The 71,667-nt window shown below is 41.8% G+C and overlaps 3 protein-coding genes across 7 annotated transcripts; 1 reads left to right on the forward strand and 2 right to left on the reverse strand.

Annotated features, from left to right (window-relative positions):
• The first annotated feature begins 304 nt into the window (after positions 1 to 304).
• On the forward strand, positions 305 to 51,322 carry LOC146309789 (RNA binding protein fox-1 homolog 2-like). 5 transcript variants are annotated; one of them, XR_014772503.1, is made up of 13 exons: positions 305 to 1,287; positions 12,233 to 12,283; positions 27,492 to 27,695; positions 28,868 to 29,041; positions 29,537 to 29,590; positions 29,874 to 29,966; positions 40,234 to 40,321; positions 42,351 to 42,407; positions 42,751 to 42,898; positions 43,991 to 44,033; positions 44,514 to 44,556; positions 46,937 to 47,034; positions 48,528 to 48,568. XR_014772503.1 is itself a non-coding variant. In XM_084745259.1 (13 exons), the coding sequence occupies exons 1-13, from the start codon at positions 1,033 to 1,035 to the stop codon at positions 49,225 to 49,227; spliced, it is 1,386 nt and encodes a 461-aa protein (XP_084601385.1). In that variant the 5' UTR covers positions 307 to 1,032; the 3' UTR covers positions 49,228 to 51,322. The 5 variants fall into 5 exon arrangements, 3 of the variants coding, with proteins under 3 accessions (XP_084601385.1, XP_084601384.1, XP_084601386.1); XM_084745259.1 differs by lacking the exon at positions 43,991 to 44,033 and adding an exon at positions 49,183 to 51,322 and having other exon boundaries at positions 307 to 1,287; positions 48,528 to 48,603; XM_084745258.1 differs by lacking the exon at positions 44,514 to 44,556 and adding an exon at positions 49,183 to 51,322 and having other exon boundaries at positions 308 to 1,287; positions 48,528 to 48,603.
• Positions 51,323 to 53,997: 2,675 nt separating this feature from the next.
• LOC146309790 (retinoic acid-induced protein 3) lies at positions 53,998 to 58,274 on the reverse strand. Its single transcript, XM_084745243.1, has 3 exons — positions 57,037 to 58,274; positions 55,084 to 55,139; positions 53,998 to 54,894 (listed from the first exon to the last, which is right to left on the reverse strand). Exons 1-3 carry the CDS (start codon positions 58,154 to 58,156, stop codon positions 54,805 to 54,807), a joined length of 1,266 nt encoding a protein of 421 aa, XP_084601369.1. The 5' UTR covers positions 58,157 to 58,274; the 3' UTR covers positions 53,998 to 54,804.
• A 4,088-nt stretch (positions 58,275 to 62,362) lies between these two features.
• pde6hb (phosphodiesterase 6H, cGMP-specific, cone, gamma, paralog b) lies at positions 62,363 to 65,118 on the reverse strand. The gene is made up of 3 exons (XM_084744567.1): positions 64,965 to 65,118; positions 63,338 to 63,495; positions 62,363 to 63,246 (listed from the first exon to the last, which is right to left on the reverse strand). The coding sequence occupies exons 2-3, from the start codon at positions 63,478 to 63,480 to the stop codon at positions 63,129 to 63,131; spliced, it is 261 nt and encodes an 86-aa protein (XP_084600693.1). The 5' UTR covers positions 63,481 to 63,495; positions 64,965 to 65,118; the 3' UTR covers positions 62,363 to 63,128.
• Positions 65,119 to 71,667: the final 6,549 nt, after the last annotated feature.

Here is a 71,667-nt window from a genome sequence, read left to right on the forward strand (position 1 = left end):
AAAAAATAAAGATAAAGGGAAGTTCTTCAAATTAAGAAGCATAAGTAGGAAATAGAAAATTGTCAGTGTTATTATAATTTACATTATATGTTCCCAGGGTTGTTAGTAGCTGATTACAAGTAATTCGATTAAAATAGATTTTCTGATATATTTCATTATTCTATCGTAGTGTTTCATCGTCTTGAAATATTTAGTCTCAGGTGATGTTGGCAGCATCTTAATTTGAATTTAACAGTGAAATAAGTGAGGATAGGGGAGGAGGGGGCTCCGTGGAGGCGGAGGGGGGCTGGGGGGAAAAGAAGGAGAAGGAGACAGAGGAAACGCAGACCTTAGACCAGCCCACCTCACCCTGCTCCCTCCACACTACGAGCTACACCAACTGGGACCGAGACCAGAGGAAACCGTGTTCGTCTGCAGCCAAGTCCGCACGCTAAAACACATCCACACACATCTACACACAGCGGAGAGAGACGGCGAGGAGCGGACACGGTGTGATAAGGAGGACTGAGACCAAGGGGAAGGCTGGTAGGAAACAACAGAGGGACAGAAAGGGAAATCACAGCAGAGGACAGAGGGGCTGGCAGTGCGAGAAGCTAATTCCCAACATTTTCTATTATTGGCAGCGACAGTGTGCTCTCCGAGCCACATTTATAAAGAGAGCTAGCGGAATGTAATGCTAGCAGGCTAGCTAATGTTAGCTAGCTAATTAGCTTGTCAGGCATCCAAGAGTCGGACGTGTGATCTTTATTAAAATAGGTCACTGTTTGGCGTCGTTTTACTTTTTTGGGGGGGGAAACTACTTAATGTGCTTTCCTGGCATGGTCATAATGCTCAGTCTCGACTAGCTAACGCCAAGTCAGACAATAAACAGAAGCTATAAGCTGCCGTTATAGATGAAAATCTGTTCACAATTATCCGTCTACGCTTTTTGGGAAAATCCATTGTGAATAACGAGCTGTGGACAAATCGGAAGGCGAAGGTAAAAGAGAAAACAAAACAACAGACTTTTGACGGGTGACTGTCTGCCGTCCAATGTTAATGTCGACCGACGTTGCATCTATAATGCTACCCGTTAGTCGGGGAATAATGGACCGGGAAAGAGACATTGATACAGCAGCCGGACCCCTCGCTAACTCGGCCGGGGGTCCAGCAGCTGTCCGGGGGATGAAGCGAGGAGACCCGGAGCCCGACGCTCAGACAGCCGCTGCCCTTACTGACTTAGCCGGGGCGGAGTGCAAGCGACCAAGGATAGACGGCACCGGGAGTGTTGTTGGTGACATTGGACAGGTAAGAATGCAGTGTTAACACATGGTCTCTCATTCTCTCACATCTGTATCCATTTGTTTCCATCTCAGCTTCATGTTTGTAACAAAGTACCATCTGCCCTCCCCTTTCTTCTTCTTCTCCAGTTAAAGCTTTTGTTCCTGAGCATCAGCTGGGAATGAAGATAATGTTTTGATAGGCCCCTTTCTCCTCATCAACAACATAATCATGCATCATTGCAGCAAATAGAAAATCCTTTAATCAGAACGAAATGGTGGAGGGGGGGCTGAATTGAACAGCAGTGTGACGATAGTAAAAGGTGGCTGTAGCTGTGCTCTTGGGGCTGCTCAGGGAGGGAGCATGACCAAGCCAGACAAAGGTAATATGATACAGGCTCCATTGCTATGACAGACGGCAGCACAGCAAAGATCAGACCCATTCATCATCATGCCTGTCTCATGGAAAGTAAAGCAGTTCTTTTTCACATGGTGCAGGGCACACTGTATCTATTTTGGATTAAATCAATCACCTGCGATGATAATTTGCAGTGAGTCATCACATCAAATCCTGATACACACTGCATGTGCCATTAATCGCTCTGTGTGCCCCCCCCGAATGTCGCTAGGTGTTAAAAGAGAGAGGCAGACAGGGATTGGGGGAGGGGTCACCACAGCGAAAGACAAAGAACAGAGCCTTTTGGTGTCGGCTGAAGGAGCAAGGGGGCTCGAGGGGGCCCTCCTTAACACGGGTCTTCCCTGCTTTCATGACTCGACTGCTGAGACAGCAAAGCATCAGCAACCAGTCCTGCCCCTGAAGGACTAATCTGTGTACATTACAGTAAACCAGGGTACTTCTGAGGCACCTCTCTCCCTGACTGTACTATTTATTTCTCTCTCTCATGAACACATGCACTACACATCATTTTTACACCTACATGTACAGTACTCTTTGAAGTGTTCATAATCCAGCAGCACAAGGGAGAATTTCAGCTGACGCTGGTGTTTTAGTCCAGAGAAACGGTACTAACAGCAGTGGAAGGGCAGGCGGACACGGTTTGAGGTCATCTGCAGGTAATTGAATCCTGGGGAACTGGTAAAATACTTTAATTGGCTGTGCGGCTGACCTGCTGCAGTGACAAATAGGTCCTGTGTAATGCCATGATGCTCTGCGAGCCTCACAGAGGATGGATGCTGATGATGGCGAAAGGTTATAGCCCGCCGGCAAAGATGATGTGACAATGAGCAGAGTGACATGGTGGGAGATTCTCGTCGTGCCCATCAGTTCTATTGATCGTTGGGCACTAGTGGGGAGGAGGGTTTAGACTGGAAATTGGGAGGGAGTGGAGCAGAGACGGGGAGGGAGGGAAGGGAGAGAGGGATGGACTGAAGGAGGAGGAGGACAAAGAGAAATAAAGAGTGGGGCTTTCATCGACACAATATTTGTGTGTATTGGCCTGGATGGATAGATATAGGGAGACCTACAGAAAGGACGGAGGCAAGGAGAGCGTAAAGAAAGGAAATCTGAGCCATTAGTTTGCATCCATCAGGACTCCTGATAAAGGATGAGAGGAAAGTGATGGATGGCAGGAATGACACGATTAGTTTGGAGGCGAGATGCGCGTGAGGATAGCCTCTGAATGAAGAATACTTGAATAACAATTTATTCAAAGGGTAAATAAAACGGAAAATGACACTGAGGGTGGCAACTAATAATTAATTTGGTTATAGATTAATCTGTTGATTAGTTTCTCAAATAATTGATCAGATATTTGGTCCATAAAATGTTAAATGGTGAAAAATGTGGATCAGTTTTTTCCAAACCCCAAAACTACGTCCTTGGAATGTCGTGTTTTATCCACAGTCCAAAGATATTCAGTTTATTGTCATAGAGGCTTAAAGAAACCAGAAAATATTCACATCTGATTAGCTAAAATCTGAGATTTTGGATATTTTTTTCTTGCAAAAATTACTCAATGATGAATTGATTAGCAAAATAGTTACTGATTAATTTAATAGTTGGTTAGTAATTAATTAATTTGTTGCAGTTCTAAATGACACTGAAGGCTAATGCTAAGTCGGACATGGTAGTTGCATGGCGACGCTCCCTGTAGCTGAGGGAGTATTCAGGATGGGGACGATGAGTTCAGAGGATGCTCCTATAACTAAATGCACCTAACAATTACCATAGTATTCCCATTGAGAGCTTGAGGTAGTGGATTGCTGACCTTCCAGGCTGACTGTAAATCAGGCCTGTAATAATAAATGAGAGTGCAGCCTCCTCTCCCTTTTGTTGCTCCCGCTCTCCTCCCCCTGCTCTGCCTCACACAAACTGCAGACCCCTTCCAACCCCCCTTGTTTCCCCTGCTCCCCTCTAGCTGTCCTCTGATTTCTCCCCCTCCTGTCTCCCCCAAGCATATATCCAGATTGCTAATTGACTCCTGATTCACAGGCTTTCAGTGTGCCAGTGAGGTGAACCACGTCACCCCTCCCCCTTCCCTACCCCCCCCCTCTCTCTGCTGTCCCATCTCCCCCCTCCCTCCCTCTGCCATCTTTGATTAGCTCTCCCTTTCTCGGCCTATCTCCCATCACTCAAATCTATGCAACATCCGTCACTTTTTTCCCCTCCCAGCCCCACATCTGTCTCGTCTCTTGTTTTCCCTCTCATGTTTGTTTTTCTCCTCATCTCCTTCATGTATCGTGCCTCTTCCATCTCTCTCTGTTTTTCTCCCACTCTCTCTGTTGGTAGTATTGATGCTTCCCCTCGAGGCAGTGCTGTGGTCCACTCAGATGCAGTGGGAGTACAGTTTCTAACTCTCTGTCGGTCTATCTCTCTCTCTCGCTGTTTCGGAGAGCCGATTTGTCCTATCGTTGGCAGTAAAGAGGCTTTGTGTCGCGCTAACGAGATCAAAGCTCATTTAGGAGAGGGCATTAACCAGACTGATCGCTTTAACGGGACACAGCATAGGGAGGGGGGTCAGCCAAGGGGTGGGTGGATATGACTGGACAGATCACTGAGATAGGTTATATCCATGCCCACCACAAGCAGCAATCATTACATTGAGTGTTGCTTGTTTCTGTAGAATAGGAGTATTTAGCTAAACTTTTTTTGTCTGCCCAGGAGCCCACTGAGAAATTTAGTCTGTTATATCTGGTTTCTAATGAGAACATACTGCTGCCAGCACTCGGTGCCAAACCACTTGCTTTAAAAATGGGCAATAAAGCATTCTCTGGTGATCTGTTAAGACTTTTCCTTGTTGTTGGAAGTAAATTGCACTAAAAATTAAATAGTTATAAAAATTTAAATAGTTATTGCTGTTAAAGCGGTTAAAGTCACCTAAAAAAAAAAAAAAAGGCCCACTGAAAAAAATCAATAGCAGTTCAAATACATGCTAAAATATTTTTACCCCTTTGCCTTGCTGCTGCCTTGGTCATTTAGTTTGTTTGTGTTAACTGTTTGACTTAAGTGTTTTTAAGGTAAGTTTGGATTTACCAAAGTCACACAGTAACTCAAAGTAACAAATTGAGGCAGTGGAAGGCTAGCATCTCCTTCTTTTCTGTGAGGCGCTAAAACAGTCTGCTTGAATGAGAGAGAGCAATATTTGGTTTAAATAATAGAGGTTTCCTGTCAGAAAAGGCTGCTCGACAGATCTGCTGACCCTGTCCACAGCAGGACGTTGCTGAGCTTCTGTGCTGCTGGTCCTCTCTGCTTCTCTAAACCGGGGGCATGTTGACCGCCATTTACTGTAGCTAAGACACTGACTATGCATAAGACCTCACACACCCCCACTTCAGATAATCTGAACTATCCCTTTAAGAGTAGGAAAACTCATTCTCCAGGAAAGTTTAGTTAAGTCCTTGTTTATCACTTGACTGGTCAGGCAAGTGAGTTGGTACTGCCACTTGCTCAACATAGCATTTTACTTGACCGGGCAAGCAGGCAAGCCTTTTTGTTGAGCCCTGATTTGTCATTATTTTTGACATTTAATAGACTTAAACATCGTGAAAGTTACAAAATCATTAATATATTAATTTACAAGTTAATATAATCATTAGTTGGTGTCCCTGGTCACTGATTGTGAGATAGCAAGGTTTAAAACTTTTGCTGTCTTTTCTCATAAATGCAGATACCTCCAATGGTTGCAGAGCCACAGTAGTAACCTGCATGTTCAGAGAGTGTAACTGTATCTTAAAAAACTGTCCTTCAGAAGTGAGCAGCCTGAATTATTCACAGAAAAGAAGAAATATCCACAGACGGGGGACATTATTACAGAGAGACAGAGGGCGTGGACCGTGTTGTGTGTTCAGCCTTTACTGATGTGTGTTAATATCTGGAACAGAGGGTCGTACACAAGCCTAACCAGACTAGTGTTATGCTCCCTGCTGCTGTTTAATGATTGCTGTTAAACTTTGAGCTGTAGCACAGCGGCGGAGTCACCCTTGACTTTTGAACCGGCAACGATAAGCTAAAAATTCCCCAGACAAAGTTGCTCAACTCATATATTCTCTCTCTCCCTCTCTCTGCCTACATGTGTGTGTCCAATTCAATTCACTGTGGTTTATTGGCACATGTGCAGCAGCCGTATTGCCAAAGCACAAAGGAATAATCAGATTGATAAAAAGAGGAGGAAAGGCACCATTCATAAAAAGACGGAAATAGAATCGAGGTCTCTGGTTCTTTCTGTCCCTGTTGACTCTTGTAAGGCACACCGCTTTCAGCTCCTTAACATGACACTCGCATGTTAACTCTCCCTTTATGGTCATCATGCCCCCCCCTCCCCCCGGTCATGCCTCCTCCCCAAGGCTGCCCCCAAACTGTCATATGTGCTCCCATCTCCAGCAACACACAGTCAAATGTCAGTTCAGTGTTTCCCTTACATGTGGGCATCCATGATGCACTGCCGCAGTATTGTCACAGCTTCCACAGGGTCATGAATAAAGAAAACTGTTGTGAAATACAGTTTGATCCATTAAGTTGTGTGTGATGCTTTGTGTGATCTCTTTAAGATCAGCCATCAACCATGTCTAATACTGAGTCCAAATCAGAGTGCTTCATTAAGAGGATCATTTGAGTGCAGATATGGCACATTATCAAATAAGTGTACTACTAACAATCTGCCAACCTCTCATAGACGTGTGTTCTAGTTTCATTTATTAGGCAGTGTAACATAATGCATGCCCGTGGTGCACCACAGGCTTTGCCGTGACAAACTGAAATAATTAGATCTGACAAAAAACAATGAAGCAGCCTGTGTAGCATATTGGTGCAAGTTATGGGGCATAAGAGGCAGCTACTTGTTTTTTAAATGAAGTAAAAACCCCTAAGTACAATAAAATAACGAAATAATATAAATAAAACATGCTGCCAGAATTTTTAGTTAATGATTAGGCTAATTACTGGCATTGAAGCTTAACATCACAGATATTTTTACTCACAGTAAAAGATGTTTATTTCACGAAGGGCATGTTGTGGTATCAAAAACAGGCAAACTAATTAGCCATTGCTGAATACATTAAGGAGCAGTGAACTCTGCAACTCACAATTACAGTTGTAATGTTTTTTATTTCTAATATTTAACTTTTGCTCAAGTTGACCTTTAAATGTACCCATCCACATTGAATTTCTAAAAGTGCTTTCTGCGGGCAAGGATTTGAATAAAATCAGGAGAAGAATAAGAACATAAGGAGGGGAAAAAACTTAGATTGCACACAGAATCATAAAATAAACTGAATGTATCATGAGCTAGAATAGTATTGGTTATGATATGAATGCTCATGGTGTATGGATAGATTCAGCATAGAATTTGGTCCTCTGACAGTTGAAATGCTGCCACAACATGATGGATATGTCTTGCATAATACGGCAAAGTTGTGTATGTATCACAACCATCACCCCAAGAAATTGTCTTCACATTCTTTACATGTGTAGCTGGTCCTCAAGACCCACACACCAGCACCTGCATATTTCTGAACTCCGGGTCATCTGCTGTAACTAGTGTGCCTCACAGTCAGAGGAGAGGAAAGAGTCATCACTAAATCCACCCAGCAAATGCCCCAGAGCCACACATTTTGTTACTGTTGGATCGGATCAGAACTTGTATCCAGTTCATTTCAGAGGTGTCTGGGACTCCTACTCTTTTAGAAAGTACATAAGCTGTAACTAAAAAAGAATCAAAAATGGGTAGCTGTCCCATTCTGTGGGCACATTTTGGTCTGAAAGAAATAAGCCTTCAGTCTTTAGGGAAACACTGCAGTTTCTCTTGGCTTTTCTACCCTTCGTCTTTGTCTTTATGTCCCTGTATACCAGGCTGGGTGATATATACAACTTAGAAATAGTATATTGATATTTTAGGATATTCTGCCATATATAATAGATATCTACTTTACTCATTTTCTCTATAATAGTCTACCATGAATTCTCAAAGAGTGCAAACCAAGTAGGTAAAGACAAATGTCAGAACAGGTAGACCAGTTTGGAAAGCGCAAGGAATTAAACCACTTTACTGAAAAGACAACACTTGAGTTTACAATGCCTAAAATCTAAGACGATATCTAGTCTCATATCTTTACATTGATATAATGCTGACATATTGCTCAGTGGTTTGGAGCATATCACATTGACAAATCAAATCCATCACTTTTTGTTCTTTGCCCCTGGCCTGTTCTCTTAATTCCTTCTCCCTCATTTTCTGTATTTCTGTATCCTCTCAGTGCTGTGCCTCATTCATCTCCGGTGTTTCTAACTCAGTTATGAAGTGTTGACTTGATTTTTTTTTTTTTTTTTTTTTTTTTTTTTTAAGTTTTGAGGTTGCTTGCCAGTTATATTGAACCAAAGATAGCCAAGAAGCTTCTGCAGGCAACATTCGATAAAATATTGTTTTTCACAGATCCTGTGATGTTTGTGAGGCTGTTAAAAGTAATTTTACTGTTGTTGATTCTGGCTCCTCCTAGATGTCCACCTCAGCTTCTGTTTAGGTGAAGCCAGCCCTTTCGCAAAGCCGTAGTCCTCTACAGTAATTTGTGCCATGTTTTTGACAGAAAGTGTCAGGGTTTTTGGCTTTTGAGTGTGTTGGTGGTAGCAGGTGGGATTTTTCTTACATTTGGTGAAATGATTGAAACGATAATAAAGCCAAACATCGGAGCAGTCCACCTCCTCGGGCTGTTCTGTTAGGGATCACTGGATGCCTGCAGCAGCCCCCTTAATTACCCCTCTCCCCTCCTCCCTCCGTCTCCCTCCCCTCTCACCATCTGTTGACCTCATGTCATTTTGCCTTCCTTCACCACTGCTGCTCCTTTTTCTTCCCCTGCTCCTACCCGTTTGCTCCAGCAACTCCCGAACTTCTTTCCTTCTCCTAAAATAGCAAGTCGGAGAGGGAGAAAATAAACAAGAGAGACGCCCTTTAGTTTTGCCCTCCGCGGAGTCAGAGAGGGGGACAGAGAGAGAGAGTGTGTTTATGTGTGTCTGACTGCTTTTCTGTGCTTTTGCTGATCCCTGCCAGTGCAGTCTGAAGCCCTCACAGTCAGCCAGCCGGCGCCTTCAAAGGCTCCACCTCGCTCACAAACTATATGGAATTAACTTAATGGAAACTTGCAAAAGTGCAGTACTGAAGCCTAGCTTTCAACCGGGACATGCTTAGTGCAGTCGTATTTATTTATCATTTATTTACAAAAAAAAGTGTGGCAGGCAAAAATGGGGTTGCCTTTTTGCTTACTTTTCAAGACATACAGCCATGTAATATACTTAAAAGCAATGCCATATGGCAAAGGGACTGTGTGTGTGTGTGTGTGTGTGTGTGTGTGTGTGTGTGTACGTTCATGCATTAGTGTGAGTGTGGGTAAACATGAGTCTCTGAAAACTAGGTATCATGTTCAGACCCCCAATCCCTTCCCCCACCCTTTAAGAAAATATAAATCACATGGCATTCTTCAGTTATGACTCATTGTCTCCGTTTCGCAAATGTTTCACTGCTTTTTATTTCTCTCCCTTTTCTTGGCTTTGGCTGTCTTATTCCCCACATTCCTCCTCCTCCTCCTCCTTCTCCTCCTCCTGTATGTGTCTGTCTCTGCCCTTATTTTCATCTCATTCTGTTCTTTCTTTTCTTTTCTTCTCTTTCGTTCTCCTCTGTCCTTCCCCCACATCCATCCACCCTGCTCCCTCCTCCCTCTTCTCTTGCAGACAGATTGATTCCAGATGTTGCTAAACTCTATCCTCGCTCCCTCCTCCCGTTCTTCTACGTAAACTCCTCCTCCTCCCTTTTCTTCTTTCCACTCTGTCCACTGGAGAACCAACAGTGACTCTATAATTTGATGGTTGGGTATAATTTTGGTTTAGATTTCACTAGTGTTCCAGTTTTCCTCCCAGTTTTTGTAGCTTATTGCAGCGCCTTCATCTGTACTTGACTGCTGATGTGATAAAAACACTAATTCTCAACATTTAATCCCCTTTAATTGTATGTGTTTTCGAGTAATAATGTGAAATTATCACATTTCCTCAAGACTTTGGTGGCCCACCATCACTGAACGAACATAGCACAAACATGAACACAATGTTAAGCTTCATATTATCTCAGTCCTATTTGAAATGCATTGCAGTGTTGGTAATTCCCAACATGCATCTTTTTTCATTTAAAACAGTAAATAGAAGTTTTTCATTCTGGTTGACATTGCCCAAGGCTTTGTAGACTTGAGATTCTGCTCTGAACAGCCCCCTTATACTGAATTTCTATATGTGCCGTGGTGAACACCAGCAGCCTCTTACACAGTCAGTATTTGGCTGAATATAAGTCCATTCCCTGTAAATGCGGCGCACCAAGGAGAGTGTTCCCCCTGGGGACGAGGCACGAGGGGGAAATTGGTTCCAGATGAAACAGGAAGTGGAGAGTGGAGACAAAGAAAGGGCTGTTTCAGACAGGGAAAAGGGAGGACGGGCCCCGAGTCTGGACACAAACACACACACACGTACACATAGTCAGTACTGCCCACGGCATCAAAGGAAAAATGTTTCATTCTCATTCTTACCTATTCTTTACATGTGGGACGTGTTTTAACCACATTCTCTCATTCCACTTGGGCTTCTTTCTGTCCAGCTCCGTCTAGACACTTCTTCCTCATCTTCATTCACCCATACATCACTACCACATCTGTTTTTGGTTTTAGCCAACATCTCTCCAGGTCCTAGTCTCGCAGAGAGCTGCATTGGATATCAGAAATGAAAGATGTCCCGTTGTCTGAGGGATGATAAAAATGATACATGGGACACAAAGATACATACAATCCCAACAAATGAAATTATTAGATGTGTGCGTCATGTAATATATATATATAATTTAAATTGTTAGGTGGTAATGTTTACCAACAGAAAAGAGGACTGTTGATCAAACAGATATGACTAAAAGAATAATGAAAAATGATTGCGGCCAAACATCTGGGGTGATTTCAGGTTTTTTTTAATTCAGGTGGAAGGGAGCAACTACCTGAACTTCCATGGTGGAGTAGAGTCCATGAAAAGATGTGAGGTATTGAAAAGAAGTTATCAAACTATATTTATTATGTAGAATGAAAGCAAAAGAGCTTCAGTTTGGGACAATGGTCATTTAATCTGGGACAGCTGAAATTTGCAAGACACTGGGGGAAAAAAGTTAATTTCGAGCCCTACTGAATAAGCTGGCTTTTCGGGGTCTGCTCTAATAGCTGTTTGCCTGTATGTCTGGACAAACGATTCATGTCAGTCTGCTGTCAAAGTGTCCCTCTGTCTCAGACACTTGGCCTTGATTGGCTGGATGAACACTATCAGGAAGTCAATCCCTCATGGGGCAGCTCGAGGTCGGGGGCCAGGAGGTTAGCTCTCTGTTGACTCTCTTCAGAAGCCAAATCTGCCCTCCTCATTGCTGTGGCATTACCCGGCCCACACTCAAGCTGTTTGCTGAATGGATGGGTGCATTCAGGCCAAGGGGCAACGCACGGATTTGAAACACTTTGTCTGCTCCTCAGCCCTGCAGATTAAATGTAATGAAAACATCAGCAGTTCTTCTACCGCTCCATCCCCCAACACTTACATATATGCGCACACATCTTTCTTTTTTTCTCTTACCCCCTCAGTCTTCCCCCTCCCCTTCCTGCCTAGTGAGACTCATGCCTCCACATGAGACTCACTAGGCGGTCATGTTTTCTCTGCGAGGCATGCCAGCAGGCTAGACTGTGCCGGTGTCATCTCTCTCACTGCTGTCAAAATATCAGCGTTTGGTTAACTTTCCCCATTGTTCCAGTCCTCCTCCTGCCTCCCCCCCCTTTGTCTTTCTTGCTCTTTTCTCCCCCCTCTCACCTAGCGCTGCAGCAAACAATAGCTGCTCTTGCTGGGGCAAAACGACACTGGAGGAGAAAATAATAGTTAGAGAGAAAAGAGAGGAAGAGACAGAAATAATCTAATTAAAAGTAATTACAGAGCAATTAATCACAACACTGGTTTCTGGGGCATGGTCAATGAGAGATGGGGGGCTCACCCTCTGCTAGTGGATTTTGATTGGCTGGGTATGAAAACTCTGCAGTGATGGTTCACCAGTCACGGCATCCACACAGACTGTTAACTGTTAACTTAATTAATTTGTCAGTCTTTTCCCTTCAGGGGAGTGTCTTCTGTCCTTGTTTGATCTTTGATCTATTTCTGAGCATCATCATCATCATATTAGGATGTCATCTAAGGTTTAATAAATCTTCTGAGTTGCAGTGAGTTGTGCGTTTTAGATTATGTAAACAAGTTGTGACAATAATACAATAAATTGAAAATATTCCAGTCATAACAACGTCCTGTTGTATTTCTTCTCTGGTTAGTTTGAAAACAAGTTAAATGGAGGTTTGTTTCTGAGAGTGCATTTCATCCTCAATGCAAAAGTTTTGGATTGTCATGCCGCATCCACTCAATTTTTCAAAAGCCCAGCCACTTACACCGCTCTCTTCCCTCCTGTTGTCTCTTGCAGAACAATGAGCCTTTAAACCCTGGTTTCCATGGATACCCACCTCACAGTCAGGTAAGAGATTAGTGATTGCTTGCAAACCTCTGGAACAATAAATGAAAAAATAATGTAATACAGAATCCTTGACTCACTTGAGATTATGCTAGTTTTAGTTGAAATGCTTCTCATCCATTTTTTTCTTTCATTGGATGTAAAGAAGATACTGTTGTGTAAAATCAAAACAAGAGTGAAAATGTATGACACTGCTTATAGGATGGTTGCACTCTTGATAGTCTGGTTCCTCTACAATTTTGAACAAAAATGTAATGTATAATTTACACTATTTTAGAAATTATTTTTGGCCATGGGGAACCTAGTGTTTTTGTGCATCTTGTCTTAAGGCAATACAGCTGCAACCAATTATATTACCATTATAGATTAATCTGATGATTATTTTCACTGTTAATCATTTAGTCTATAAAATGCCAAAAAATGTTTCTGTTGGTCCTTAAAAAGTCTGTAATCCACTAATCTGAATTTTATTTTGATTTTGAAAGACAAAATTGAGTGGATTATGAATGAAGTTATAGGTACTTTTGTAAAGTTGAATTAACTTCAGTCTCACTTTTAAATGTTTTTGGGGAAAACTTTGTATTGATCAAGCTGTAATGACTACAAAACAGAACCAACATGGGACCAATAACCACTAACTGTACGGCATCATTATTGAGAGAATTTTGAAGTTCTGCAGGAGCTCTTTCATTTTTCTTCTGCTGCAGCCTACAGTAGCGTATAAATGATGGCTGTTAGAGGAATTGACGGAAGGGGAACTGGTAGTGATTGAGTTTCTCTTTCAAAAGCTTGACCCTCAGAACGTGGAGAGAAATTATGCCATTACCTTCTTTAAACTGAGCTTTTTCACAATACTGTTCCTATCCTCTCACACTTTCTCTCTTTTTATGCCTCTCTCGGTCTCTCTACCTCTTTCTCATTCTAAGTGTCTCTCCATGCATATTGCTCTCAGTAATGAGTGCCTTATGTGTGCAGCGTAGCGGCAGGGTAGCTGACTATTTTCTTATCTACCTCCAAGCAGCAGAGCACATTGAGCGGCTCAATCCAGTTCAGTGTGTGTGTGTGTGTGTGTGTGTGTGTGTGTGGGCGTGCACATGCAAACCCCATTTCAGAGAAAGGCCTCTGCATCTGAGAAGTTTGCATGTGTGCACCTTTGTCTGTGTTAACGTGCGTGCGTGTGCGTGCGTCTCCACCTCGTGTTTGGGATGTGCAGCTCTCTGGCAGTGCCACAGGAGGGGAGTGTTGGTCTGTGAGCCTGTCCGACCCCAGCCTCCCTCCCTTCCTCCCTCCCCACATCACAACATGGGAGATTCTCATAGGCCTCATCCGCTCTCATGTATTCTTTTTTTTTTTCCTCTTCTACTCTGCCTGACTGTCCAATCCTGCTCTACCCTTGGTATCTCCTTTCTTGGGAACACAGATCTCTGAGAGTGTGTGAGAAAGATTTAAAGAGGACGACGCTGTAAGAATTTGGCTCTCTGGTTTGAAGTTAATTTTCATGTAGATGTCCCATCCCTTGTGTTCAGTATTCAGTTATTTCTGTTTCCAATCTGAAATACAGATTGTGAGAGAGAGATCGCAGGCAAAAAAAAGGAATGAGAGGCTGAGACAGAGATGTGGAGCAGAGGTGAAACAGAAATGGAAGCGAGTTATTTAAGATGGCTTGCCTGCAGGGCACAGATTCATACAATAGCCAGCTGCACAGTCAGAGCAGACTTATATTCCAGCCTTGGCTTTCGCCTGCCAGGACTCATCCGCTTGTAAGACAAACACCTGGGCAGAGAACACTTGTGATCTGCCGTACATCTGAACTCTCCTTGTCATCTGTTAAATTCAGAGAAGCCAAGGCACACTGCCGCGTTTGTCTTATAAATGATTTAAAACTTGTCCCTGGTAATGTATTCTGCCCTTGAGCACACATGTGAGGAGTCTCCAGCATACTAGCTGCTGGTTATCATGCAAATGGAGCTAGCCAAGCCTAGCTTAGCCATATTGGCTTGTTCATTGCTGCAGTACATTTGTCTTGGTAATGCTCCTGTCTGATGTTATGTATGCATGTTTGAACTGCCTGTAGGCCTGCTTGTGTCAATATGAGTGTGTTAAATGGTGACAGGCTCTTGTGGGTCCCTGCTGCTGCATACTGAGGGCTAAATGTGTGTGTGTGCGTGCGTGCGTGTGAGTGTGCGTGCGTGCACACATGGCCATTCTGACCCATGGGGTCATATAGATCAGTCACCTGCTGTTTAAGTCACAGAGCTGATCAGGGTTAACCAGGCACACACAAGTATGCATACAAACAAGTCACAGAGGCTACACACACAATCATTTTCTATGATTTAGCAAGAACAATACTGTATTAGAGTAATCACAATATCAGAATTTTAAACTTTGATACAATACTGGTTTAAAAAAAAAAGTACTCAATACCTCTTTTGATACCACGGCAAAAAGACAAAACAAACTCTGAGGCTCACAAAACAATACCTTTTTTTATTAGCAACCTGCACACAGTCCTGGTCCAGAAAAAGACTGAACACTGTCTGGTTTTGCTGTGTTGCAATACATTTTTTGGCAGGTCAGTACAGAGTGAACTGAGATCTTGATTGAGCACGTAGATCTTTTCTCTCCTAGCTTCTGTACTGTTGATACTATAATTAACAGATATTGTATTGTTTCAAACGTGGCATTGAAAAAAGTATTTAAGTATTGTTACTTTTGACAACCTTACACTGTATATAAATCTAATTGCAGGTTATAACCTTCCCATGAGTAATTGCAATTCTCTTGAAAATGTTCTGGATTATTCCTATAGAAAAGTTAAGCCTGAGCTATTGATTATCTGTAGATGCTGTTGTTTGAAGGAGCAGGCCTTTGTTTGAATTAGCTGATGAGCGTGGGTTGGATATAGCCTTTTTGTTTGAGTGTGTGTGTTTGTTCCAGCCAAGGTACAGCAGCATGAATATGATCACAACACATCTTTGTGTACATTATGTGCATGTGTTTGTGTGTGCATGCATGTGTGTGTTTATCACTGTGTTCAGTCTGTGTGCTTAATCCTCAGATCATCCCCTATTCATCCTCTCATCCTCCTCACTTACAGCCCTAATCCTGTCATCCCTCGCTTTTTTCCCCACCCCGGCCCTTTATCCATTTATCTCTCTATCCCGTTATCTCTCGCTTGCACCCACTGCTCTGTCCCTGTACCCCCATCCCAGCTGAGCTCCCTTCCTTTGCCCCCTTTTCCCCCCACTACCTCTAGTCACTTATCTTGCCCTCCCTCCATCCCTCCATCCCTCCGAACCCAGTTCAAGCCAGACTCAGCAGATGTCTGAAAGCTTGGCATCAGGGCTTTTTTTTCCGCAGAGTTCAGTCCCTCCCATATGAAAATGCGGTGCAAGGAACTGCACTCTCATCTCTGCAAATTAAGCGCCTCCTAACAATACAGTAGTGGGAAGTGAGGGAACTGAGCCCGAGCCAGAAGGAAAAGGCGCAATGCAGCGTACCACAGATTCATGTTCAGGTTGAGGTTTAGATATTGGAATCGGGGCTGGCGCTCCCTCAGTTTTTTGAGACTTCCATCTGTGTGATGAAGGCAGCTGCAGCAGAGAGATGGTGATCTAGGGAGCCTACCCACGCAGCTAGCTACCTAGCTGTCTTCCGACCGGCCTACCCACCGCTGCTTTTTGGAGCTGACAGGCTGCCACGCAATAAATAAATCATCAAAAAAAAGCTGCAATGCAGTGGGGGTCGCATTCGTGTTCTGTACTCTCAGGCAGCCAGTGCGTGGATAGAAGACAGCATCTTCTTCTTCTTTCCTGTTCCTTTTCTCCCTCCAGAGGGGTTTGAGGAGACAGCAACAACAGCTTTCTGCCTCCATCTAGACACAGGGTTAGATGGCTACATGGAAGGATGGATGCTTTGATGGATAGGAGGGACTGAGGCTGAGAGGGAGGGAAAGTTTTAAAAGAGGGGCGGGAACAAGAGGAAGCAGGGGGAGCAGCAGGACGTGTAACGCGAGTGTGTGAATGACAGACGCAGAGCAAAGAGAAGGAGAGAAAGGAGGCGAGAAGAGACTCAGGCTGTCAGGAGGAGAGAGACAGAAAGGCCCGAGGGGGATCAGAGCAGCGGGGCTGGGGAGACGAGGAAAAGAGAGGCAGAGAGTGACAGGCAGACGAGGCTTGCGTGCCGGAGAAGTGGAAGAAGGGACACCGGCGAAGGGAAGGAGGAGGAAGAGGGGAGTGAACGAGGGAGAATTTGAATGTGTGAGACAGACGTGGACTGAAGCCATCGTCGGCTCATGGTCTTAGAGCACAGACAGAGGAGAGGAGGAACAGGAGGAGAAATAGAGACACAGAGGGAAGGGGAGAGGAAAAGGAACGGGAAAGTGGAGAGCTGGTCAGCAGCAGTTGTTCCTCTAGATCAGACGATGATGGGGCTGTACTACCCTGCAATGCTACCGGTAAGTTCACAGCTTCAGTAGAGCTTCATTGTATAAACAACTTTGTGCACATGTTGAGAACTGCAGGGTCTGTACTAGAAAAACAAGAGAGATTCTTATTATAATGATTATAATGATTTATTTTCATTAGTTTGGTTTGGCTTGATGAAACAGTAATTGTTCTGTTAATGGCATGGCCTGTTTTGGTTTGCTGTGTCTTGGCCCAGGTGAGGCCTTTGTCAGATAGTTGGCAGGGCATCAAGCTAACAGCAGGGCTTGTCCCTGCAGCTCGGCCCCTTTCACTTTTTTAACTCTTTGCGTTCAAGTATGTTTAATTGTTTTAGAAGAAATGCTAATGGCTTATTACCACACTATGATTACGCAATTTTGTCCTCATGTTGCTGGACTGGAGACAATATACAGGGAGGCATTGGTCACATTGTGTGCTTGCACAAGGACTGTTGGATGGCAGCACTTTTGTCACAGTAGTATATAATGTTTTTACAGTTGATGTGTGCTAGGCTCCTCTTAGCATATGGTGGGCGTGTCTGTGCTACTTTAGCTGAGAGACAGCCTGAGGATGAGAGCTGCTCTCTGGCTCTGTTCTAGCATGTCCCGCTCTCTGGTCTTGGGTTCCTTTGGGCCTTCAGGGGGGTGTCAGGAATTGGGGGAGGTGGCAGGGAGGTACGTGCAGAAATGAGGTAGCAACCGCAGCTTGGCCACTTGTGTCGACATGCATGTACATTTGGTGTAGCATACTGAGTGCACACAGTGTCATGTTATATCACACGTGTGTGTGTGTGTGTGTGTGTGTGTGTGTGTGTGTGTGTGTGTGTGTGTGTGTGTGTGTGTGTGTGTGTGTGTGTGTGTTTGTCATGTCATGTCATGTGCACAGAGGGTGGTGGCTGAGATTCTGTCAAGCGATTCAACATTGTCATCCAAGCTGTCCATGCAGTTTAAACTTCAACTGTCCCCCGATTGAGGGAGACAGGTGCCAAGGCACAGTTGTTTCTCCACGCTCACACACACACACACACACACACACACACACACACACACACACACACACACACACACACACACACACCCCAGTTGTTGCTACAGTACTTTATTGGTCCCCCCCCTCCCTGTGGCACTCAGACAGACAGTTACTATTAATGAATACACAGAAACACCCCTGTCTTTTGGTAACAGAGGCACTCATACCTACTCTCTGCATTTAACCTATTATCACAAAATACATATTTCCCCCTTGGCCTGTAGTGCTGTTTATCCATCTAGATTGTTTTGGTGTGAGTTGCAGAGTTTTGCAGATATTGGCTGTAAAGATGTCTTCTCTCAAATAAAATGAAACTAGATGTCAGCAATGTCTCTTACCAGAAATCAGAACCTGATCACTCAAGATAATCCACAGACCTTGTTGTGAGCAGTTTCATGTAGGAACTACTTTCTTTCTACAATAGAATCAACTGGAACTACTTTCTTTCTGCTAGAAAGAAAGTGGATTCTACATAAAACTGCTCACAACAAGGTCTGTACATTATCTAGAGTAACCAGGTCATGATTTCTGGAAAGAGACATTACTGTAGGGTTTTTCAAATGTAGTTATTTTTCTTTTAGGGGAGCAGCACAAGCTGAGTGCCATTTAGTCCAAGATGTCTCTGCGGCTGATTTTCCAAAATTCTGTATCTCACCAAAACAATGTCGATGGATAAGTAGCACTACAGGCCAGAGGAAAAAAATGCATTTTTGATTTTGGAGTGAACTATGCCTTTAAAGACATGTGTACAGTTTAAATAATAGTAGTCACTGCAGTGTTTACAGTTAAGATTCAAAGGATAGACAGTGGTGTAACTTGGTAGAATATTTTCCTTTATTTGGTCAAGTCTGAAAAGCTGCAACAACCTCTGCTTGTACATGGTGAGTTGAAGGTACAGGTTGTTGTTGTCTCTTTCCCCCACCTCTGTTTCTCCCCCCGCAGGCTAGTGCAGCTGTAAGCTAAACACATTATTCTTCTTCAAAGAGAATGACGCCAAATGGAGGATGGCGGTAGTAACCAGAAGGGTGTAAGAGCAGTGGTGGAGGTGGGGGGCTAGTTCCATGTGGGAATGCACTTTAAAGGTGACACACCACCAGTCACACTGTCCTCTGTAAAATTTATGGCACTGCTCTCTATTTTGGGTGACACATCTCTATACTGCAGTATACACTGTGGATACTGTTAGGTCTTTAGTGTGAGTTCAGCTCTCACTGGATGGCACTATTAAGGTTGTGCTGTCACATTTGCACAGTCAGATTATGCCTTAAATTTGAGATATACTGTGTGCCAAGTCATAGCCTAAAATTATTGTAATGATATTTAAAAGCCATATCACCCAGCCCTATTTTTTGGGCTGATTGATATACTGATTTTATAGTTCAAGTCTTAGTTTTTGCAAGAGGTGTATAATGTGTACATCATGAAAATTGAAGTCTTCCAACTCAATTTTTAGTCGAAATGTAATGTAATGTATTGCTGGCAACATTAGCTGTCTTGAGTCACAACAGTCCTGTAAACTGCAGCAGGTGTCCACAGTTTAACTCAGTTTTCAGGTGTCTCCTGAGTCCAGCTGGCTAACTAGTTCTAGCTAGTTTGTAGTGCATCTTTATAAGTGATAGACTGTAAAACGCCCCTCACACTGATCCACTGTCTTAGTTTCTTTTTGTTGATGAGGAATCTGCTCTGGTAACCAGAGGTGAAGCCGTGAGAGTCGACTGATTGGTGTGCAGATTTTACTCTCTCTGTCTCTTCCTACATGTCAGGTAGCTAATGCTAGCTAGCAGATGTCTGTAGATATCAGGCTGACATCGACAAACACAACGTACAGGAGCAGGTGAATTAGTGAGCAGAATTTTCTGCTCTGTCTGTGCTGAAACTGATTATTAAAGTGGATATCTGTCCTCAGACATCCTGGTGTCTGAGCCTCTATTTTTAAACATCCATAATGATGACAGCCTAGTAAGTGGTGGAGGTCTTCTACAACATAATATTCCTGCACAATTATTTTGCACATGTTGGCCTAAAAATATGTTTCAATCATACTTTAGTCCTGCTGCATTTTTCTGGAAAAATATTATTATATAAATATTATATCCGTACGCTTTGAGATTGAGAGTTTATTTTTGGTGATATCACTCAGACCTACTTAAGTTTCAATCATGATATTATTCAGAGTGACAAATGAACATGGCTTCATAGTGAGCCTGCTGATGTGTCAATTCTGAAAACTGTCTAGTCGGCGCCATCACCGCAGCAGGATGGCATACAGTCATTGAGCCTGCCTATTTTTATTACAATTTTGTCACAGTTCAACCAAAAATATGTCAGCTTAACTTGTCTGGAAATGTTTGCACACTGAGTGCCCCACGTCTGTGTGTATTTGTAGATGTCCAGAGGTGCTGCATCATCCTTCTAACCCCTCTGATCAGTGCTGAGCCCATGGAGGAAGGGTGTCAAGCCAAGGCGCTGTTTCACTGAGTGGCTTGCAGGGCATTGAGTGGCATCTGTGTATTTAGGCTGCCTAAACTGTTCCACCTCCCATATTATCTCCACTAGCCTGCTTGGTTAGCCAGTGTACGACAACAGGCCTTCAAGGAATTTGCAAGGGATCCACACCCAAGTCTGTTCCCCTCAAGGCTCTGTGTTTACATCTCTATGTGGGAGTGTAGCTGCACACATATGAGACATGGACAGAATTATGCTGCTGCATTCTCATAACAGATTGACAGGTACCTGTGTGTTTTGCTATTAGTGTCAGGGCATGGCAAAACAACACACAAGTTAAAACAACACTCAGATTAACCAGCAGCGCATTTAGCTTTATTCCTTTCCTACAGGAACAAGGTTATTTCTTTGTGTGTAGCAGCTCTCACATTTAAAAAATGGCAGATAATACTGACTTACCATTTCACAAAAAACAAATGGAAACATTCTCACCTGTTAGCAAATATTAAAGGAATTGTTCAGATTTTTCGAATTGGGGCTTAGTGTTTCTCCTAGGTTTGCTGCTTTGAGGGGGCAGTGTTTTAAAAGGTCAGGTCAGATTCACCATAGTCACACAGTTACGCAAAAAACAAACCAATCATGGCAGCAGTAGACCAGCAACTCACATGTCTTGCAAGGTAGATTGATATTTTTCCCAAAGCAGTCTGGTTGCTTTTGAGAGAGTGATATGTGGTTATATAATGGCAGCTTCCCCAGAGAAAAGGCTCTCTGATGACAAAGCAAGGTTGTGAAAATATTAGGGCTGCCCCCGACTAAAGCTGTATTCCCTAACTTGCTAATGGCAGCCACAGAACAGTTAGCATCAGTGAGCTGGACAAAAAGGTCAGTGTTGCAAAAGTTTCTCAGGCATAACAGCAAGGTGCAGCTAGCAAATTGAATTTGAGGTTGTTGTTTTTTTTTCTGTGACTAAAAAATAAATGAAAACATGGTCGACTAAGACTATTGGCACCGACTAACAGTTTAGTTGACTATTAGAGGGCAGCCCTAAAAAATATTTTAAAAAATGGGGTTCACTTATAACAATAGATTTTTTAGGTGGACCTTTTATATGTGGCTATAATACGTTTTGATTCTTACCCTGTTCACAACAGTTCATTGTGTAGCTGTGTGCTGGTACTCCTCTCTGCTTCTCCAAACTTGGGGTGTGTTGACCGCCATCTACTCTAGGATATACACTGACTGTCAAGTACCTCATACAACCCCACTTCAAATAATCTGAACTGTTCCTTTAAGCACTAAAGCAAAGCACAGAATCCACAGAATTGGTGGTCTAATGCACTGTGTGACACTACTCCACCTCGGGGTTCTCCCTCTGTCCATACAGCCGTGATGATATTGTCCAACACTAATGCTGCTCTAACTGCTGCTGCTGGAGGCTGTATGCGGTCGGTTGAGGTGTGAAAAGATGTTGCATGTTACCTCACACACCAAAGTGGACATAGGTACACACATACAGGCACATTGGCAGCGATGCGATGCACAGATGTGGTGCAGTAGAGCCCTAAATGTATGCAGTATCTCCTAGGTTACCTACTCCTGCATGACAAACAGCACTGTAACATTGTACCTCTGCACACATCGTACCCTTGCTCACACTGCAGCAGTAAGTCAGTGCTGTTGGGTTTTTGAATTTAAACTTCTGCAAACGTCGTAATGGCAGTGTACAAATTCCCCATCTTGCTACATCTACTCAGGATGCAAGATTTTACTTAATTCCTCCTATGGATGAAATAACACAGTTGGAACTGGCAGTGCAGCAAACATGTTAAAACATTCAAATTGTGCACTGGCTTTATTTACATTTTTCCACTGGTCATTTAGTGTATTAAGTTTTAAGGATTCTTGGTAGTATAGGGTGAAAAGCTAATTCTGCTGTTACATACTCCTCATTCTGTCTGGATTAAAGGTCAGGGAAATGTTAAGTGTAAATGTCAATTACTGATTGAATATGAGCAATAGGGACTGAAAAATCAAGTCATGGAGTAAATGCGATTTGGAAGGTAGTGAGCACATTGGTGCTATAGATGTAGTCATACTCCTGACACATGGAGCATCATGCCTCTGGATGACATCAGGCTGAGAAGTAGAGGAAGGTTAAGTGTGTCTGGGCTGGGTTTGCCTTTTTCATGATTCAGAGATTGTAGACAATTAGTCATGTTTTAGCTGAGGGTTGTCTGCACCCAGCCAGGAGTATTTACCTGGTTCTCAGCTGTCCATAAGTTCCTCTACCCTGGTACTCAGCCACACCAAAATATATTAGTGGCTGACTGAATTTAGTCAGACTTGTTCTCCAGATGCAAGAACATGTTTGTTTGGTACAGATTTTAATAGTTTTTTCAGTAAAATTTAAATTGTGGTGCAAAAATGATAATTCCCACTAATTGTGAATCATATCACAATGGAAACTGTCAAAATAATTACAGTCTGATTTCCCCCCCATATTGTTCAGCTAAACTTTTAATATTTTTTTGCCTCCTTCAGCTAGAACAAATTATTATTTACATATTCGATCAATATGCTGATTTTCTCAATTGTGTCAAAATGGCAGAAAATAGTGAAAGTGCCAGTTATAATTTCTCAGTTTGAATTAAACTGCAATAAAGTTAAAAAACAAAGAGAATGACACATGCACAGGCTCAGAAACAGATAGAGTAGGCTCTCCCACTGACTGAAGACAGAGAGAGATGCATCACTAGGTCCAGTAATCTAGTAATAATAATAAGAATGCCAGAATTACATCATTACACTACTATTACATTTTTTACTTCATGCACTCCCTAGAGGCAACTGGTGCACCCCACTTTGGAAAGCCCTGGTTTATGGCAACGAAAAGCATCAAGTCTTCACACTTGAAAAGCTGGAACCGGCAAATGTTTGGCAGTTTCGCTTTAAAAAATTACTAAAACAATTAACTTGATTATAACTTGGCTATTATATTTCTGTCATGCAGTTAAAGGACAAATGTATAGGATTTAGTGACATCTAGCAGTGAGCTTGCAAATTGCAAACACCTCCTCTCCCCTTTCCTTCTAAGCGTGTAGGAGGTCCTGTGGTGGGTCCAGTCTTGGCTACATGGCAAATATTGCGTCTTCCATGAAAGAGGACTTCTGTAGATATCAATTGATCATTCTAAAAAAAAAGCCCAATCCAGCAAAATGATAACAACATTGCAAGTGATGAAATTCAATATTTTGTACTAAAATTATTTTTTACATTTAAATATCTTAAACCCATGTGTCTTCTGGGTTCAAGCCAGTGAACTGTTGATGTATCATTTAAGGGACAACCTTTATGTAATCTGATTGGCTAACAGTCAGGAAGGAGAGACAGGAGCCCCTGCACAGAGTCGACCATATAAGGAGATGGGCTGTGGCCTATATTTTGATGGACATCACAGTGCGGTAGAAGCTTTGAGTGATTTTAGAGGCGGGTGCCGGTGGTTTTAAAAGGGAAAAAAAAAATTCTCCCTCTGGCTTTCATCAAGCGTGGCAGGCAAGGATGAAGAGGGAAAAAGGAGGGGGGGGGGTGAATGCAGGCATACTTACTTCTCCAACCACAGGAGAAGAACAGAGACGGATTGCAGAGGGAGAAGAAGCTGTAAAGAGTATTTCTGTCTTCGGCCAGGCAACTTTACAGACACTAGATAGTTCCAGTAGACAAAGTGTTATGAATTTGCATGATTGATGAGTTGCAGTAGCATCACCACTTGGCTTTTCAGTTTGTATCTCTGTGGCTGGTGTCTACTTTACTTAGGTGGTTAGAGGCTAAAGGCAGCAGACAGACACAGACGTACGCTTGAAAGGTTTGCTGTGAAAAGGCCTCTCCTCCCCCTCATCCTCTCCGTGTATGGAAAAACATATGGTGTCTCAGGTAACACAACTGCACTGTGTTTGTGTGTGTGCATGCATGAGGTGAGAGTGAAACAATATAGATGAATAGGTCCTATTCCAGATGGTCCTATTTATTAATTTGTCATATCAGATTGTTGATTAAAAACGTGTGAGTTGATCCCTGATCGACTCAGGTTGCTTTTCATTTTAATTCATTTTAATACAAAGCCTGTTTAAATACATCGTCAGTTTGGGTTGAGACCAGAGATACGCCTGACTCTAATAGAGTCTGTCATTATTTCCCACAATCCCCTTCCCCCTCCTGTTAAGCCCCCCGCCCCTTTTCTTTTTCCATTATTTCTTTTTTCCCCTCTCCCCCTCTGCTTTTGACTATATGATGCTGCCATGTAGGGCAGTGCTGCCTCTTAGTCAGCAGGACAGGAATGCCTGTAGTCTTATGGTTGTACAGTTCTCACCCCTAATCTTAATCGACTGACAGCTTTCATTTGTCTCTGTGTTTGTTAGTTCCTCCAATTCATTATTGTTTATCCTCGGTTAGCTAAATCATGACAACTTTAAACTTCTGCTGTAGAAGCCTGAATATTTTAACACCTTAAAATGTTGTTTTTTCACATGACTAATTATGTGGGAGCATTTTTTAATGACATCTAGTCTAGTCGGTTCAGGCTTTACTCTGCTAGGATAGAATAGACAGATGCTTTTATGAAGCACAAGCTGCTTTTTCGGTGCCCTGAAGCAGTCTTTTGAAAAACACTAGATGATCAGCGTTAGTGATATGGCATCCCTGATAATGAAATACGTCAGTTCAGTCACTGAGCAGCTCTCCTTGACTCTCTGCTGGTGAGACTTAAAATCTTGATGAGCACTCCTGTTAAAACATGATTGGGTTTAAAATAGGGATGCATGATATTATCAGCACTTAATTTGTATGGAGGTTTTAAAATGAAATATCAGCATTGGCTTGAAATTCCCAACATTTCTGATGATATGATGATGCTTTAATAATGCGCGTGTGATGCAAAAATGCCTGTGGTGGGGAGGTTTTTTGAAGGGATAACAAAGTTGATATTTGTAGTGTTTGCTCAGCATTGATCATGTGAGGAGAAGCCAAATTGCACTCCATTGATAAAAGAAATTTAATTGCACATTTTAAGAGCCCTCTCTCCCGATGATTACAACAAATATGTGAAGAACAAAAAGAAAAAATATGATGGCAGTAGTTTTTATAGGTTGCCTAGTAAATGTGTACATTTCTGCATAAGAGTAGACAGAATAATATCTTCATTCTCTACAGGAGAGGCTTAATGTTCTGTGAAAAAATATGTGTACATTGGTGTTGGCATTGGTAATCAACCAAAATAAGTTGGAAAATAGCTGCATATCATCTAGGGCTGTGTATTGGCAAGAATTTGGCAGTACTATGCATATAAAGATACAAGGGTTACAATTTGATATTTTGTGATACTGTGAGCAAGGTCCTATATAAAGCAATATATTTCTACTTTTCAAGTCGTATCCTTTTGAAAATTTTCCTAATACAAAGAACACTCCCCTACATGTATGAAATCTAAATTAAACAGTTAAGTCTATTTTTTATACAATCAGAGCAGTGAAGATAGATAACAACAGCAGCAGACTGAGAGTTTATACACAACACCACTGCTATGAATTGTGACATACTGTGTTTTTGAGAATTGATATTGTATCACAAAGCATAATATTGTGATACTAAAGTATATCAACATTTTCTTACACCCCTAATACTGGCATATCGGCAAAATCCAATATTGTGCATTCCTAGTTTAAAATTGTCTGTCTAATCATAGGCTTTAAACATCTTTTTGTGTTGTCACTTTCTTACTCTCTCCTATTTCCCTCAGCCCAGCATGTGTGTGACTCAGCCCTGGGCAGGGATATGCCTATAGGACACACCCTTTAGTGGTTGAATACAGGCTACTGCATGTTTATGAGCTCACATGCCCTAACAAGTACACTTAGGCTTTGATAGATCCTTACCCCAGTAGGCTAAGGCCTAACCGATGAATTTTAATGGCGTGTCATCTGTTTTTGAACAAGTTTTTGATGGTTCCTTTTCTACCATGAGGTGACAAACCGAAGCGGATGCAAGACACAATCAGCTTTCACACATGCTTTCCTAACATACATTCAGCCTTACCATAGTGAGGTGGCAGCAAATGAGTTTCCCAGATTTTTCCATCCTGTTTTTGGATCACGCCACCTCCTCTGATGCCTTGTGTATCTGTTGGGCCCAGACCCCAGAAGCTGTCTGTCTTGCAGATGGGCCTTTTAGCCTCAGCTGGCTGTTTTACAGCCGATGCGGTTGACACTGCAGAAGAACAGAAAGCAGTCGGGCTATAGGATTAGAGGAAGAGAGAGGGAGGGAGCTCGTTTGCTTTGTGGCATCTTAGTTACTCTGTCTAATTAAAAAGGCTGCCTGGAGACCAAGTGTCTCCTGGCGTCACCCAGCCCAGATCCAGCCCACGGCAGAGGCCAGACCAGTGGTTAATGGTGTTGGATGCTGTGTCGTGCTGCCTGGCCTGGTGTGGAAGGAGTAGCCCTGACCCCCAAAGCCCTTTTTCTTTTTCAGCTCATTCTGTAGCTCCCTGCCCATCTGCCTTTCACTTTGACTGTCCGTCTTTGCTTTAAAAGGACTTTGTGAAAGTTTGCGGTCAAGATTTCCTTGAATGTGTGGAATGATTGAAGCAAGCAATATTGCAGAGTCACCATACACGCAGGCACACACACACACACACACACCTATATACACATACAAGATAAGGTGTTGGAGCAGCAGTACAGCTATAAAGCATCTGCAGATGATCCTCCTGCTGATAGAGATGTAATAGGGCAGAATAAAAAAGAACCCGAGGCAACAAAATCCCTGTGGATGCCCAGTTAATCTGAATTATAGATAGCTGCTAAAAGAAATCCAAAAATACGTGAACAAGTATTCACACAATGCAGCAGAACGTAGCTGTAAATATGTCACAGTTATCATTTATCTCACTGCGTGTCCATCCATCCCATAAGCATGTTTGTATCTCAAACCGTGTATCGAATTTTCTGACTCTTAATAATAGATGTGTTTGCAGTAAATATTTCATGGTCGGCTGACTGAAAACACATGCCTGTCAGAGATATGGAGGTAGAGGGGAGGAGGGGACGATAGCAGGGAGGGAGAAGGGGAGTAACTGAATGGTGACGGAGAGAGAGAGTGAAATGTAATAGGCATGATTTTAACCCCCTAATTCTACCTTCATCAGGGTGCTACAGTCGTTGTTAAAGGCTTGCTGTCTACATATGTTAACTTCTTTTCTCTCTTTTTCCTCTCCTCTCCCCCCTTCCTTACTGCTGCAGGGCTCTCAGGATTCGACAGGAGGACAGGAGGGATTGGTGGCCCCACCCTTTTCAGCCTTCCCTCCTCCTCCCCCTCCTCAAAATGGGCTACCAGGGACAGAGTTTGGCCCTGGGGCCATGTTTGGTGCTGGGGGCCAAGGTACAGCAGAGGTAGGGGCCGGTGCTAACGGAGCCACCACCACTACCACCTCTACCAACAACAATGTAAGCACCGTATGTTTATTAAGTCTCAAGCAGTAGTTAAGTTATCTGACAGATAAATATTACCCCCCCTTCTTTGTGTCTCATGTCTTGAAGTTGTGAATTAACTGTTAATTATTTTTATTCAATAAAATTTAGAAAATGGCTCCACCATTTTGGTCCAGACTGAAATATCTCGCCAAATTCTGGATGGGTTGCCACGCCATTTTTATAGTCATTTGTGGTCCCAGATGATGCCATGATTTTCCTCTAGTGCCAGCAGCACATGGACATTTTTGTTTTTTTAAGTAAAATATTTCAAATGCATTTGAATGGACCGCCATGAAATTTGGTACTGTCAGTCATGCCCCTCTCAGGATGATTTCCATAAACTTTGTGATGCCTTCAATCTCCATGTAGTGCTGTCATCATGTAAAAAGTTTGTCCAGATCTGTTAGTAGTAGTACAAAATTTGTTTTTGATCCGATAGCAAGCCATAGCAGAGCCAGGATCACCAGTGTCAGTACCTGTGATACTTTTTTATTTATGTACTCTCATACTCTGAATATGTTAGCACCAAATAATTTTCCAAACATGAAGCATTTCTTTTTACTATTATCTGTTAATTACATGCATGTTTAAATACAGAAAGATTTTGAATGGTAAATAAAGAAATGTTTCTTGTGTGAATTATCAGTGTGTGCATACACACAACAGCAGCAGATATGCAAATATATGAATATAAGAATGATCATGTGCCTAGTATGTTATCAAACATGTCATTGGTCAGTTTTTTTTGTATCAATCCTACTGATGCTAGAATCGACGCTCAAATCAAGACTTCATATCAGAAGCGCTGATACTAAGTGTCTCAACTGTTAGACTGAAGACATCCAATCAGCTTCAACTGGACTTTGTGCTTTGTTAAATAGTAAATGTTAGCATGCTAACAAGCTAAACATCAGCATGAAGATGCAGTTTCTAATTATAATTTCATGATGATATCAATACTATACACAAAGAGCTTTCTACATCATGTACTCAAAGGCTATGATGCTTCCAACATTCAAAAGAGGAGGGGTAGAGCAGAGTTTTAACTTGTTAAAAAAGTTAGCATTAGACCTTTCATCACCTTTACATCCCCCTCTCTCACCTTTCTCACCCCTTCTTATTTTCACTTTCTCTCCCTCCCACAGGGAAAGACAGAGGAGACGTCCCAGGGGGACGCGGGTGTACAGTGCGGTACAGGAGGCACAGGAGCAGGAGGCTCAGTGGGAGATCCCACAGAGGCCAAAGGGACCCCCAAACGCCTCCATGTCTCAAACATCCCCTTCCGCTTCCGGGACCCTGACCTCAGGCAGATGTTTGGGGTAAGAGGCTGGGAATGTTGTGGGCCTCATTTTTAACGGGATCAATAAATCAGTCTAGACACCCTGGGTCCTCCACAGCAGGGCCAGCTCACGAGGGGTGGGGTTGAGTGACCGACAAAAGAGTCAAATTAACACAAAGGAAAGACACTCATGAGTCTTGTCTTAGTGCTTGAGGGGGGCAGTTGTCTGCTATGTGTGTCAGTGTGTAAGCATGAGTGACGAACTGAGAGGAAAAATACAGGACACAGCAGAGTTCAAGGCAAAGGGACAGAGAGAAGCACGTTGAAATGTGGGATGTTGTCTTTTGTATAACAGTGACACCTAGTGCAAAGCAGTTGTAACTCACATTATGCCAGAAGCTTCTGACTTTGCTATCAGACTGAGATCTTAACCAAGCTAAGGATCCCGAGACTACTCAAAAATGTCATTTACTGCTGTTTTTGCTCTCCTTTCTCTTAAGTGTTTGCTAATATATTTCCTCAAATTTATTTGCAGCAATTTGGAAAGATTCTGGATGTAGAGATTATTTTCAATGAGAGGGGTTCAAAGGTAAGTGCACAGAAGACATTTGATTCCCTGAAACTACACTGACTGCAGTTCTTCCTCACTATTGACAGTAATTCCCACTTTGCATGTTATATATTCTGTGTAAATGGGACATTTCAGCACGCCATGTGGTCATTGAATCACACTTATGAAACTCCAATTATCTGTTAAACAATGTCAGAGTGCATGTGGAGGTCTAAGGACTCTCCTCTCTCCCTCTACTCAATCCCATATGATGTGCCCCTCACTCTCCACCAACCTCCTTAACCTCTGCCGTGCACCACAGGGTTTTGGCTTTGTGACATTTGAGACCAGCGCAGATGCAGAGAAAGCCAGGGAAAAGCTCCACGGCACTTTGGTGGAAGGTCGTAAGATTGAGGTAATTTTCCTCTGTCTTCTCTTCTGTACACTCTCTGTCTGTACTCCCATCATAATTCTGCTTGATCACTGACTGCTAGCTAGCTCCCATCCTCCCTTTAGTGATATGCTCTGATGCAGCCCACTGGTATCCCACTCCCTGGTCCTCTGCAATATTTTTTCATTTTTAAATTTAAAAAGACTTATTTCTTCCTTCTTTGTTGTTTTCTTTTTGTGGTGGGAATGATTGGGGGTGCAAGAACACTACATAAGGCATGCTGGGTACTTATCCTCTGCAGCATTTTTTTTCACATTAAGCTGTTGCCTCTTCACCTTTTTTTTTTCCACTGATGCGCAACTTGTAGCCACACTGATGTTACAACTTTTCCCGCAACAATTGGAATGATGTTTTGTAGTCAGCACCGGAGGGCACGAGAGGAACGCAGTGAAAGGATGATGCATGGCAGATTGCTGTCAGATGCTCTTATTTTCTTCCCTAGAGTAGAAATCCTTCTGTGTTCCCCTCTCCTGGTGCTGCAGCTAAGTGGTTGTGACAAGCTTATGGCTCCTGGTGCAACAGCAGCATGCTGGGAATCACAGCAACACTGACGCATGTTCACTTTATGGAAGTCTGGATTCTTCCCAAAGATCTGTGCACTTGAGATGTGATGTATGTAAAGTTTATGTGCGTTCAGGTTGTTTATTTTGATTTAATTCGATATTGTTTGTTTTTTAACTGAAGCATGTGCTGAGTTTTTCGAAAGCAGTTTCTCTTCTTTGTTTTAATTGGGGTTTCATCAGCCAGTCGTCCATATTGGATCTCTTGACCCATGCCACTGTAAGCCGGGATTTCTGCATGGGCTTACTGTGGTGATTTCCTTGTGGTGTGTGTCTGTGTGTGTGGGTGTGTGCGAGTCAGCTCCTGCATGATGGATGAGGCTGGCTGGACCCTTTTTTAGTTCTGTACTCTCAGTTCTGCTGCAGTGTGGTCGAGAATGAAAGACAGCCACCTGCATCCACTGGTACAACATACTCCCTCCGCCACCTCCACCTTCAGTCAATCAGCAAGCTGAATGGATACTGATGGAGCCAATTTACCCTGCATCAGTCTCACCCCTTGTTGTCCAGTCAAAAACCTGTGTCCCTGGCATTGCTTTAACCTGACTCTCTGTTTTTCTTCCCAAGTTTTGCATGATATCAGCCACTTGTATCAATCAGCGAGCAGTTTGTCTTTGTTTTCAGTTGTCACTTTGCATGTACTCTGTTGTACTGGTGGTGTAGTGGTGTTGGGCTGTAGCAAGTCATGTGTCAGCTGCATGGTGGGCCAGCAACAGAGAGTCTGTATAGTGTGTCTCTTCTTTCTGTCTGTTTATGGTGCATGGGCTTGAAGAGACAAAAGGCTGGCGCAGGACAAACTGTGGATTTGTGTTTATACATTCTTTCAACCGAGGAGAAAGGGCCGGACATTTCTATTTGAGGCAATGCTATCTGGCAGTTCTCCTTACTTGCAGATGTTGCTGTGTTCCTCTTGCTTTAATTGGTCGTATCATTTCAGAGTTTGTTGAACTATGTTTTCAGAGGCGAAGGTGACATTAAAATAACTGTAGGAAACATATACTTGGATAATAATTCAGAAACTCTGAAATATAGACCATCTGTATACCATGGTTATACATAAATATTTAACTATTATTGTGTGTGACACTGCAGTTCACTGCTATCCACTGGCATGAGTTAAGTCGATGTAGCATAAGTGTGCATGGTTGGTATTTTTCTATGGAAATATGTAGCCTAACTGAGGCAGTACTGCAGACAGCTGGATGTTTTTTCTTGCATGTTTATTTTGTATGGCTATTTGTTGAATTAGTTTTGGTGATGGGACTGTTGACTTACTTGTTCAGTTAGCATGAAATCCGTTGCACCTGGGTGCTTCATAGTCTTGCTACAAAAAAGGCTGAACAGCTTAGTTTTTAGAGTCAGTCTTGATTGAATGATTTATACAGGTATGCTGTACATAACTTGAGTGCTGACATTTCTTATCTTGGTGCATGCCAATGGGAGTTGGTTAGTACTTATCCTCATAGCTTAGCTTTCCGTAGTGTGCATGTGTAACTAGCTCATATGAAATAGAAAGAGAATTGTTGTGCTTAAAGTTAAACTGTACCTGTCTTTGTCTGGATTAAAACTCTGCGCTTTGAAGAAGTCAATTTCCTGTGCGCTTCCAATGTATCCATGTAAGTGGCCCAACTACGATTCACTTTGTCTCTACTTGCTCTGTGATCCCATCTTATCACCATTCATTCTATATATAGAGTCCTATAGACCTATATATAGTTGTGACAGTGTGTATCTTAGTATGCACCCCAAGACATACACACCTCAGTGCATCTCCACCCTCTCATGGCTGTCTCTATGCGTATGCTCCTACATTAAATGGTTAAGCGGTCCTCACTCATAGCACCTCTTTGTCTTGGGCAGTAACAGTTTGGCTGTCACTGACTTGTGTTAGTTTGACTGTAGGGCACCCTATGAAGCTAATGATAGAAAATATCCCCAAACCATTAAGTCATGTGTGTGTAGTCACATATTTCATCCTTATTTTGAAGTGCATTAGGGATCCTGCATGGTCTCGTCTGTGCAGCCGCAAATCTGGATCCAGGAAATCATTAAAGCTACAGTCCGTAACTTCTATAAAAATATTTTGTCATATTTGCTGTCATTATATCCTGATGGAAGTACATGAGACAGATAATATGTGGGAAAGAAAGCCGGTTCCTATGGCTCCTCCTAGTTAAGGCTATGAATCCACTGTGCCTGAACGAAAACAACTAATTAGAGACGGCGTCCAACCCAAAACATCAGTATTTGATGACCCAGGAATGACCAGTTCATTGATTGATTGATCTGGATTGAGGCTCTCATACTGAGCTGAGATGAATTTAGTGCAAATATATTAGGTAAAGAACCAAAATAACATGTTTTGGTTCTTGAGTGACATTTTGGGTGGGAAGCTGGCTCTGATTTCTTCATTTTGTTCAGGCACGGTTGATTTTTGCAAATGCCATTAGCTGCACAAGGATGAGACAGAGGAACCTTTTTTTCACATATTATTTATTCAAAGTACTACTGTCAAGATACGGTGACAGTTTCTGCAAATACAGAATTATAGTTGTATTTGAATATAAGAAACAGAAGTTTTAGATTGTAGCTTTAAGTCTGTGCTCACGCCAACTGTATGTCTCACTGATCTGACTGAGCGAGACCAGCTCTGTGTGAACAACATCTTTTATCAGCTGGTGGTGACACAGAACAATGTTCTTGTCCAAGAAACACACTTTTAATATTTCTCTACACGTTTCTCAATAAATGACAATTTGATGGTCAAGATGTTGTGCTGGCTGTTATTATAAGAAACACTAACAGCTTCACTGTTTTCTCTCTGGGAATGTACGACAAAATAAAGACACTGAACTGAACTACGGTTCTTTTATTTAATCAGCACCAAACAATAAGCACTGTACAAAAGATACTGCAGGTTTACCTTGTTTTTACATCAAACCCTCCAGGCAAGTTTCTGTTCTGCTTGCTGTAGATATATCCATAGTGTGAACTACAGTGTTGCAGGGCTGTGGCAGGGACTAAAGCACAGTACATGTCAGTGGTTGCACACATTGCACAGAGACCATGCTAAACCCTATAGACTTCAATTCACTATCTCCCTCTGTTAGGCTGTGTGTTTGATCTGTGTGGCTTGAGTGTTCGGGGAAGTGATGGCTCCTCCGCGGCGCAGAGTTTTAGTCAGACATTTGAACGTCACAATGCAGAATAGCTGAGGTGTGTGTGTATGTGTGTGTCATAAGGGGTGCAGCTCTGTCTGCATGCAAAGGAGAGAAGGGGGAACTGTTGAGTAAAGAGTGTCATCACTTGCATGTGTGAAAAGGATGAGAAGAAGTTGTGCCTGTGGTTCTGCATGCCTGACCACAAACTCTCTCACCAACCAATGCTGCCACCACACACACTCCTCAATGGGACACAATTGGCCTTCAGCTCACTTTGGCCTGGGCCTTAAATCAGTCATTTTCATAAACACTATGAAGCTTTTGCATGATTTTACTCAGTAGCATTATTTCTAGTGCAAGAGACTGAATTGCTAAGAACTTGACTGTGAGTTGTTGGATGGGCGACAGCCTGAGGTGAAGGCCACCAGCTCCTTGTGTCCCAGTTTCATAGATGACCCCCTCCCCCCACCCCCTTTCTTCGCCCCGGCTTTGGATTTGACTCTCCGAACTTTCTGTTTCTGCATGACTTGCCCCAGAACAGACTTAATGAATGAAATGTGTGAGTATCCATGTGTGTTTGCTTTGTACATGCGTGGAAATGTAGAAAAGGTTGCAAGAAAAGGGGAAAGAGAGTTTGCACTTTGCCCTTTCCAACCCTCGGTCTTTGTGTGTCGGCTCCGTTTCTCTCTCTCTTCCTTATTCCCTTCATTCTCTTGGTGCCAGTCAAGTTTGTCTTTCTGTCAGTTTGTATTTCGTTTGGAAATAACCTATAGCTGTTTTTTCGAATGTAAATATTCCTTTTTGCCATCATCTCTGTCTGCCTTATTTTGTTTCCATTTATTGGCATTTATTTTGTTTTCTGTCTTATTTATATTGTTTCACCATCATAAAACCTTCAGGGTTTTTTTTTTTCTTTTTTGTGGTGACTGGTAAAACAGGAAATTAAAGCCACTGCGCCCACGACCAGTTTCCAAACGCACACTCTTCTCTTGTGGTCTAACTTTACCACACAGGAATGAGTCATTTCTTGCAAAATATAACTATAATACCTCCACTTGTCCTTTTGACTGTAATAGACACAGACAGCATTTAACCACCCTTTACAGTCCTGCTTTTATGAAGGAGGGTGGTGTGCATTTGTATCTGCTCTACTGACTGTCCCTCGGAAGTGTTCAAATTCACTCCATTTTCAGTCACTTGCTGTACATTCAGTAGGTTAGTTTTTTCTGGGATTAAGGCGACATTGTCCCATATCTCCATTCTTCTTTACCCTCTCTTTTGTTTTCTAGAGCACCGAATAGCTTCGGATTGTTGTAACGATGCTCAGAGCTCTGTTAAGCATCGAGAGCTAGCATCCTCTTTCCCTTTTCTTCCTCTTTCCTCTCTCTCTGATATTCTGAGCTGTAACACTGCTGCTATCAGGTTTTTTTATTTCACATGGGACAAGCAGGGGGGGCATTTAGGTTTCTTTTGTTACTAGGATTATTTGTTCCTTTATTTATTATATTTTTTCTGTTTCCCTGACGACTTCTGTGTGTTGTTGTCAGTCTCCACGGTAACCACTCGCTGTTTCTACGGCAACGGTAAGTTGTGTACAAACATCTATCACTGAACTGATCCCCTTCCCACCCCACCCCCTGAAAATGGGCATTTAATACAGTAGTATATGTACAGTGTGCTGTGAAGTTACAATATTAGTCTTTGCATTTCTACTCGTCAGAATGAGTTTCATGTGACAGGCCCACACAGTGTGATGCCCTAGAAAGCTGCTGCAGTTATGTAATGTTACAGTGCACAAACACATTCTCACAGACAGGCAGACACAGTCTCTTTAAACAGATTGGATCTTTTAACAGAATTATTGTCTCCACATGCCCGTCCCCCACCATGTCATTAACACCTCACTGGGAATGACCGAATGTAATCACCCTCCTCTATGCAATGACACGGCTATCCACAACCCATCTGATTAATTCTACATTGGGCTCGATGTATATTCTATTCATTTTCTTGATTAATGGTTTAAAAAAAAAAAATCAACAGAAATGATATGAAGCTTTGCTCCCTGTTGCTGCCTACGATTGCTTTGAGTGAATGCAGAACCCCCCCCCCTCCCCCCGCCCCACCTGCCCCCAAGCTGCAGGGCAAATAACGCTGCTCTGGTTTTGAATTTCATTCTTTTATTGACCTGCCTGCTTTTAGCATAGTGTACATTTATCAAATAATAGCTGACTGGACATGACGTGCATTTGGTACATGAGTTAAGACGTCACAGATTGAGATGAGGAGTTTGTTCAAGCACATGTGGCTGGCCAACATCCTGACTCACAAAAGGAAACTAAAAAAAATCAGGAAGGGTCATTACATCATTGGTGCCACAGTTGAAAGCTCTTGGTGCAGTTAACACAGTGGTGAATGGGTAGACCACTCCTTAGTCTCTCCTCTGTTACATTCACAGGTCATCAATGTGGGTCATGGAACCATGGGTATTTTGATGTTATTCGGCTAAAGTTTCATGTGTTTTAAATGCACATTTTGTTAGATTAGTATGTTAATTAGATAATTTATTTGAATGGCTGCTACATTATGCTAGACTTATAATTGACTGGAGCTTCTTATACTTATGTGATTTAGCTTAGTAATAGACAAACGTTAGTAAGTTAGCTACACTGTAATAACACTGATTACTTAACTTTGAGCCTGTTAGCTAACATTATGTACCATAATCCATAAGTTTTCAAACAGAAAAAACAACCAAAAAGAAAATTCCTCCATACTTCTCATCTGGTGTAATCCAAGTCTCCTAAAGCCCTGACATGTCATTTCCATTCTGTCTGAAAACTGGTCCCCATTCAGTTACATTGTTTGGGAGATGCTGCAACTCCAGCAATGTTTTGTATACTAAGAAAAACTTAACCTGACCTTCAGTTACCATGAGGGTTAGTAGATAATGACTGAGTTTTCATTTTTGGGTGACCTATCCCTTTAACAAACAATGCAGCCAGCAGCTTCTGTGCATTTTTATATACATCAGTTAGCTGTACATTGGGCAAAAATTCAGCAACTCTTCTCCTACTTTAAATCGGTCATTTAATGGCTCGCTGAGAATTGTCAGTTTTGTCTTTGTTTTTGTCAAGTGCCACAGAGTATGCTGTGAATCTCCAGCCTTGTCCAGTAGCTGATCGTATAGTTATCACCTGATAACACTGCTAATTCGCTCTGCCACTGTGTCAGAGAAATAATGTTGAAAAAGCTTTTCTTTTCTGGACATAGAACATCAGAGAATGACAATATGTAATCCTCCAGAAATACAAACATAAAAAAAACATTTTTAAATAGAATTTTGTTTTTATTTCTATGGTACTAAATTGAAGCAGTAGTTTAAATTTGTATGAAACATCTCGAAAAAATAAATTCAAAACAGTTGCGGTGCTGATTATATTTCTGACATCATATCATTGGCTGGAGGGAGGATTGCACCAGGAATGGACCCTTCTGTCCTAAACGCCATTTTAAAGGGAAACTTCACTTGCAGCTTCTTTAAATTTGTCATGGTGAGCACTTTATTTAACTAGCTATGAAAACTGTAGTATACCTAATCCTCTCTGGAGACCAACAGCAAATAAATGAACATGCACATTTGTAAAAGTCTGTCTGTTATTCTCTAAAATTTCTTCCTTCAGTTCTTCATCAAGGGTCATACCGTGCAGATATGTTGGGTTTTAGTGTGTTTCTCCATGCATCTCCCGCAGGCTTCAATAGAACTGGCACCAAAGTCTGGCACCAAACAGAGCATTAGGACACTCGTTTATGATTTAATAACCCTTCCTTCTTTTTTAGTTTCCTTGGCTCACCGTATTGCAGACAGCCTGGCAATGTCTTCTTTTGCAGGATTATTAAAAACGTATCTGGATCTGTTTCATTTGGGCCTCTTGTGCTAATATATGTAAAAACAAAAAAAAAGCTCTTTCAGTTGTGTTCACTTATCAAATCAACCAGGGTTGTGTAACCATATGCATTTCTGAACCGATATGGGGTTTACCTTACTGTTTTTTGGGTCTTTATTATGCTGCCATTTTGTTTTTCTCTTTTGGTTTGGTTTTCTTGTAGTGGATTGTCTGTGTACTAGTAGTTGTAGTAGTAGTCGTAGTTGTAGTGTACTGGTCTTAGTTTGTGACACAGTTCTAATGCCTGGCATACTGTCTCATGTTTATTTGATTTCTCCTTTTTTGGGAATGAGGATTTCTCTCTCTCTGTCTCTCTCACTCTCTCTCTGTTCCCTCCATCCTTTGGTGCTCTGTTTCTCAACCCACCACATATAATGAGATTTTCAGGAGAATGGTCACCAAATCTAATTGCTTTATTTGAATGATGCACCTTGGGATATATGTTTTGTTTTCAACAGTAATTGTTATTAGTTATTTTTTTGTGTTGCTCATGTAAACTTTCTCCCTTGTTTTCTCTTTGTCTTCACTCCATCGTTACGTTCTCCTGTTCTTTTTTTTTTGTATATGGACTGGCTCTGTCTCTTTACCTCTCACCTGCATCCCTTCCTCCTAACTTATCTGTCCCATCTTTGTCTCGTATGTGTTTGATGTGGGAGTGCTGCGATTGTTTTGATTGGTCTCTATGCTGCATCCGACGCTTGCTGATTGGCTGAATTTTTTACTTTTTTTGGTTTGTTACTCACTCTTGGTCATGTGATGCGCCCATATTTGGCTGCGTGTAATTTCTGTGTTATATGATTATTAATTTTGTCAAACAAATGTTTTTGCACCCCCTCTTTCTCTCCCTTGTATTATTATTATTTTTTGAATATTTCGTTTTAGGTATGTAAACCCCACAAGTTTGGTTTCATATGGAAATGTGACTTCATTTGGTCCGGGTTTGTTGTTCAGGGAGGGCAAAAGTGGGATGAAAAAGGCTGAATGTTATTAATCATTAACACCTTGAAATTTGCCTTCCATATTCTGATGATTTGCATGTGTTTTCATTGATTGCACATGACACAAACACAGGTATATACATATATTGCACACACACAGCATTGGGCTAAACTCTTATTATCATTATATAACTTCTACAACTACAAATCCAGACAAAACTTCACTCTGATGCAAAAAATGTTGTCATTAATTTGATTCATTAACTCAAAATGTCTCAGCTCAGACACCTGCGGACAGTTGCGCCAGTTAGCTAGCTAGGCTAGGCTAATTGAATCATTTGCCACTGACCTTGTCATTTGCAATGAGGGAAAAATGAGGTAAACCTCATTTCCATTTGAATGAAGCTCGGCAGATAAAGAACATGACTCACTGAGAGAGGCAATGCGAGTGGAAGTCTAGGCCTTAATGGTCTTCTAAATGGGCATGCAAGCGTGTATGCGCACGCAAGCACTCTCATTCTCCCATCTCTCCGTCTTTGTCTCTCTCTCTCACACACACACACACACACACACACACACACACACTCCCCCTCATCAAGCCAAAAGGTCATTAATCTTTACACCACCAGTCAGATGCAGAGCTTCAGCAGCAACACTCAGACAGTATGGGTTATTACAGAGAGCCACAATCTCCTTCTCTTAAAGCCCATCAAAGGAAGATGAGGATAGATCAAGGGACCGCAGTGTTAGCCTTTGAAGCTCAGAGAGGAGATTATCAGCCATCTTGGATTGAAAACCTAAGCGTTAGAAATGTCGGCCAGCATGCACAGAACATGTGCACACACCAAAAAAAAAATCCACAGTACTTTCACCTGCGCATGCCAAAAAAATGTACAGCTCCGTCTCATTGCTGTGTCCCCACCCCCTTTATTTATAGCCATAGCAGCAATGTAACCAATGTCACCCATGGCAGCCCTTAAATCTCTCCGCAATGAATCTCCAAGTCTCTACTGAGCAACTTGCTTTTAATTGCATGGTGACTAAAAATCCCCTTAACAATCTGCTTTTACATACAAACATAAATCACTGCAGCCATGTCATAAGTACAGGGGTTTACATTTTGGACAATTGATTTGATGACATTTATCTTTTTTTCATTCAGCAGAAATAGCTTTATTATAAAAGTGAGTGCAGAGTTTTGCACGCAAAACCAACAGAAAGAGACTGAATTCTTTACCAGAAAATAACCCCCTGGGAAGATGTTGCTGCATTGTCACATCCATGTCGTTTCTGGACAAGCAACTTTAAGCCTGGTGTCAAGTTTGTATTTTCAGGTTATGTAACAGACTGATAATGTAGTAACACTAGTACTCATTTTAATGATCCAGTAACTGTACACAGATATTAACACTGTCGACCACAGCGATGCTTTGAGATGTACAAAAGACAGAGGCAAGCATAATATAGCACATGACAGCAGACATGTTGAAAGTGAAAAGCACAAAACAAAGCCATAGACAGTATATCAGCCTTTAGTACTCTGTGTTTGAGTCTGTGCTGTACTTTAGTTTCCAGTGTTGAGTTGTTGTATCTGTGTCTTTGACTGTCGGCTCCTCCGTCCCTAGGTGAATAACGCCACCGCCAGGGTGATGACTAACAAGAAAATGGTCAGCCCCTACCCTAACGGAGAGGCTCTCAGCACACTGCCCTACGGTAACCGCCACACCAACACACACTAATAATGAAGCGTGGTCCGACTAATGAGCCAAACAGCATAGGTACACAGACGTAGGCAGGGTGAGCTACACGATACAGCCACAGCACTTCCTCCCTGTAGACCATATTATGTAAGGCCAACGGCAAACCGATTCCATGCAGTTTATTTTTGTTACCACCTACCAGCCATGATGTCAGCTGATTTTAAAACTGAGCTCACATTCTTCAGATAAAGTCAACAGAGTGCACAAGAGAAGGAATTATTATTTTTTGGAAGGGACATCATAAAGACTCACTGGATGATCATTTACATCCACTGGGTGTTAGCTAGCAGCTAGCTAGCCGTCATTCATACTTCCTTTTATTAATTCTTAACTGACCCTTTTAATGCCTCTGACCTGAGGCATTATGTTTTCAGGTTGTTCATTCATCTGTATGTGTCTGCCACATTCTTGTGAACACAATATCTCAAGAACACCTTGAGGGAAAATCGTCAAGCTTCACTGGGACTCAAGTTCAAACTGATTAGAATTTGGAAGTCAAAGGTCAAGGTTACTCTGACCTCTCAGAACATGTTTTTGGCCATAACTCAAGATTTTATAGGCTAATTATGACAAAATTACACAGAGATATCAAATAGGATTAAATGATGAAGTGATGACATTTTATATTCAAAAGGTCAAAGATCAACTTCACTGTAACATCATAATCTTCAGCTCTCTGTCAGTCCTCTGTACTCCTGTAAGAATAGTCTCTTAAGTGAAAACAGCATGTTTCTCACTGGAATCATACATGTCAATATAATTATGACATACATGACGAAATACGCTTACTACCTTTTATGAAATTCCTTCAAAGTCTTCACTACATACATGATATGAGTTGGAACAGACATGGATGTAAACTGCAATCAAACTTGTTTGGCGAAGGTATACAACCATGAAGCACTATTGTCTAAAGTTTTCATTTGCTTAAATATAATGACAATTTCAATGATGAAATCATATATGTTACTTTACAGCTACAGTTGGTAATTATTATAAAAACCTTTTTGTCATATTTGCCTAAACTGTCGCTGTGTTCTGACAGTAGTACATGAGTCAGGTAAAATGTGAAAAAAAAAATCAGGTTCCTCTGACTCCTCTTAGTGCTTCTAATGGCAGTGAGTCCACCAAGGCTGCACAAAAACAACAAACCAGAGCCAGCTCTCAAGCCAAAACGTCACTCAAGAGAACCCCTCAAAATTTATTTTTGTTATTTACCGAAATTATGTTCACAGAGCAGAGGAGAGATAAGTGACAGGTGTCAGCGTATGGGCTAGCACCCAAAATTCAGCAGCAGTGGTCATATTTCTGCAGAGGCACAATGCTGCTGCTAGGTGCATATAAGGGAAACACCGATTATCATTACTACTGCGTTTTACTATCTTGCTTATAACAACATTGTAGTGTAGCACTGTTTATAAACTGTAGTGCTGGTGTTGTTCAAATAAAGCGTCCCCATCACTGACCTGCTCTGTTTGCCTGCATCCCTACTATTCATGGTCTTACTTGAGCTGAATCCAGTGTCTGTGCTTCTTCACCTCACAGTGGCACCAGTGGAAAAGGCCCATAGTGTAGCACCTTCAGCAGATGAACATAACAAGAGCTCAGCAGCATTTACTGTTTGTTTCCGTTATTTTTCCAGTGTAGTTTTGAGTCAGTCAAAGGGTAGTAAGGTAGCACTCTGTTGGACAGCCTCAACAGTAGCAACCAGTGCATTCAGTTTTTAAAGGAACGCTGCTCTGCGATGCTTCACTAATGTCTCATTTCTCCTTATTTGTCATCTCAACACATTTTAATTGATAAAACCGCTCTTTAAGTACTTCCTGAACCATAAATGCCAGCATTTAAGATGAATCACTGTGTGAAATGTTTGTATAAAGTGTTTGTATATAAAAACATTATGTACGTTCAAGTGCAGCAGCCATATAGAATCCTTATGTAAATATTAATGAATTGCCCCTTCCTCTCTGTGTGAATATCAGCGGGCTGGAAATTAAGTCCTATGGTGGGGGCCGTGTACGGACCAGAGCTCTACGCAGGTAAGGCCACTCTCTAGCTCCTTTACATACGCTTACATCTGTCTCAACAGCCTACTTTAAATTTTAGTCACCTTCCAATCTTTAATTTATATTAATGCACTGCTTGCCTAGCATTTCTCCTCACTGACACTTTTATTAATATCAAGCCCTTAAGGCTATAGTTGGATTATTCCCCTCCTCTCTTTGCTCTTTCCTTTCTCTTTAATTCATCCTGGTCCTTCCCTCCTATTTTCTCTATTCACATTGTCTTTCTCATGCTTGCGTCGTTATCTTTCCTTGCTAAATCCTATGTTGTCTCCTTGTCTTTCTCTCCTTTCTCCTCTTCCTCCTCCTCCTCCTTCAGTCCCAGGGTTTCCCTACCCTTCTGCAGCAGCAGCCGCCACAACAGCAGCAGCAGCGTTTCGTGGTGCCCACCTCAGGGGCCGAGGCCGGCCCGTCTACAGCGCAGTGCGTGCTGCTGTGCCGCAGCCTGCCATCCCTGCCTACCCTGGGTGAGAAAGACACGCTGCTTATAAACAAGAGCTGTTGACTTCACATGCTTTGTAGCTGATCTGCTCTGTGTTTTATACAACACATTTCAGATACACAGAAAGATCAAGATCAGTTGTTTTATTCAGTGCAAAGTAAACCTATTGAGGAGCACCTCATGAATGCCATTTTCTGAATCATTTTCCAAATTCTATTTGACCAGGTCTCTGTTTAACACAGCTGTGCTCATACGCTCCTCATGCTCAAACATTATTCACACTTCACTCTCTCCAGCAGTCCAACTGGCACATTGTCAGTCAGTTCACAAGCTATTCAGCCGAGTATGACGCACTGATGGGATTGCACCATTGAAGGTTCATTTGAATAAACACACAGATACCACCATCAGCAGATTTGAATAAACACACACACACTCCCATTCAGTCATTATGCAGAAGCAGTCACCCTGCACACAGATTTGCTACAAATTATTCACGTTTACTGCGATGTGTTTTATGTCCCCTCAGTATGTGTTACTGTGCATGTCGTTGCTGTGCTGTGTTGATTGGCTAATGGGGTTGTGACTGCTATGATACTCAGATCAAAGCAGAATTGATTGGTTAATGGCCCTGCGGCTGCTTACTGTGATGACGTTCAATTGAAGCTAAACAAGATGAAATTTGGGGCTGCAGGAAATACCCACTCCATATCTGCTCCACTGCAAAGCTATACTTCTCCTCATAAAACCATCTACTCAAAGTAACCTTTACTGGCTTGGTTTTCTTGTAGCTGGGGAACAATAGCAGTTTATGGTCTCATTTCAGTTCAATGAACTTTATCTATTAGTCTCAAGAGTCTATTGTTTAATGTTTTTGGTTTTAGTTGTGGAGCTTAAATGGAAGTTGTATTTCCTCTGCATGCTGCATGGGTGTGAAATAACTACTTTTTCTTTCTCTCTCTCTCTCCTTCTTTCCCTCTCTGTCTTCCCTCTTTTGTATTTTGCTGTGTTGTGACATTCATCCACTCTGGTTTTGGGACTGTACACCACTCCGTTTGCACCCTCCTCCACTACACCCTCCTCCTCTTGCCCCCCTCCCGCGTTCTTCTTCTCTCAGTGTGGTGTATCAGGATGGGTTTTACGGAGCCGCAGACTTGTATGTAAGTAAACTCGCCTCCCGCACCCGACACACCCTCTCTGTTCCTCCCCTCACGGCTTTCTCCTGTTCTTTTTTCCTTTGCGGGTGATTCTGCATGTTTGCGTCCAAGTCATGCGCTGCACAGAGCTGCCTGCATAAAGGTGAATGAACCCACAGTAAAGAACCATTAAGAAACACAATGCACCACTTATAACAAATGAACACAAGATTCTTTTTGATAAGAGCAGCTTTTTGCCTCAGGATGTCGTATAAAAAATGGCCCTTATTATACAATTTGAACACATCTTGGATCAAAATTGTTTGTATTGGTGTACAAATCAAATCAAGAGCTGCTAAATCATAATGACACCACTATAAAGGCTGCTCTGTGGGCGGATGCGGTAGCGTGCGTCAGTGTACGAGTGTGTGCACATATGAACAAGAGTGTGTGCGCGCGTGTGTGTATCCAGGTTGACAACGGTTGTTTCTGTTCTCTCTATAGACTAGTGTTTCAGGACTCAGTCCTTAGTCCCAGATTGCCTCAGGTAGGGTCAACTCAACACCAAACCCACAGTGTGCATTGTTTTACTGTACTACCTCCTCTGATCTTATGAATCATCTTCTGATCTGAGCTGGAACATGTTTTCTTTTAGTTGTTTGAAAAAAAAAATCACCACTGCTTTGAATTTGTCTTTATTTTTCTACTAACTCACTGAAATGTGCACTTTTTTCGATTGTGGGAAAGGGCTTTGATTGTTTGTTTACTAAACTACTAAATTGTACTGAGTGTATATTTTTTGTCCTACAAGTTTGTTCAAAAGAGAACCTGGTCTCTTTTGTCTGCTCGGCTAGTTTCTGTTAAGAAAAAAAAAAGACAACCATCCTTATTTTGTTCTCTTTTCTTCAAAAAACACAAAGAAAATACAAATTATCAGCACATATTTTCAAATTGGATGCAACAATGAATTTCTATTCTAAACTAGTGTTTCCCCTAAAATTGTGCAGGGCTGGTGGGCCACCAGATCAATGGCAATGCCCACCAGGCCAAAAAAAAATCTACCACCACCACAATTACCACAAAATATAACATCAAAATTAAAAATTATCTGAATAAAAGCTCAGGTTCACTTCACCTGATTTCTCTCAGAGTCTGACATGGTGGCAGGCATTAAGAATAACTATATAACTACAATAATAACTACAGAAATAGATGATCTTCTCACTGATAGTCCTGTTAGCTTATGTAAATCATATGGAGGCATCTGTATTAAATTGAGACTGTTTCATAACCAGTTTAAAACCCCTTGTAGTGGCTTTAAATGTCTAAAATAACACAGAATTCAGTAATTTGTGTTTCATGCACACTGTGTTCATGATGTGCTGTTTTGCAAAGGTCATAGGTCACACAGCTTATTTTTATGCAATAAATGCAGCTTATGAAGTCATCTTTTCCATGTGGTTACTTTGTTTGAAGTCTTGTAAATACCGAGTGAACAATATAAACTGCAGACCACCTGCTGCACCATCTGATTGAAGCCGACTATGTTGGTTTGCCATTCTTTGCTCTTTGTCTGTGGTTTTCTTTTTTTGTTGTTGGTGCATACCACCAGGCCTGAAACATTTCTAAGGGAAACACTACTAAAATAAAGGTTTCTTTCATCATTGGAGGCTACCACTTTGTAGCGAGGTTCCAGTCACTGTTAGCCTGGGATGTCCCTCAAGTTGAAACGGAGAACATGGTCTCTTCCTGAATTAACCACCCTGACCCCTCCCAGGATGATTATCGAAGCATGTGCTGATCAGCTGCTGCATGCAGACATACTGTATTACTGCTCTGTTCCCTCCACTCACCCAGAAGGCCTTGCTCTATCCCCTTGATAACCCTGCCCCCCCGTTTTTTCACCCCTCCGCCTCTGCTCAGTGTCCTGCAGGCGTCTCGGAGAATGCCGGGGAGTGTTTCTGTTGTGCTTTGCTGTGCTCTGTTCTGATCAGGTCCAAATGCAGTGGTGTTGTGTTGAACTTTAATTTGGGTCATGCATGCAGTCTCAGTGCGAGGAGATGATTTTTTTTAGTCAGTATAGGCTTGTGTGGGTGTGTTTGTGTGTGCGACTTTTTTTCCTCATCTTCCTCTCTTTTGTTCTGTCTCTTGAATCCATGTGAAAGAACACAAATAATAATAATAACCAATGCAGTTTTTGTCATCAATATGTCTCCACTAGAACTTCTGACTCTATAACCTTCAGTGTCCTCAGACTGTAGGCGATCTCTTGTCTTATCTGTTCATTACTTGAATCCTCTGTCCTCACCAGACAATGAGGTTTCTATACAGCCTCAACTCTGTGAACATTTTGTCTACCCCTGGTTTTTACCCCCTCCCGTAGTGGTAATAATACAGTCTAACTGAACCTCGACAGTCCAATTTCCTTTCTCTGTCTCACTGATAAAGCACTCCTGTCCAACACCACACCACCTCCTCCTTTCCCCATACAGAAATGTAATATACTGATAGTTACTGTATTTCACTTGTGAATGTGTGTGTGTATATATGATAAACAGGTGTGATACATACAGTATATGTATGGAAAAGTTATTTCAAATGTTAGAAAGTGGCTATTTTTATTGAAAATGGAAATCCAAAATATTTCTAAAATTAATATTCTGTATGCTATATTTTCTACATTGGAATTGTGCATCAAATAATTGCTGAAGTAAAACGTACAGTAAACATCAGATATGACCAACAAATATACTAAGTTAGTCATAAATCTGCATATATATATATATTTCTTAGAATTAAATGTCAGTATATTCCATCTCTATATGTCCCCTCACCTCCCCCAGTCATTTACACACTTTTGCCCAAGTGTCCTCTTCCCCAGGGTCATGTGAGTTAGTTCTGTTGTGTGTGTGTGTGTGTCTCTCTAGGGAGGCTATCCTGCTGCTGCTGCCGCCGCTGCCTATCGGTACGCCCAGCCCGCGGCCGTAACTGGAGCAACCGCCGCAGCTGCCGCCTACAGTGACAGGTGAGGCCAGCTCAGGACACACATTAGCAAACAGACCCACACACACGCACACACACCTGACTGTACAACAGAAGTGCTGAGATGCAGACTGTTAAGATGGAGTGTTTTGTCAGAAGTCAGTTTCAGTAGAGATATGAGGCAGTCGGCTGACGATAATCTAAAGAGGAATTCAAGGCCCCAGGATGAATAAGGACATTTATGTTCAATAATGCAGCACTAATGGATGGATAAGATAATAGTGAAAGCCAGCAAGCTTAAATGATGATAATGTTATCTTGTATCTTAGGAGAAGATTAGATGCACTGTAGAGTGTACCTGAATGGCAACGTGGTCAGGGAGACAAATTGATGTTATTAAATGATTAATACGCGTTCTTAATGAACTGAATATATGAAACCATGTCAAGTCTCACAGTTAATTGAAAAACAGTGTCTTCTTTAAATGTGTCTTCTGGAGCAGCATTTTGTGCCAGTTGTATGTAAGATGGCCAAATCAGTATTTTATGGTCACGACATCATCTGCCAAATTAACATAAACACAGGTGATTACAACTGTGTTTTACTGATCATAGAGAAAGTTTGGGGCGACAGAAAGTCTGTCTTAAACTGGCGCCACACTAGAGAATAACTGGGACGATTTTGGGTTTGATCTCAACAGATGATCTGCCTTAAATGAGCCTGTATTATGAGGATTTTACCGACTTAATCTTAATATTGCAGACTGGGTGGGAGTCCCCCCATTTTCAAATCAGAATTATCAAACAGGTTTGATATTTATATGTTCGATATTATTATTAAACATGATGGATATTTACGAATTGAAATCCTGTATTGTCAAAGGATAAGCAATGGGATATCGAGCAGATTTCTAAACCTGTGCTCACCATGATGATTCTGTCGTCTCAGCCATAACTTCAGTCATCATTCTGAAATAACTGACTATAAACAGAAAATATGGGTGCGCATATTCTTATTAATCTATTGTTTTGTCTCCCATGTCTTTAAAATCTGTTAAGATGTGAAAATCCTCTAGTGTGCACCAGGGGGCATTAACGTTACCACCACACAGACGCAGACTATCACTGGGCAGTTTACATCATCATTTCGCAAGAGCTTGTTTTTCCCCATTCACACTGATGCACCAAGCCAGTGTTTTAAGATTTAAACACCCCTGAAGCTGTTACTGAAAAGGCCTGTTTTTGGGCGAGAAAACACTGCTCTAGTCTGGACAGCGGGCTGGATGTAGAGAAAAATATGAGTATAATTTCCAAACAGTATATCAGTTCTAACAAATGTGTTGAATATTTGTATCCTGTATTGTTTTGTTATTTTTTTTACATCAACACATGATTGCCAGCAATCTTCCTCTTCTCTCTCTTCTTTTGAAGAAGACCACTGTTAGCAGTTAGAAACTCCTCAGGACACCACTGATCATTTTGTCCTTTTCTAAAACTCAAATGAATAATTTCTTGCATGTTGCGTTTACTTTGCTAGTTATGGCCGGGTGTACACTACAGATCCCTACCACGCTTTAGCTCCAGCTGCTGCTGCCTACGGAGTGGGAGCCATGGTGAGAACACTGACACAAGCTTTACAAAACAACCAGCATGGAACATCCATTAGTTGTCTTTCTTAAAGGGGGAAATTTTAAGATGCTCAGTAGTCTGTTTATTGAGAAGGCAATGGAATACAAAGTAGATGGACGGTGTCTGCTCATGTTAAAGAGTTAGTTCAGATTATAGTTGTATGAGGGACTTACATAGTCAGTGTATTACCTACAGTAGATGATGGTCGGCACACCCCCTAAAATACATGTTGCTGCTGACCCTGTCCACAGCAGTACATTGCTTAGTTTCCATGCTGGTACTCCTCTCTACTCTTTGCCTCTACTGTAGGTATTACTATAACTGGATAAGTGCCTCATACAACTTCACTTCAAATAAGCCAAACTATCCCTTTCAGCTCATGGTTGGATCCGCCATGGGACTTTTTTCTTATGGATCCTCAGTAGGACAATGCACTCACTGAATCTTATCTCTTATATCTTTATCTTTATCTCTATAAAAAAGTGAATGACTGAAGAGTTTGCAGTATCATTTGTGGATATTATAGCTGCGTGTCTTCATGTTTTCACTTCTGTCTCTTTCAGGCCAGTTTATACCGGGCAGGATACAGTAGGTTTGCTCCTTACTAAAACCACAAATCACACCCAAGGAATTTCACATCGCTCCAAAACCCTTTTCCAAGCTCTTTGTTTGGCAGCAGCTCCCCTCCATTTTTCTGCAGGCGGACTATAGTGACAACTCATGTGTTTTGTTTTTCTTTTCTTTTTCTTTGTGGCAAGAGGTCATTTTGCCACATCATCAACTCGAACTCTGTTTCTGTACTCTTCTGTCTGTCGCTGACATGGAAACAATGACAAAACTGCCACGAGTGTCTCCCACTTATAAAGCTGGAGCCTGCTACACTGGGGGCACAATTTGGGACGGTTTTTAAAAACACTACGGGACCTGGAAGGAGAGAGACTGCTGTTCCTGTGTGATCCTGCACACTACAAACCTTTTTTCCTACATTATATCCACTGCCCTAAAAGACCTAATCAGACCTTCCTATATACATACACTTGCACATGCAACACCAAGTATACAGTTTCTTCTACGTTTTCCTTTAGTGTTGGCCTGCACAGAATGATGCCACAGCACAGCATTTCTAAAAAAAAAAAAAAAAGGTACTTATGTTTTTAAACACTACATTACAGCAGAGTTGTCCTTCTGGTTTAGCATCATGGTGTAATAACTCAAATGTGGACTGTTCAGTACAGAAGATGTAGGAATTATTCTTGTTATTTTATAAAGCTGGACTACCGAACACTCAGCCGCGGGGAACCTGGGAGCATCTAACTGACTGCAACCACTGTTGTCCTGGCAACAACAAACTATAAACACAGCATGGGAAAAAGTCTCTTTTGGTCATTTTCCAACATTTTACAACTTCCCCCAAGTGAAAAAGGAAACACAAAAAAAACAAAACAAAACCAATGTTTAAAAAAAGGATTTTAAAAAAAGCGTGAAAATGACAAGGAAAAAAAAACTCAAGTGACTTTGTTTTTTTTCTGCATTACCTCAGTTTTTCTCTTGTCTGTTTTGTTTTGCTGCCATTGATAAGAAGCTGCATAGAAATGTCCTTACACCTAACGTGGATGCGTTGAACCTGTCCATTATTTTCAGCGACAGAGCCATTCACTGGTCCTTATTGCTGGTCTGCACATACTCCATTTATAACTGTAACACTAAGACTGACCCTGTACGCATGTCCATTTAGAGAACTCGGCGCACCTCCCCTCTAAGGCTCATCCTTGATCTGCACATAGTGCTTCTTCCAAAAAAGGACTTGCTTCTTTTTGCTTCTCTTTCTGTCTCCTAAAGCGTCAGACATTCCAGCTGTAGCGGTGATGTAGTGAAGGAACAGGTCAGATGGACAAAGGACCCATCAAACACAAACTAACCAGATTTAGCGGAAAAAAAAAAAAGCGGGAATGCCCACATGGGAAACTAATCATCTGCCCGTCAACCAAATGGGAATCCCTCCTGGCCAATTGAGATATTAATGCCTGCAGGCTTCAGGCAGGGCTGCTCTGTGCTCCAGCTCTGTGCATGGAAGCAGTATCTGATCTCAGCTGAGCAGAACAGTAGATCCCAACAGAACAGCCCAGATTAGGATACAGTGAAACAAAGAGATTGCAATCATGTAATGGAGTCTTGGAAGTAATGAGAACTGATCCGTTTTCTATTTATATTCATGGTTTTTAATGTGACACCACATACACTGTCTGTTTGCATCTTTTTTGTCATTTTAAATCCTTCATCTTGCTCTCTGGGATTGTTCAGTTTTAAAGATCTCTTTACCAGTCTGTCTGAAGGCATCATAAAAAGAGCCAGCCAGACAGTTTATAGACCACGTCTTTGTCCTGTATGTATCATATCTCCATATACTCTCACTATGTTAATGCTATTATTTGCCTTTTTGGTTCCAAAGATTTTCTTAAGACAGCACATTTTTGGTCCTGATGTATTTCTTATTTTTGTGGTTGAAATTTTTTTTTGTCTTTGCTTTGTTATGTTTTTTTTTGTATGTGGTGGGTTGAAGCTGTATTTTTCATTACAGTTTTATGAAACAGCACCCTGGGAAATGTCATTGAAGCAGCATCTACAAAAAGACAGAGAACACACATTTAAAAGGTTGCAGCAGACAAAACAACCCTGTTAAATTAAATTCAGTCCACACACTAATTTGTTGGCCTTTTTTTTGTTAATACGTAAGCATGCTGTCGATGCAGAGGTGTTTGCTGCAGACAAGGGAAATCCGAGCAGATGGAGTCATGAGGGATATGCAGAAAGGCAGAGAGGATATTTTTTGAATTGCATTTTGCCAGTAGGGCCAAATTACAGGCAAAGTAAATGGAGGGAAACGTCCACACAATGTCGAAAGGGCCCTGTGGCCCAGCAGTGGCCATCTCTTTTGAACAATGAAACAATGTGTGGGTGGTCAGTCCAGGGAAAATGTGGCAGTGATGGTGAAGGTGAGAAGCTGAGCCATTAATCATTAGCTGACAGGATAACAACGTCCCCTGCTGTCTTTTTTTTTTTTTTTTAGGGGGTACAGTGCGCTCAGGGTGGAGCGGACATCGTGAGGCGGGGTAATGTTGTTTTGTATGATTGTGAAAACTGTGTGCAGTAGGTCCAATGAGTATTTTTGACGCGCATTACCTCTTTTTTTTGTCTTATTATTCCTTACAAGTATTATCAGAAGTGTTGCTATGCATGCTTTTGTGTGAGAGGAAGGGTGTCGGTCAGAATCTTTTCATTTGTGCATGAATTCAAATCATAGTGCTGGAGGAGGAATATTGGGAGGAGGAGGAGGAGGATGGGGTGTTTACATAGCAGGAGGAGGAAAGGACTCGGACGTTATGTGATGCAAGGAGACAGAAGTGTCGAGGAGTCTGGGTGGGGAGGGGGCCCACAGTCGCTTTATGGAAGCCGATTTGGGTCCGCTTGAATAATCTGGGTTGTCTCTGCTCTGTGCCTCTGTGGTTGTCGTGGTAATCACCAGTCATATCAGATGTATAAAGTTTAATTTGGTATGTCTGGACCCCTGTGGTTGCTTATATAATGACAGTAAAACTGAAAAAAACACAACATTGGCCCACCCAATGATGATTCGTCTGGTGATCTGGCAGCAGTTGCCGGCTTCAGGGCTGACACAGAGTATTATTATGAACCTGCCCACATGAGATGCTCATTTAGCAACACTTCAACCTCATTCATCCACTTGGCAGAAGCTTGCGTCGAGGTGTTGTAATTGTTATCGAGCAGTGACCGCGGTGCAGCTGTGGCGACTCCTGTAGGTTTGCTTTTGCCCGTTTCTGTCTCTCCTAATTGGAGTAAATCTTGTGTGGAAGGCTGCAGAGTTGTCACACAGAGAGGAGAAGCAAGAGTTACCCTCAGCCGCTGACCCCAACTCCCTGCACTGTGCTCACGTCAACCCAGTGGGAGTTTTTTCTTTGTACAGGGATTTGATGAATGAGTTTGAATTGCATGTGGATTTTTTTTGTCACATGCTCTGAAAAGCTCATTTATCCAAGTGATTTTTTTTTTCAATAAGTGACATGTATTTTCTCACAATGTTTTATTTTGCCATCCTTGTGTCTGCCTTCTGTTTATTCTCTTCATTATTATTGAATGTATATAATAAATAAACTGTTTGGTTTTTATTCTGGTCTTTGAATGCTTATTTGACAATGTACGTCAAAGCACTCATACGTCATGGTTATCAAGGGGTGATAGAGCACACTCCTAGATATGATTCTTGATTTTGGAGCTGCTAACCATTACAGTATTTCCTTCCCTTGATTGTCTAAAGCTTATCATTTTCTTTCCAGTCTGGCTGGAATGAGCTCATTCAATCAGGAGAGACTGCGTTTAAATAGTATAAAACCCTGCACCAAAAGGAGATAAAAGAGAACTATTTGATTAAACAACTAACAGTTGCAACGTTTGGATTGCAAGCCAACCGAGAGTCACCTCTCCAGACTGCAGAAAGTTTTCCTTCTCAATAAACCAGCGTGAGTCGGATGACTGATGCAGGCAACAATTGCACACTATTAATGTCGCTTGGCTAGGCTGCATTGACCAAATCTACTGCGTGAAAAGCTCTTCTTCCACCACCTCCAACTTTCTCATTGCTGCCAAGGGGGAACAATCTGGAACAATCTTTAATTGCATCTGGAGTTAATGGCCGTAAATGGGTTGGATGTGGCGGGAAACCTCATATCCCTGCTAATTGCTCTAATGCACAAGAGGCCAATTGCCAATTTGATGGCATGCTCTCTCTGAGTAATTGAAGTCGGGCTAATTGGAAGAATAGATTGAAGGCCGCCTGATTAGAGGGGGGGGGGGATGTGTGAAGATTGCATCTATTGAAGTGAGGAATTGACCTTTGTGCGTAGCAGAGTCACTGCAGGCCACCACAAACTGAATCTACTGTAAAGTACAGATCCCCGTTGTTTGATTTAAACAGTTACACATTCTCTGTATGTAAATGATAAAATGACTGCTGTAATATCATAGGCAAGATGGATCATATGGGAATTCCACTGTTACTGCTGCTGAAACAGTCATCTTTTCTTCAGTGTGTTAGTCACTAACTTCTGACTGGTTTTGTCTCATCCAACCTGGGCAGACAAGTCTCACTTGCACTGTCTAAACATTGCCCCCTGGTGGTTAAATCGTGGTACTGCAGCCCATGCTCCCTGTGTGTGGTTGAGCCTCCAGTTTGCATCAGGTGCCCAAAAGGCGTAGCTCTGAATCTGGTTGAGAGAGTAATTGGCCTTTGGTGTGCCATCTGTGCCAATTGTGAGTGGGAGATGCAAAGGTATAGCCTTGAGAATATGACAAACAAATCCAGCTTTTATGGATAAACCGTTTATTGATTGAACACTTGCCACAAGCATGAGTAGAAAATCATTAAAATATGTATTGCTGGAAAGAGGTGATCGTGTTTACCTTGTATCTGTCTACCTACACAGAACACGTCCCTTGTTTTTGGTGCAGCAGCACCAACAGAACTGTAATGTAACTTTGAATATGAAGATGTTAATCAGTGATGGCACGAGCCTCCCACAGCACTGACAGGTCTCCTGTCCTATCCTCCTCCTGTCTCGTCTCGTCTCATCTCATCTAATCTCTCTTCCTCCCCTCGTTCCTTCTCCTTTCATCCCTCCTCTCTACCACTCACAGATGCCTCTGCTCTGCTCAGCAGTTTGGCACCTTCAGAGTGACAGTTTCACGCCTCCTCTATCACCTCAGGGCTATTATATACCATCTCAGAGCAGCACACAATGTGCACACACTCACACACACAACACTGTAGAGACTCACTTCCACTCAGCATTTGTGATGTGGATTTCCCGCCAGAACAAAGCTGGACTATCTGCACCCATCCAGCCTTGATGATCAAACTTAAGCAGATGAGTCATACTGCTGACTCCTTTTTTTCTTTCTTCTTTTTAGGATGGAGGATTTGACATTTTTTGAAATAACATTTCTTATAACACTTAATGAATATATTTACATTTGCACAAGAAAATGAAACACAGAAAAACATATTTTTGTGCCAAGGACAGATTAGTGCAGTTGGGTCACCCTCAGTTTTTTTTATATATATATATGTGTGTGTGTGTGTGTGTGTGTGTAAGACATCAGTATGTGTTATTTTAATCCTGTCCATAATATTCATCGTAAGGCTCCCCGTAGTTGGTGGTCTGAGGACGAGGAATGGTGAAATCTTTGTCGGTGTCGATTTCCTGAAACACAAACAGAAACATAAGATCACACATTTCTCATGTCAGTGCGCTTAATCCCCATGATCAACTGTGCTGTCATTAACCTTACAATATGACTTCACTGTAAGTGCCAGCAGTAGTGAAAGGTCACGGTGCTTAATTGCAGAGTATATGGAATCAGATTGTTAATCCTAATGGTTTATTACTCACTGTCATGGAGAATTCAGACTCGTAGGGTGATCGCAGCGATGGCTCAGTTCTCCTGCCTGAAGGGAGACACATGATACAGTTAGCTAATTATCGCTTCATTATGCACTGTTCATCACAGTGAGAGCTGAGCTGACTGATAGTGGAAGTCATTCTGTAATTTTGGACACCAGCTCCATATTCGTTTTGGCTTGTAGTTTTATTTCAGCAGAGAGAATGACATTCAGTAAATCTGGAACTGTTGGCCAGAGTTGGAAAGGATTTATACACTTTAGCTGCAGTGCTGTTTGTACAGGAGGTGGACAAAAAAGCCTTAAAAGTAAGATTTTATTTAGTAGAAGTAACATGTTTCCCTTCACTAATGAAAATTTGGAAGTCATGGGGAGTAAAACACACCAGCGTTCAGTTTAATACACTCAGGTTTTGCGGCTAGTCTGATATGACCACAAGCTTATGGCCACTGTTAGCAAACTTTAGATAGATACTGATGTGCAACTGACATTACAGTAATTTTGCTAACTTTATTACTTTTCTCTAGTGCTATACTTATTATATGCATGATCATTTGAGCGGTTGCATGTTTGCATGACAAATGGGGCTAATGCTTGTCTGCAGTTAACCTCACATACTACCCGGCTCATCAACCTGCACCTTTTTGTGCAATTTATGACTGTATGCTCAAGGACCTGTTGTGGTTAAGGTGATTCACAATTTTTGAAAAAACGTGAAAAAAAAAATATAAAACCTATCTATAACCTATGCCAATCGCTCCTCTCCTCTTAACCAGCCAGTAGGGGCTGCAAGTCATCAACAGCTGCTAGGCTTAAACAAGGCTTTCCTACTAGCAGTGAAACAAAATAAATGTAGTTGTTACAATTATTGAGGAAAAAAAATGTAATTGGATTTTATCTAAACATTGTTTTGGGCAGGTTGGTGAAGATTTGAGCTCCTCTAGTTGTTAATAGCTTCCACAGTGTCCGTTGTTTTGTTTCACTCTGCTACAAGATCCTATCAGGTTTTAATTCACCTTGTGTATCAATTACTTTATTTCCAATTAGCGTCTTCTTATTATTATTTGTCTTTATAGCTTGCCTTTTAACTTTTGACTATTATATATTATTTTGACCAGTGTAGTTTGTGTAGAGGTGATATGATCATTGGTTAGTTCATGCTGTGCATGGTGGCTTCCAGACCACTTTTATAACCAACAAATGCAGCCATTTGGATAGAGCCATCTTTGTGGCAGTATTCACAACTGATATATAATCAGGTGACTTTAAATAGTTCTTCCATCAGGTGCCAATCAGATTCATGAAAGAAAGTTCATGTGCAACTATTTTGACTATTTAATCCTTTAAAGCCGGGGTAGAGCTTTTGTGGCAAAGGTTCCATAATAATCCTTAAGTATGATGTAATTCGTGCGGTTCCTCCTCTTGGTTGTTTCCAGGCTTTAGAAAATCTAGTCCGTGTTGGGAGACTTTGGCCAATCATGTGCCTGTAAGATAGTTGATTATTGAGTCTCATTCCCAAAATGTCAGTATTTGTCAACGTAGGAATGAGACTCAACAATCAACAATCTTTCTCCAGATTTGTTTACCCTAGCTTACAGTCATTTTAAGGAAAAAAAGGGGGCCAAAACTCACTAGTTATAACTTCTCAAAAGATTTACTGGTTCTTGTTTTCTTTGTCCTTTATGATAGTAAATTGGATATTTGTCAAAACAAGTCATGTGAAAATGTCTCCCTTGACTATGAAATTGTGATGGGGATTTTTTCTTATTTTCCAAACTATTTTATGGACCAAAACACTAGACTCTTCAAAGAAATAATCATCAGATGAATAAATATGGAATATACTTGTGAGTTGCAGCCCTTGTCCCTGTCTATCTTAGCCTCTACACATAATTAACAGCCTTTCAATTAGCACTCAGTTTGGTTAATGATGACAGCTTCTCACCTCTCCTGTTTTCACCCTCATTCTCAAAGCTTCCGTTTTCTTTGCCTTCCTTGGGGCTGTTCAGTCCAGGGATATCAGCACTGGGGCTGGTCCAGCCTGCAAAGCTCAGAGGGATATCCTTGGACTTGGCCTCCCCCCTGCAGAGAAAGGCAACCTGAGACAACCCGTGCCCCATCAGCAGCACCCAGCCATTTGCCACCAAGGCAATGCTAAGCACCGGGTCATCCCATCGCGGCCTTCTACCCACCTCAGGGTTTCCCCTGGTGAGCATGGCAATCCACACCACCCAGATGGCAGCGGACAGCAGCAGCGTGAGGCAGAGCAGTGTGGCCTGAATCCTACTCTGCTGGTGGGCGGGCCCTGAGTAGCTGTAGCTGTATGTGAAGCAGGAGCGACACATGAAGTGCAGGGAAAGGATCAAGCTGATGGCCAGGAGGCACAGCACGTAGATCTGCAGCATGACAAATTCCTCCTGGCTGTACTCGCAAGGGTTCTTGTCCCGGACCAGCACAAGGATCAGCCACTGGGTAGAGATGATAACCTGCACGGTGAAGAGCCCCAGGGCCACAGCGGGCTCCCCCCAGCCCCGGGCAGCAGCAAAGCCCAGCAGAGCGAGGCAGCGAGCCAGCAGGCAGGAGAAGGCCAGGGAGAAGAGCACGCCAAAGAGGAAGAGTCTGGTGGGGCAGGTCTGAGAGGTGAGGCGGATGATGAATGAGAAGGTGATGGCGAAGATCCCGGCTGTGGCCAACAAGAACATGGACATACAGGCCACTGTGCCTCCAATGCTGGTGCGCTGTTGCCTCGTTGAAACACAGATCCACAGCGACCAGAGCAGCAGGCCAAAGAGGAGGCCCATGCTGAAGAGGAAGCCTGCAGAGGCTAGGGTCTCCAGAACAATACCCCAAGCTGCCCGGCGGTCACAGAGGTACCTATAGATGGGGTGCAGTCCTTTGCCGCAGCCTGGCACGCCCTTCAGGGAAGTAACATTTGAGGAAGGAGGGGAGGCTGTTGTGGTATTGACTGAACTGCTGTTGGTTGACTGGCACAGGCAGGTGAGAGGGACGTAAAAGAGGAGGAGGAGGGGGAACAGAGATTTGTGCTTCTCGGATAAAAAGGCCATATTTTCTTTTGTAATCCACGTGGGGATTCAGTCTTTCCTTTTAAGTGTCCTTTGATACAGAAGGTCTTTTTTTTTTCCTGAAACAAAAAGTACACGTCAGCTCAAAATACTTAACATTTATGTTTGAGGTAACAACATCACAGAGAAATACAAGTTTCCCTAAATGTGGATTTCATATTCATATTTTCCCCCCAGCCTGTCGTGCCTATATCCATCTAGACAGTTTTGGTGTGAGTCGCTAACTTTTGGAGATATCAACTGTAGAGATGTCTGCCTTCTCGAAAATATAAAGGAACTAGGTGGGACTCAGCTGGTGGTGCTCAAAGTGGCGAAAAAGAACAAAACCCAGCAGCAATGTCTCTTCCCAGAAATTAAGACCGGGTCACTCCACAGACCTTGTTTTCTACCAAACTGCACCTGCCAAATAGAGTCCTGCATTGGGTTGGGTACCTGCCAGGTGACCCACAAAAATGTTGGGTAACAGGTAAAAATATATTTCTATAAAAATGTGGCTGCAGGCATAGGTAAAAATGAAATAATTGCAAGTGGGCAGCAACTGAGAACAAATATAGAACACTTACAATAATATGTTTTTTTCCCTGGAGAAATCAGAAATGAAAATGGTTGTGCAGTATTTTTAGCATTTATATCCGCTTATACAGTGATATCAGCCCCCTACATCTTACCAAACAAATGGACATCACTATCTGATCTGACAACGATGTAGGCTCGCTGGTGGCTAAAATGGATGACAAAAATAGCCATTGGACAATACCAAATTGTGGACAATACATCGGACAGAGTGTGACATTTTGGAGGAATCGTTTGTATAAATTAGCCTTGAATAGCCGCAAGCTAGGCTAGACATCACAATGGACATCACAAGTAGGTAATTGTTTTATGATGGTGCGGTTCAGGTTATAGGGTTTATATTCATGGTTTTGGGTCTGTGTGGATTTGACTTAAATTTAATTGTGGGTAATGACTTGGTTATGGATCAGCAATTCACACTAAAACTATCTAGATGGATACACAGCTCTACAGGTAATAGGAAAAATATGTATGTTGTGTATTTTGCTTTTGGGGTGAACTGTCCCTTTAACAGTGTACTGAGTGGCAGTGCAGAACAAGCAGGATGAAATGGAAGACAGGATAAGACAGAGGTCACAGCGTGGAAAAGGAAAAGGGGAGAGTGGTTTGACAACGTGAGTGAAGAGAGCAGGAGGAGCGAGCGCATAAACATGCCAGAACAAGGCAGGGGAGTGTGTTCGCTAGAGCTGAGAGTGGAGGAGAAAACAACTGCAACATGAAGGTGAGGCTGGGGCAGACACATGAAAATGTAACTATTCTGCTGCATCAGCTCATAGACCTGCCACAGACAGACGAGGAGACAGACTGGAGGTGAGGGACAGACAGTGAGAGATATTCAGTCCTGATAGCTGTCACTTCCTTAAGCCTATAACAGAGCCTTTGTCTGGCCATCAGAGATTCAAATATGACCTTTAGTGGGCTTATCACCAGATAAATATGACCCAGGCCCTCAACTTTGCCCTGACACTGGCCCTCGTTTGTATAATCGATCAGATCACGCAGTGGGGGAAAAGATTTTTTTCGAAGGTTATGATATAACAGCATGGCTGGCAAAACTAATGACACAGAGTTCACATAATTCCAGAAATGCTACTGAGTATATCATACAAAAAAATAGCTATGTTAAAGCTGCATCTCACGATAAGACGCCGTCTCCAAAGCTGGACCAAACCTTTGTAAAAACAGAGGAACTTACCTTTTTTTTTTCCTTCAGGATGTGTCTAAACACCTCCCTGATTCTAGATCCCACTCCAAAAGTCTTGATTTGAAGTTTGACTGCAATAAAGATTTGGATATTTGAAGCTTTGGCAGCCGTTCAGTGTGAAGCCGTGCACCTCTTATCCTGATGATGCGCCCATATTTCTGGCAGGAAGAGCACAGGATGACGGAAAGTGGGAAGTGGAGTCGCTGCAGTCTGAAACCACTGGGAGAGAGGATTGTTTTCACCTTACATCAAATAACCTGCACCCCTACTCATACTTTCCTTTCAGTCCACTCCTGTCTGCCTTCCTCTCTGGGTCCCTCCCACAGACTATAGGTGGGGCTCACACACCTGGAGGTGATGGTACACACACAAATACACACACACAGGGAGGGAGAGTTCACTCCTCCCTCTTTATGAATCCATTTCCCATATGAATTTGCATGTCCTTTGTAGATAATGTGCTTTATTTGGTGAATCAGGAACAGGCAGGAGAGGTTCTATCATGTGAAAGACAAACTCAGAAGGGGTGAGACGCACATTGTTGAACAGATGCTCAGGTGAGAGTCCAACTGACTCATCCCAGTCACACCGGGATAGAGAACAGGACCAACCGTCACCTTAGTTACCGGTAAATCACAGCAACAACATTTGGAATCAGTGAGTTAGCTGCAGGGGGAGTTGCGTCATGAGTTGGAGAGTTGCTTTTGACTGTTGTCTTTTACAAGCCCATACGTAACGCCTCAACTCATGTCTGTACAAGTGCAGAGTTTACAGGGTGTGTTCAGGTGAATCTAAAGTCACTCTTCAACTTTAAATTCACTCTGGTAGTGTAAAACATAGGGACAGACGTTTATCTTTGATCATCCAAACAGGAGCAGAATGTGTGCACCTATTATGTATATAGGATAACATTCACGTTTATCTACTGAATATATCAAAGTCACTAAAACCTAAAGTCTCCCAGATGTGTTATTTTTATTACCAGAGGAATTATAACATGACATCATGCCCTGTCACTGACATTAGGTTGGGCTGTAATGTTAATGAAACCATTTGTGTACTGATACTCAGTCACTCAACACTGATAGCACATCATTATTTGGAAAGAGAACCCGCAGCAACCTGAATGTCTGGGAAAAGGTAATGATAGATGTTGACAGAAGCCAGTGACAGTTAAGTTCTATCAATCTAAATAGTTGTAGTGTGAGCTGCAGAGTTTTAGAGATATCAGCCATAGTGATCTGCCTTCTCTCGAATATAAAGGGACTAAATGGCCCTCGGCTTGTGGTGCTGGCAAAAAAATATGTATCTCTTTCCAGAAATGTTGGCCTGGTTACTCAAGATAATCCACAGACCTTGTTGTGAGGAGTTTCATGTTGGAATTGTTTTCTTGCTACCGAATTATGCCTGCCAACTATATGACTGCGCAGAAGGAGGCGTGCATCTACTCATGGATGAGAGGCTTGTGCTTGTAACAGTGCTGGATTTAACATAAATCACGTCCTCCTCAGCTGAGCTCCAACCAGAAATAAGTCATGATTTCTGGAAAGAGACACTGATGTCAAGTTTTTTAAATGATGCTACCACTGCAAGATGGCAGTGCCTGTATTTGGGATATTTTGGCTTCGTTTTTTCTACAGTGCTGTGGGATGTGCAGCCATGATGTCCATCATTCTGTTGATGTTTAGCAGGTATAACATCGGCTAAACATCAACATGTAAGCATCGAAACTGTGAACATGTTAGCATGCTGGTTAGCATTTAGCTCAAAGCATGGCTGTTTCTAACTACAGCCTCACTGAACAGCTGGTGTAGTTGTAGATTGTTGTTAATATGTAGTATATAAGGTATATTCATCGGTTTAAAAGGATTATAATACTGTATTTAATGTCTAGAATGGAATTTATTCTCAACAGAGAACGATGGCATAATAAGCCCTAGGCCTTATTGTTTGAAAAAAGTAAGGGACTGACTTTAATGCACGTTGATTTGTGAGCTTGATCTCACACTTGAGAGAGAAAAGGAGAAAGAACAGTTACTTGCTATGTGACTTGTATGTGATTTGCAAAAGCAAACACAATGATTTATTTTCCATCTCCAACAAAGAGAATGTGGGAGTGTGTTGATTTCAGGAAGCCTTAAAATGAGTGGTAATTATTATTATTAGATGTACTCAGACATTATCATTACAGTTAAGACACAGATGGAGATGTCATCAATTTGAGTTAGAAGACTGCTGGAAAATGTCGGAGTCATTTTGTTTCTCATCCAAGGTCCTTGTTAGGGATATCAAATCATGATTGTTTTTTGCTTCCCTTTGTTTGGCTTGATGAATTTCAAGTCTAACAGGCTTTTTTTGTTGTGTTTTTTATTTTTCTAAGTGTTAAAGAAAAAGGAGACGGACAACATGAGTACTAAAAATAAACACATTTTACTGCAGCTATCAGGACATACCATTTCACAGTACAACTTCTGTGACTCAAAACATATATGCCTCGGTTTTCTCTAAGCAGGGTTCAGATAGCAGCAAGGAGGGACAGAGATGGGATAAAAGGGAGTTCATCCTCCATGATTGTGTGAAAGTACATTGTGATTTTCACCTTTACAGCGTGTTACATGCTCTCCTTGCATCCCTTGGTGTTTACAGTAACCTTGCGCACAAGGAGTAGAAAATACAATGCAAAATAAATGAGGGAAGAAGTACAAAAGGTAGGATGGAAGACAAGGTAAAAAGGTTCAACACTGAGAATAAAATATTTACATTTTAACAGACAGCTAGAAGCAAATACAAGCTAGTATTAACTAGTGTTTTGCTTGCGTCCATTGCCGTGGGGTAGGAGTGGCAGAGGAAAGAAGGAGGGAAGTCCAAATGAGGAAGGAGAAGTCAGGAAAAGACTACTGTAGTTGGATGGAGGGAAAGGGAGTAAGGTATGTGGAGTTCATTTTCTCGTCTTCTCATTTCAAGTATATATACAATAAACAGTATCATTTGATAATAATATAAAAATAAGAACATTATTATGCTTTCCATCCACTCAGTGGAATAACGCATGAGGTAGATAGACGAGAGGGCATTAGGGGGTTTGCCGGCAGCCTTATCATGGTGTGCCAAGCTGAGGTGGAGAGGATTAGACAGAGGAGAGGTGCAGGCAGGCAAGGAAGGCAGGAGGCAGCAGGTTTAAATGATGCCGTATTTGGCCAAGTCGCTGAGCTCCATGTCGCCGAAGGCTTCCCATGGGCACACCACTGTGATGTCTGTGCCAAGACCCTCCATGCCGGGGATATCGTCACCAAAGCTGGAGAAGAGGAAACAAAGAGGTGAGTGGCCTGGGTCTTGGAACACCGCATGATGTGATTGTATTTTATATAGAAATATAAATAATTTACCCCTTCTGGCCTGGCTTGGGGGCCTTGCTCTTGAATGTACGGGTCTGCCTCTGCTTGAATTTGGGTGGTCCCTTCTTGGGTGTGGTTGGGCCAGTGGCTCCACCGGGGGCCAGGGCACTTCCTGCAGGGGGGCTGGCGTTCATCTCTGCTGAGGGTGACTGAAAGATAGAAGACACAGTGTCATCGCACATGCATTTCCTCAGAGATCACAGTTTTGTCTCTCTGACGTCTTCTTTGTTGTCCTCTGTCCCCCCTCCCGTCTATGTCTGCTGCCCTCTGTTAATCCCATTTCCTTCCAGCTCTGAATGCCAATCAGTGGAGATTATGCAGATTAGTTTAAACAGCCAGATTAGCTCTAATCCCGCTCTGATCTGCAGCAGACTAATTGCCCTTCTTGAACAACAGAGATGCCAAACCCTGTTCTTAACCTCTGACTTTTTTTAGTAGTCCCATCATCAGTAAATTTCTGTTATTCTTTTATGTAAGTGTATTTCCACAGCTTTCTTGCTAACCCAGGCTGAGGCTGAGGCTGAGGCTGCATCAACCAGTGAGTATCAAAACACACATCATGGTGTTGCTTTCTATGATGTCTGTCCCTCTTGTTCTCATTTCAGACCTAATCCTAAACTCTGTTTCTCGCCCCCCTCCTCAAACTGCTGACACTGGTAATCCTATTAAGACAATTTCATAGAGATGGACACACACCCTGGTTTGACACGTTATGTAACTCAAAAATGTGCATCGCCTGCATCAGCAACAGCAGATCTAGAGTGCTAGAGGTCTGTGAAACTGCACCTGATCTGCCCTGTGAGGATACTGCCCACCGTCTTATTGGCCATCTGTTGCTCTGATTGTTGCCCCTAAAGTCAATCCTCTTTGCACACACCTGTTCTCTCCTTCAAAGATAGCATCAGTAGGATTTATCCAAACTGTTCGTAAATGTGCCTGAAAATACAGATATTTTGGCTTTGTTAAGTGTCCCAGTCACAACAATCAAAAGAGGGCAGGGTGTCTGCAAATACAGACACCACCACACACTTATGACACTGGTGGGTCATAAGTGATGAGTGAAAGGGATTACGATCATATCAGTCTATGCTTTTTAAGTTTTAAGACTTGTTCTTTGTTTTGTTTTGGTTGTTTTTTTAAACTATTATATTTCTGAATCTCACTACATCTGCACTTAAACATACAATTTGATCATTATTATCCTCCTTTTAGCCATTTAGATTGTAACATAAAACCGCTTTGGTAGCACAGCAAGCATAAACTTTTCTTTTTCACTTGTTTTCAAACCTCTTGGTCTTGTCATTCAAACTTTTTCTTTATCAGTTTACAGTGTTATCTCGTAACAAACACATGCATATCTGCACCAAAGCCATTCTCATCATCACAGTCTGATCCTCATCAGACTTCTTGCATCTCCCGTCTAACTGTTCAGTGCTGACTCATTTTATCTACAAGCAGTCCAGAAGTACTCACAAATATCAACTCAGTAACATGGAAACATTGCAAAAGTTGTAGAAGCAGCAGTTGTTATAATAAATGTACATCATAATGAATCATTTCAGCAGTAAGTCAAGAGTCAAGTCCTTAATGTTGTTGCAGCTGTCGAGTTTGTACTCACCTGTTGTCACAAATATCCCAAGAGGCCACTGCTGATCTCTGCTCAGAGCTTCTTCTTGAGTTTGTGAAGTTTGTTGTCTGTGTTGTGCTTTTATATCTCCATCGCTAATCCCCACATCCTCCTCTTACCAGTCACATGGTCGGAAAGGGTCAAACAAACTTTTCCACCAGGTCAGCACCCCCCTCCCTTCCCTGACTCCCTGAAGTGTCCATGTTCCCCTCACCCCAATCCCCACCCCTACCTGTCGTGCTGGGCAGGCGGTGCAACAAACTGGGTAGACGGTGTCAAAGATCAATCTCAAAGGATTTGATCAGGCTTATCCCTCTAAACCTCAGCACGCCTGCATTTAGCTTTAGAGGAGACGACCTGCTGCTCGCGTTTCAGGTCCATGTGAGATACTGTTCTCACATGTGGGCAATGTGGATCATGTGGAGCCACCAGTGAACAATGGTCAAACTCTTATAACATCCTCTGAGAAACAACATTACATAGAGTGTCTGTTACTTTGGATTTGTTAAAAACAAGAATAAACTCAATACACATCCTATAATACAACCTCAAATGTTTGGTCAATTGATCAGTTGGGACGTTACTTAAATAAAAACAGAATGCAATGACTTGAAATTAAATCTTGACCTGTATTCATTTCATTGTAGAATGTGTCTTGTCATTGTCTTGCTGAAATAAGCAGGGACATCTTTAAATAAGAGGGCGTCTGGATTGCAGCATATGTTGCTCCAAATCCTGTATGTATATTTCAACATTAATGGGGGCCTTCACAACCCCATACCATCACAGATGCTGTTTTTTTTGTAAGTTAGCAGTGGTAACAATCTGGATGGTCCTTCTCTTAAGCTCAGACTTCACAATGTCTATGATTTCCAAAAACAATCTGAAATGTGGACTCAACAGGTCATAGCACACCTTTCCACTCTCAATCCATTTCAGAAGTTTACCTGTCAAATGTTCCGAACAGGTGTTTTTTGGGCGGTCCACAACTTTCTCAGTCTTTTGTGACCCAAAAAACAATGAAGTTTATCAGTTTAAACATTAAATATCTTGTCGTTGGACTGTAATCAATTAAATACAAGTAAAAAAAGGATTTGCAAATCATTGCATTCTGTTTTATTTATGTTATTACACAGTGTCCCGCTTTTTGGAAATTGGGGTTGTAGAAGTTGCGTGTTCGTATTGCAAGTCATATTTTGAGTACTTAATACTCATAGACAGGTTTGATAAATCATTGCCTTAATCAGATTTTGACTTTGAGGTGCCAGACATCTGTAGATATTCAAATGTTCTTATTTTATCAGAAAGTATAGAACTTGTTGCACCATCAACTACATATGACATGTCAAATGGTATAAAAGGTGTTTGAACCTTTGCATTCACTTTCACCTTTTAGCACACCTTGTTTCCAAAGTATTTCTTCCACATTGGAGTTAATTACATGCCTATTTGTGTCTGACCTTCACAGCATGGGTTTGGCACCCTGGCTGCAAAAGAGCTGTGGCTGATGCAGGAGGGCCAAACTGTGGTACAGTAATTAAACTGATAAGCTCCAGTCAAGTACTGAATCTGAAAGGGAGAAATCAAACAATTGGTCCTGTAGTTTGGTCCTGAAAATATCTGAGGGAAAAGAAGTGAACAAGCAAGGATTTAGGATTGAGGGAAATATTAAAATGTCCCCCGTCTGATCAGTACCTGTTATTATTTTCAGCATTCAAGGGTATTGCGAAGCCGCTGTTGGAGATATTGTGAGGAAAAATGATAGTGGAAAGATCAGAGTTCTGTATTGACACTGGTGTGAAATCGAGTTAACCTCCATGCGGAAAATGTTGATCTAAAGGGAGGATCCAGGATTAGCCTGTTTAGCAGCAGGACAAATACTGAGAAAAAGCCACGACACACACAGAGCGCTGATGGGAAGTTGTGTAAGCAGACACTCTTGTCTGAATTCTTCAAATTGTCCAGCTTTTGAAGCTTGAGACAATTTTGCAAACCATAATGCCAACAAACACAATGAAAACATGTCAACTCTGCAAGAAAGGTCCGCAGTCGTATTTCTTTAGATAAGTTATCTGGTTTATATTGTTTGTTCAGTGGTTTTGGTTCCTTGTTTCATTCTTTTGTTTTTCATTCCTTTCGTTCATGCATTTATGTCTTTTCCTGTTCTTTGCTTACCTTGTATTCTATCTAGAATTCTTATCTGTGAACACTGAGACACAGGTTTATATAGCAAACATACCCCATTTGCCTTGTGCTGTTTTTAATTGTCATATTTTGTCATTGCTCTTAATAATTGTGTTGTCTCAATTGGTTGTCTCTCTAAAAGCTTACCAGGGACAAGGGCTGCAAATTAGCTATGGCTAGAAGTCCTATACCCACTTTGATGGGTGCTGGATCAAAAAACTCCACATCTGACAGTTGAAACAGACAGATCCACTCACCGAGAAGCTCTCATTAATAGAATTTTCTTATGCCAGGGACGCTGCAAGGCTTTGTTTGTTCCTCAGGCTACTGACATACAGAGAGATGCTGTGTTAAATACCCACAATTATGTGCTGAACCCACATTACATATCCTACCTGTGTAGTTAAGTGGTACGAGTTCTGAAAGATCTGGTGGTCTTACAGATAAATGTCAATCCACATGGACATTTTGGCTTGTGGAACATGAAAAAACTCTTTTTCTTCCCATGAAGGGGTGCTTGTATGAGTCGTTTTTTTGCGTGAAATGGCGTCGTTGACAATGACCACAGGGGTCATTTCCAGAAAGGATGGAGCTGAGGAAATGTGTTGGTGCTGGAGGGGGGAGGGTCTGCTCTCACCGGCGTGTTACGTAGATAGTTGACGACTGAGGAAGAACCTGAGCTTTGAATTGTCACTAGCATAATAAAATCCTTTTAACAAGAGCTTCTCAGTGTGCGGATCTGTCCGTTCTAAATCTGTACTGAATTTCATGGTAATCCATGAAGTTGAAAACACTGAGATATTTCAGTCTGGACCAAAGTGGTGAACCAACCAACTGATAGCCAAAGAGCTATGATGCTAGCATGGCAAAATAAGACTAGCCTTCTAAATTATTTAGAAATGATTTATAATTAGATTGTAAAAAGTTCCTAAATTATTAATAAACAGTCATAAACACATTATAACACAGTTTTCATACATGAATGTGGGTTTACTATTTGGTATGATCCAGTTACTGCTTACTACTAATTAATGTATGACTGGCAAAAGGGAGTCTTTTTGACTTTTTGACTATTAAGATATGCTGATGGTGATTAAATGCTCCTAACTTATTGTTAAATATCTGATTAAGCTGACAGATAAAAGTGCTGCTGACAGAGAAGACAAAGTAAGCAATTAGATCTGAGGCTTAACAGCACAGATGAATGTGGGCTCACTATTTGGCAAGTAACAGGTCACTGTTTCCCCCTTTTATCTAATGATGTAGCAGCAAATTAATTCATTAATGATTTATAGCGTGTCTAACTTAATTAATTACCTTATTACACACCATTTATAAATCATTTATAAACCTAGTGACCCTGAAGTGTTATCCAGTGTTATCCAAAGGGGGATGGCATGATGCTCACAGTTACAACTGCATATTAATGGCTGCAATTATTAATCACACTTATTAAATATCTATCCAGTCTGTAGCTTTTACAGTAATATATTCTCTCAAACTGATTAATTCAAGTGAGAATGAAAGTAAGGGTCAGTAAGTGGGGATTAAAGTTATCTCAGCTTTTAGAATGATGATGAAAGTAAGGTGGTTTTCAAAGAAGAATGTAGTTTATCCTTTTATAGTGAACACCTACATACATTTTGCAAAAGATACTTAAATATTTACTGTTTCATGTATTGGTTTGGAATTAGGGTCAGTGCTGTGCTGCACATTGATCAGCTGAGTTTTGAGGGCAGCATGAGTCCTAAAGGAGAACAGGACAATGGCTAAGCCTCTTTGACAGTATGTAGGCTGCAGATAGGAAAGACTGTCTCATGGCCTCTTTAACAAAGCAGTTATCGGTTATAATCAGGTGTCGTGGAAGGTAACTCAGTTCATCCACCTGTTTGAAATGAGGCCGAGAGTTTACTCACCTATTTTCAGATTAACTGTTTCAATCAATGAGGTGATTAAACTCCAGTCTGCCCACAGTTTACCCATGTCTGTATTTACCATGACTTACCATGACTTAGCTTGTCAGTATGACACAAGATTACTTATGTTGTTTAGATCAACAACAAATTAATTAAATTTAAATAAACAGACCATTTTAATTCAGCTGAAACAAGTTCAAACACCTATCATAAGCAGTTCAGTCAATTAACAAACCCAAATCACCCAAATCAAAAACAAACATTTAAACAACAGGGGATATTTAATCAAGATTAGGAGGAGATTTTAGGGTTTTGCAAGTTTGTACATAAAAATATGGAGAACCGGTGGACCACAGTGCAGACTTCGACTCTGTGTCAAATCATTCAGGTCAGTTGTGTACTGACTTTATGATGGAAACGTTCCAGAAATGCTGCTGTAAGCACAGTTAACTCTCCTAAGCTTGTTTATCTGTGGCCTCTTTACATGATGCTGCAGATCATTAGTAAGACACTCTGTAGTTGGAAGTTGATGATGATGAACTGGACTGAACTGTACAGCAACTCTGTGCTTTGTTTACATCTTGGATTATAGGTCAATATGTCAATCTTAGAGCCCACCTTTCCTCTGTCTGCGTTACACGCTAATACGTAGGCTACTAATTAGATTAACGAAGGGACTCAGCATTGAAAAATAGCACCGAGGCAGTGATATGACGCACTGTGTATGGACGTGTTTAACATGCTCTACAGCATTTTACAGCCTGTCAGATTTATATAAACACCAGCTAACTATGACTTCTACTGACAAATCTCTTCTTTCATGGAGCTCATGAATTCACGTGTGTGTTTTCTGAGGAAAGCGTGCTCTTTTTGCGTCCAAGCTCTCTGCTATGAGTACCACCGTAAACAGTGCAGGCATACAGTCCATACGATGTGTGGGATGTATGGAGTTTGCCGTTTGCTTCCCACCCTGCAAAAAGCTCAAAGAGACCACGAGTGACTATTTTCGGCATATGAACACACCTTATTTTTTTTTTTTAATCAATAAGGGTCCAGACGGGACTAAACCACAGTCTCTGGTGTCACTTTAGATGCACACTGTGTCCAAGACAGATTTATATGTTTAAAGTCCAAGCCATCTCCCCAAAAATAGGAAAATGTGACCATTAGCACACACAGTTTTAAGTTCTTTAAAATACTTTTTTAGGCACCAAAAACATTCACTTAGCATCTAGTCAGCTCTTCACTTTACTTTACTCTTCTGCGCTCCTTAAGGTTGAAATATAAGCACATTTGTATGGCTAAATAAAAACCAGTCTCCGCTGTAGTCTCTGTTTGTGGGCACAATAGGATAGAGAAAATGGTCTTGATTAAGATAACTACTAAATTGTGGGAGGACAGAAAATGTATGTTCCCATCACCTTTCATATCTTGACAAAAATTCAGACATATTTGTCTTTATAGATATATGAACACACAGCATCATCAGAGCTTTGAGAAAGAGCAAAAGTTTATTTAAGCATATTGGAGAAAATAACTATGTGGAAGAAGTGGAGAGGTGGATTGCGCTGGAGGAATCACTCATGAGATTTTAATGGATGTTTTCATGTTCTTTCCATCACTGAACCTTCTTGAAATCAGACAGCCACCTTTCAAAGTTTCAAGTGGGAAGTGTTAAAATATCACTTTAGATTATTTGTGTATAAAATAGCAGTTTGACTAATAATAGCGCATGAACCACACGTGTCCTAACATATCATAACATGTCTGCCCCACATGAATGAGGGTCATAGAGCTCAGACTGTCTGGGTTGGTAGCTGTGAATATGAGGTCAGATGGTGTTGGTGGACCAGTATTAGTGTTGACAGTTGTAGAGCACGTTCAGATACCTATGCACAGCAGATCACATACAGCCTACTTTTAACACAGGACACTTCCTAATCCCATTTGAACACTTGCTGACGCTGGGACCTGACGGCCCTGACGGTCCTGACCTGTGACCTGAATACTGCACACTCATTTTCTGAGTCAGTGGTTCCCAGCTTTTATTTTGTCAGGTGCATTCCTGCAACCTTGACAGATAAGCTACAGATGCCCTTCATTAACACCAGTCATATTCCAAATGTGTTAATTCAAAGTCATTTTAAATCTGCACTGCCACTGTTCAGGTTGCGTTGGTTGCTGACGTACAAGGCCGTACAAGTTTAGACCATTACCTCTAGCTAACATTTCGACCATTTCAACTTTTATCCATGCTTGTGTTTCCAGCCACCTAGACTATTCCAACTCCTTATATGCCGGGCTTCCACAAAAATCCATTAATCAATCCATTAATCCATTAACCCCTTACAACCTTCCTCGCACACTTAGGTGTACTGACCAGCTGTTGCTCACCACCCTCAGAGCAAGGCTTGTTACAGACGGCAGTCGGGCGTTTGCTGTAAGAGCTGTGGAAAACACTGCCTTTACGAATCAGACAAGCTCTGTGTCCTCATTTAAAACTCTTTTAAAAGCTTACTTTTATAGGATGGCTTTTAACTGAAGAGAGTCTGATGCCTTTGTTTTATTTTCTCTAACTTCATTAACTCATTTAT

This window comes from Lutjanus erythropterus, chromosome 19 (genome assembly GCF_056507025.1).
Source record: "Lutjanus erythropterus isolate fLutEry1 chromosome 19, fLutEry1.hap2, whole genome shotgun sequence".
Lineage (NCBI taxonomy): Eukaryota > Metazoa > Chordata > Actinopteri > Lutjaniformes > Lutjanidae > Lutjanus > Lutjanus erythropterus.

Excerpts from the sequence above, each read along its gene's own strand:
- LOC146309789 (XM_084745259.1), top strand. The coding sequence starts at position 1,033 with ATGTTAATGTCGACCGACGTTGCATCTATAATGCTACCCGTTAGTCGG. Across the intron at positions 1,288-12,232 it reads TTGTTGGTGACATTGGACAG|AACAATGAGCCTTTAAACCC; the intron begins GTAAGAATGCAG and ends TGTCTCTTGCAG. Across the intron at positions 12,284-27,491 it reads GATACCCACCTCACAGTCAG|GGCTCTCAGGATTCGACAGG; the intron begins GTAAGAGATTAG and ends TTACTGCTGCAG.
- LOC146309790 (XM_084745243.1), bottom strand. The coding sequence starts at position 58,156 with ATGGCCTTTTTATCCGAGAAGCACAAATCTCTGTTCCCCCTCCTCCTC. Across the intron at positions 55,140-57,036 it reads TGAGGGTGAAAACAGGAGAG|GCAGGAGAACTGAGCCATCG; the intron begins GTGAGAAGCTGT and ends GTCTCCCTTCAG. Across the intron at positions 54,895-55,083 it reads AGTCTGAATTCTCCATGACA|GAAATCGACACCGACAAAGA; the intron begins GTGAGTAATAAA and ends TTTGTGTTTCAG.
- pde6hb (XM_084744567.1), bottom strand. The coding sequence starts at position 63,480 with ATGAACGCCAGCCCCCCTGCAGGAAGTGCCCTGGCCCCCGGTGGAGCC. Across the intron at positions 63,247-63,337 it reads CCCAAGCCAGGCCAGAAGGG|CTTTGGTGACGATATCCCCG; the intron begins GTAAATTATTTA and ends CCTCTTCTCCAG.